This window comes from Ochotona curzoniae, unplaced genomic scaffold (assembly GCF_017591425.1).
Source record: "Ochotona curzoniae isolate NIBS_2020 unplaced genomic scaffold, NIBS_Ocur_1.0 scaffold_3171, whole genome shotgun sequence".
NCBI classification, from domain to species: Eukaryota; Metazoa; Chordata; class Mammalia; order Lagomorpha; family Ochotonidae; genus Ochotona; species Ochotona curzoniae.
The window spans coordinates 169,958-241,579 of record NW_024467104.1 but is presented as its reverse complement, the minus strand read 5'-3'; the positions used below and the strand labels follow the sequence as shown (position 1 = coordinate 241,579).

The 71,622-nt window shown below is 39.4% G+C and overlaps 8 protein-coding genes and 1 pseudogene across 8 annotated transcripts; 5 read left to right on the top strand and 4 right to left on the bottom strand.

The window, feature by feature from the left end:
- Window positions 1-1,829: 1,829 nt before the first annotated feature.
- On the bottom strand, window positions 1,830-2,756 carry LOC121172221 (olfactory receptor 140-like). Its single transcript, XM_041004073.1, has one exon. It carries the CDS (start codon window positions 2,754-2,756, stop codon window positions 1,830-1,832), a length of 927 nt encoding a protein of 308 aa, XP_040860007.1.
- A 5,093-nt stretch (window positions 2,757-7,849) lies between these two features.
- On the bottom strand, window positions 7,850-8,770 carry LOC121172184 (olfactory receptor 4C46-like). Its single transcript, XM_041004025.1, has one exon. The coding sequence runs from the start codon at window positions 8,765-8,767 to the stop codon at window positions 7,850-7,852; it is 918 nt and encodes a 305-aa protein (XP_040859959.1). The 5' UTR covers window positions 8,768-8,770.
- A 9,923-nt stretch (window positions 8,771-18,693) lies between these two features.
- On the bottom strand, window positions 18,694-29,216 carry LOC121172337 (olfactory receptor 4A15-like). The gene is made up of 2 exons (XM_041004197.1): window positions 29,206-29,216; window positions 18,694-19,594 (listed from the first exon to the last, which is right to left on the bottom strand). Exons 1-2 carry the CDS (start codon window positions 29,214-29,216, stop codon window positions 18,694-18,696), a joined length of 912 nt encoding a protein of 303 aa, XP_040860131.1.
- On the top strand, window positions 23,743-24,058 carry LOC121172210 (annotated as a pseudogene).
- A 1,953-nt stretch (window positions 29,217-31,169) lies between the features above and the next one.
- Window positions 31,170-45,623, top strand: LOC121172220 (olfactory receptor 4A15-like). Its single transcript, XM_041004072.1, has 4 exons — window positions 31,170-32,099; window positions 32,513-32,620; window positions 43,065-43,096; window positions 45,482-45,623. Exons 1-4 carry the CDS (start codon window positions 31,191-31,193, stop codon window positions 45,621-45,623), a joined length of 1,191 nt encoding a protein of 396 aa, XP_040860006.1. The 5' UTR covers window positions 31,170-31,190.
- A 109-nt stretch (window positions 45,624-45,732) lies between these two features.
- Window positions 45,733-46,707, top strand: LOC121172219 (olfactory receptor 4A15-like). The gene has a single exon (XM_041004071.1). It carries the CDS (start codon window positions 45,754-45,756, stop codon window positions 46,705-46,707), a length of 954 nt encoding a protein of 317 aa, XP_040860005.1. The 5' UTR covers window positions 45,733-45,753.
- A 6,151-nt stretch (window positions 46,708-52,858) lies between these two features.
- LOC121172163 (olfactory receptor 4C46-like) lies at window positions 52,859-53,788 on the top strand. The gene has a single exon (XM_041004007.1). It carries the CDS (start codon window positions 52,871-52,873, stop codon window positions 53,786-53,788), a length of 918 nt encoding a protein of 305 aa, XP_040859941.1. The 5' UTR covers window positions 52,859-52,870.
- A 5,433-nt stretch (window positions 53,789-59,221) lies between these two features.
- On the top strand, window positions 59,222-60,148 carry LOC121172218 (olfactory receptor 140-like). Its single transcript, XM_041004069.1, has one exon. It carries the CDS (start codon window positions 59,222-59,224, stop codon window positions 60,146-60,148), a length of 927 nt encoding a protein of 308 aa, XP_040860003.1.
- A 6,365-nt stretch (window positions 60,149-66,513) lies between these two features.
- On the bottom strand, window positions 66,514-67,455 carry LOC121172143 (olfactory receptor 4A16-like). Its single transcript, XM_041003984.1, has one exon. The coding sequence runs from the start codon at window positions 67,453-67,455 to the stop codon at window positions 66,514-66,516; it is 942 nt and encodes a 313-aa protein (XP_040859918.1).
- Between the last annotated feature and the right edge of the window lie 4,167 nt (window positions 67,456-71,622).

Here is a 71,622-nt window from a genome sequence, read left to right as displayed (position 1 = left end):
GCTGGCCGCGTCTCCCGTCAGGCTGCTCTCAAAGGTGACTCAGCAGGTCTGGAGTGGGATGTCGGCTTCTCTACCTTTGCCCTGCTCCGTTCTCGTTGTTCTTCCGAGTTGTGTGGAACTTTTTGGCTCCACACTGTCCCAGGGAGTTTCACGGACCTCTCCCTACGGTTTCCTGCCGCTCCTCTTCGCTGCCTCTGCAGCACTCTAACCTTCTCTCACTGAACTCTCCCTCATAGCCTTTCTCCTACGTCGGCCATCTTCCCTTCAGTGTGCTCTTCTTTTATGATCTCAATAAAACATGATCCAAAATCATGCAGTCTAGATTCTCTGAGAATGTTTAATTCACATCAGCAATATCAAGCCTGATCATTGGTATTCAGTTTGTTTATGATTTAATCATATTTACAGGACTAGGCTTTGGGGAAGAGTTTTGTGTCTTGTGAATTTGAGACATTCATGCATAAACAGGGACACAGAGATACCCACCCACCCATCTCACCGAAAAAATTACAGTCAATCACAAATGGCCAATAAAATTGAAGGGGACACTTCCAAGATGTAAAAAATAACGGGACATTATAGTCAAACAAGACTTAATCATCTCAGTGTTAAGTACTACTCTATGTCTGGGAGTTGCCGTGTGCTCAGAGCGTGCTGAGGAAGGGTGACAACAAACCCTACTCCCCTTGTGTGAATGACAAAGTGGACTCACTGATACCACCTGGACACTTCTCAGTGATAGGCATGTAGACAGGTCACCACAACGGCCTGCTGGAAGAAAGCAGACCTGAGGCCCAGAAGACATGGGATTGAACTTTGCACCTGGGACTTTCAGTTGTATTTCCTGAGACTAAGGGACTGGTAATGCTCTCGTAGGCTCAATTTGATTCTTCATAAAACATGAATTGTAACATTGAAATGGTCAGTTACAAACATAGATCTCATTACTTCAGTGAATTGAATGGCTGATATATATGAAACGACTCAAAATGTAAACACACCACTTCTGGGAAACAATAGCATTAGAAGGGCATCTTCTTTTTTTTTTTTTTTTTACTTTTTCTGCTGATAATTATACTCCTTCAAGTGTTTCCCCAAAACTTAGGAAGAAAAAGGAAGAAAGCTGGTATGTTTGCATTTCAGAAAAATTGTGAGCCACGAGGCTATTTCAGCAAATAAAAACAAACTAAGAAATGTTTTAACTTTTCTGCCTTATATTTTTGTGTGTGTGTCAACAAACATTTAGAGATAGGTAATGAATTGCCTCTTTCTTTATGAGCATCTCACAAAAGAATACAGTCTCAAGGGAAAGGACACAGAAGGGGTGTGCCAGGAGAGAAGAGGGAGGGAGGAAAATTTAGGGAGCGAAGGGCAAGTCACAGCAATGTGTTCCTGTTTCAACAGCTCACTGTCCGTGTGTGCATCTAAGAATTCTTTAACTTCTTTTTCATCGCACTACAAGGCAAGTAAAAATGCAAAAGAAATGTTTCTCAGAGATCAAAGCTCTATGGAAAATTCAGATGTCTTCAAACTACAAAAGTGTAAAAAAATATTCACATGTAGGCAAGAGAACGCAGAGGAAATGCTAGAGTCATCAAACAGTGGATTCAGAGCTGTTCAACCTCATATCCAGAATGTGTGCATATGAACTTGAAAGCCTCAGCTAAGAATATTAAAAGGTACCCAAAGCACACAGCCCACCTTTTAGATGATTATTTGCAAGCTTGATTTTTGCAATGATCTGGAAAATTTAATCTCTTGCACATTTGACCACAGATATATTGCTCTCCGCTAATATCTGTCATCATTTTCTTGGCATTCTGAGTGGATTAAGTCACTCTCCTCTTCACCAAACTCCTCATGGCATTCTTCACCTCTGTATTTCTTACTGTGTAAATGATAGGATTTAGCATCGGGGTGAGGATTGCGAAGAACACAGTGACCAACTTGTCCACAGGGTAGGTGGCCACGGGACGCATGTAGGTGAAGATGCAAGGCACGAAAAAGAGCACGACGACGGTCACGTGGGAGCCACACGTGGAGAGGGCTTTGCGCAGTCCTTCGGACCCGAGGGACTTCAGAGAGCGCAGGATGACCGCGTAAGAGAGGAGCAGCATGGACAAGATGAGCAGGCACATGGCTCCGCTGTTGGCTGCCACCACCATGCCAAGCCTGTATGTGTCTCCACAGGCGAGCTTCAACAAGGGGAAGAGATCACACATAAAGTGGTCGATGACATTGGGACCACAAAAGGGCAAGTTGACCATGAAAAAAATCTGCAGAGTGGCATGCAGGATGCCTCCAATCCAGGCGATGAGCACCAGGAGGCGGCAGAGCCCCTGGCGCATGATGGTCGTGTAGTGCAAGGGCTTGCAGATGGCCACATAGCGGTCATAGGCCATGATGATGAGAAGGATGATCTCGGATCCCCCGAGGAAGTGCTCCACAAACAGCTGAGTCAGGCAGCCACCCAGAGAGATAGTTCTTCTCTGGTAGAGCAGGTCGATGATCATTTTGGGGGTGGTGACCGAGGTGTAGGAGGCATCGATGAAGGACAAGTAAGTGAGAAAATAGTACATGGGAGCTGAAAGGGTGGGGCTCAGGGAGATGGTGAGCACGATGAGCAGATTAGCCAGCAGGGTGAAGAGGAAAATGAACAGAAACACCACGAAGAGTATCTTCTGCAAGCGTGGATTCTGTGTGAGCCCCAAGAGAATAAATTCGGTCACATTATGGGGAGACGCCAGGTGAGCCATTCACAAAGTGACCCCTCGCTAGGATCTAAATTACCTACAGAAAGAGGAAGACACCTAATGAGTCATCCAGAAATGATGCTGTTCATTTTGTACTACGGACAGAGAATAGTCCCTGTGTCTGTGGAGTACGTTCTTGTCACTATGTACTTTACGTGTAGCAAACTTTTGAAAAGATAATGCCTCCCAGTTTAATCACTGATTGCTTATCTTGCAGAGTGAGTATGAGAGTATCAGTCTCCTGCATGGAACAGCATGGTATTAGACAAATTAATCTCAAGAAAAATGTAATGCAGTTATTTCCTCTTGCTTGTCTTTCAAATTTATGTTCCACATAACATGTGCAAACTGGTTTTTTCACCCAATACAATTACAAATTCAATACACTGGAGTTAAAGAATTCTTGGGTAGTTTTTTTTTTTTTCAGTTTATGGAAATCTACCAAAACCTTTTACATGTACTCCTCCATGTGTTAAAATTTTGAAAATACATGTCTCGGTGAGCAGAGGTTTGGCTAAATCCACATCTCACCGTAGACTGGATTCTCGGCTTTGGCTCTGGTTTCTTGTTAAGGCATCCTCGCACATGTAAGTGTGATGGCTCCAATAATGAGATTTGCCACTGCCTGTGGGAGACCTAGCTTGTGTTCCAGGCTGTTGGCTGCAGTCCCCAGTTGATAAACAGATTCACACTATTTCAGGAGTGAACCAGAGGATGGGAGTGATTTCCAGATAAGAAGCTTCTGGACAGCAAAGCAAACACTTAACAAAGTGCAAAGACATTCAATAGAAGCACAGACAATATTTACAAATTCTACAGATCCAAAATTAGAAAGTGAATCCACCATAGGACCCAGTCACTGTATCTTCTTTAACTTTTATTCTCTCAAGAAGAAATGTTTACACACATGTGAAACAACAAGTGCAATTTTACCTGTTCCTTATCCTGAGACTGTTTGTCAAAAAGGTCAGAGAAGAATGTGGTACCCATAATGTAAGACTGAGACCTGACTAATAAAGTAATTTAGATGTAGGAAGCAACAGCCATCACTATATCTCTTTTCTCTCTGACGTCACACTAATCCTCCTTGAATAAACTGAGTGGAAAACATTTTAACAAAAAGGAAATCATTGCATAGAACACATTCACCACAAGCTCTAAGAATGTAAAACTCATTTCACTTCCTTAAGATCATCTCACCTATATGTTTGTCTGACATACAGACATGCACAGGCCTTGAGGCACCTGCTGTTACGTCAAGAAAGAAAGACAGAAAGCTGTCAGAGTTGACATGTCAGAGACTCAGCTTTAGTGACTGTTGACATATAAATGCTGTCTTTGGGTAATGCCTTTCTCTTGAGCCTTTCAAGGGGATTCTCCATACCCTGTTGGCAAGAACATTCTGTGAACTTTCTTAGCTACAGCTAATTGGATCTCAAGGGTATTTCATTAATATTAGTGGATCTTGCCCAAGGCCCAATTATTTCACCTTTCTGAACTGTGCATTAGAAGAAAACTTTTGCAGCCATTCCTCTTTATTTACTAGGATGTTTCTAAGCCCTTATGATGATACACACTGTATCAGAGAAACAAAGCACAGCAGTTAATACAGTTAATCACTAGTGATTCTGTATATTTAATTACAAATGGACCTGGTATGGACTCTGGATATTAATCATTTTATAATTAAATGGCTGGTGACTATCTGACGTTTAAACTTTTCATTTATAATATTTTCGTGTTTCTAAGTTCATTCTTCATAACTATCATAACATTCAACATTGTTTCCAGATTACTTGAAGTGAGCTTTATGAGCTCATTACAATATCAGTACCTCACACCAAGATGGTTTTAGTACTTAAAATAAGGGAGATTCAGTACTTTTATAAAGTAGTTGTTTTTGATGCCAACAGCGGAGGCAGAGTAATATGAGCATGCTGAAAGCAATTACATTCCTGATTGAGACCCAAAGCTATCTACTGTGTTTATTCCAGTCATGTAAATTTACCATAACAATATCACTATGAAATGAGAGATGGGCATCATTTTAGCCACGAAAAATCTAAATCAACAGAGCACAATATTTTCTGACAATGCAAAAGAGGAAGCAACACCCAAATCTTACATTATTATTCTTTTCATGTCGGTTTATTTTATTTTTTTATTTTATGATGCAATTCCATAGGTTCTGGAATTTCCCTTACTCCCTCCCCAAATTCCCTCCTACCCTGCCTGCTTTCCTCTATATTATTACAATACTGTAGTCTGGCATACGTGGTCATTAAGTCTTCATCCTCATAGTTAATTGTATCCTGACTTTGCAGACACAGTCGATGATATCCCAGCATTCTATCTTAAAGCTATATTTACCAGTGACATTGGGAATCCATCTTTGATGTGGAAGTAGAGATGCATGCTGAATTGCACCTTCATTTCTGGCATGGGAGTCTCTATTACACAGTTACTCTACATTTCCTTAAAGGAAAAGTCATAGAACCAAATCAACAACAGGAATAGAGTTAAAAAATTTACAGCACCGTGGAGTTAACTAACATGCTACTGCATGACAAATGTGTCAGTGAAAAAAAAAAGGAAAAAATCTTCTTGAGGAAAATGATGCTACTATATGACCTAAACATCAGCGAAATTGAATAAGAAAAGAGAAATTATTTTGAAGAAATGAAAATAGAAACATAACTATCAAAATCTGTGAGTTGCAGCAAAAATGGCACTGAAAGGGCTATTTTGCATGAAGGTTGCTTGTTGCAGAGAGAACATATGCTATTGGTCTTTTTGGGGATTAACTTTCACTCAACATAATAGTCTCTATTTGGGACCATTTGCTGCAAGTGGTTTAATTTCATTATTTTTAATGTCTGAGTAGTATTCCACGGAGCAGAAGCTTCATTAACCTTATATTCTCAGAGCAGTGTTTAATAGCTCTGTGTCACAACACTGTCTGCTTTCACCAATCATGAGACATTCTGTAACTCTCTACTAAAAGTACTCAAAGAAGCCTGCATCAATGTCTGAAATTATTTCCAATTGACTGAAAAAAGTCAGAAAAATCTCTACAGAGAATCATATTCCGTAAATCACATGTGTTTTTAGATTAGAAATAGGTCCTAACTGAATTGACTTCAGAGGATATGATCACTCTAACATGTGGAACAACAATCTAAGAAAGCTGAGGTCATGGCACGAAGGTGAGTTTTATAGCTCACATGAACATTGTGCTATCATGATATCTGTGCTGGTAGGAGTCAAGATTTAAATGAAACATTGAAACTGACCAAAAGGTAGAAATGGGCATCGACTGTACTGAAGCACCATCTTTGGAAATGTCTTAAAATTGTCTTTCAACTCTGACCCTCCGATATCAGAATAGGAAATGAGCAGGCCAAACATACTAATTAAAGTCCGTTCAGGATGACCTGTTAACTAATCTTCCATCCCCTGTTAAACATCCAGAAAGCCAGGCAAAGAATGTTCTCTGGGACCTCTCCACTTTCCTAGTTGAGCTGCCCAGATCCTACAATAGTATAAAATGGACAAAGGGCAAAGGGCTTGATTAGATTTACGTCGATGTCAGTGGGAGCTGACCATGAATTCCTGGAGACAGAATAATGGCTGCCTCACAAATAAAGATCCAAACATCGAGTGGGAAAAGGCACAGAAACAACAGAACAAGAAGCTTCTAGTTCTAAATATTGCATCGTGTGTGTGTGTGTGTGTGTGTGTGTGTGTGTGTGTGTGTGAAGAGATTATGGGGAGGGTCTTCCCTGTAAGTCACAATCTACATTGTGTTACGCTCCAGTTGGCCACACAGCTTTCTGAGTATCAGCTGCTCACAGGCATATCACGCCATTCTACAATTACAAAGGAAGAGCACACAGTTGGCTATTTTGAGAGATCACCCTTGGATCTCTGCCTGCCTGGCCCATGTGGGATGTCATAGGCACACAGCACACGGGGTTCCCCGGGGAACCCTTCACAATGGTGTTGGCTAACTGAGACCCCAACCTGGCGAGTTCCCTGGTCGTGCAGGTGAGACTGGTGCTTCTCTCCTCTGTCCTTGGATGACCTGTGCTGGGTCTTCCTTGGTAAGCAACTCTGAGAAGTCAAATTGCAGCATGGTCAACCTGCCACCTGGGGCATTCCTGCCAGTCATGTATGTTGTACATGACCTACCACGTGATTCCAAGGTCCAGAGATATAGACATGCCTTCTAGTGAAGCACAGCGTCACTGCTGGGTGGGAGGACCGTCAGGAGACGTCCTCTGCCTCCCCTTTCTCAGCAAATGCTTGCTTTACAATAAAGGGTATGCTGCATCAGACTGTCTCTGGTGGTTCTTTCTGCTGGTGAACATAGTCCCCTAACCCCATCAGAGCTTTCTGGGCCCTTCTGCAGGGAACTCCCAGAGATTAAAAAGCAAAAGGGAGTCTAAAGTAAACACTGCCTTGCTGTTTACACATGTTGAAATATTAACAAGAGCAGTGGATTCAGGTGCAGATGAAGGCAACTTTGACACTGGGGACAGTTATGTAACTTGCTTAAGCTTCATCCCCCTTTGTCCACATAACTGGAATAATTATGACAATAGCTTCTTGCAGAGGTGCTGTGATAATCATGTGAGAGGTGCAGGTAGTTCTGCAGTACTCCCCCTCTCGCCCAAAAACATTAATAAAGCAGTCCAGAAATAAGCAGTGAATAAATTTTGAATTACATGCTTTTCTGAGGAATGTGATAAGATCTCATGATGTCCCACTCCATCCTGCCTGGGACTTGACGCATCCTTTTGTTCCTGGTGTCCATATAGCACACGCAGTCTGCCCTTTGCCCAGGAGTTGTTATGGTATCCAACCAACTCTCACAGTGTCACCATGCTCGCATTCATGCAACTCTTTATTGAATCAAGACGCCAAAGCAGAAACTGTTTTCACTGTACACTCTTGTTATAGCCCTTTTATTGTTCATTGTTGTTCATCTACTATTCTAATTTATAAATTTAATTTTATCCTACATATGAATTTATTTAAAGAAACAGTATGAGCAAAATTTAAATATCATGATAGGAATATCTTCTTTATTCACATCATTTGTCATGGGAATTTGCATTCCTGTTTAATATCATCTTAATGGCATTCTTTACCTCTGCATTTCTTACTGTGTAGATGACAGGATTTAACATGGGAGTGACAAGTGTGTAAAATACTGCGATGGCTTTATCCATAGGAAAGGTGGCTAATGGTCGCAGATACATAAAAATGCAGGGCACAAAGAACAGGACGACGACTGTGATGTGGGAGCTGCAGGTGGAGAGGGCTTTCTTCCTGCCGGCCTTGCTGTGAGTCCTTAAGGAGCTCAGGATAACCACGTAGGATATCAGCAACACGGCAAAGGTGATCACGGGAATCACCCCACCATTGGCAGCAACCAAGAGACCAAGGAGGAACATGTCAGTGCAGGCAAGTTGTATCAAGGGGAAAATGTCACACGTGAAGTGATCCATGATGTTGGGGCCACAGAATGGAAGCCAGAAGGTAACTAGAATTTGCCCAAAAGAATGGAGAAACCCCACTGCCCAGCAAAGAGCCACCAGGAGGCAGCACACACGCCGGTTCATCACAGCCACATAGTGCAGAGGTCTACAGATGGCCACATAGCGGTCATAGGCCATGACTACGAGGAGGACAATTTCCGAAGCACCTAAGAAATGTTCAAGAAAGAGCTGTACCATGCAGGCGTTGAACGAGATCGTTTTTGATTCTGAGAGAAGATGAGCCAACATTTTAGGGACTATGGTAGAGGAATAGCACGCATCTATCAAAGATAAGAAAGCCAGGAAGAAATACATTGGCGAGTCCAAAGTCTGGCTGCACATTATGGTGACAACAATGAGCAAGTTCCCCGAGACAGTAACAAAATAGGTAATCAGTAACAGCAAAAACAGAATTGTTTGCATCTGAGGATTCTGTGTCAGTCCCAGTAGGATGAATTCAGTCACATTCATCCTATTCTCGTTTCTTAGGATGCTGATGAAGGAACTCCAAGGAAGAAGTGGTGCATTAACCTGTAAAACACGTGATGTAATAGCAAGGTGAGGAGCATTATGTATTACAGGTTTTCAGGTAAACCAAAAACATTTAAATAATTAAAGCAATTTCCTTTTCACGTTAGACCACAAGAAATGAACCGAGCTTTTTTTTAAAAAAATTGTTAAATGTTTGTTTGTAAAGCAGAGTTACAGAGAGAAGCAGCGACAAAGGAGAGTCATCCACTTCCAGGTTCACGGTGCTGCTGTTAAGCATAGTTGATAGTCCCTGCACCAACTAGCTACTAAAGTGATAACTGATAACAATGCCAAAATGCCCTGTAAAATAACTTGTGACAAGTTTGAGTAGGTCTTTGCTGCAGACCATTATTCATAGGGAGCTACCATGTCACTCAATTCATTCATTTGCACTTACTAATAAACATTACATCCCTCTTCCTTTTACATATAAAAAGAATGTACTTGCCATGAATTCTATTTCTGTTCACTACTAACATACGTGTGAAGTCTGACTTACCCTGTCTCCTATGGAAAAGCTCTTAAATAAGCAGCAAATTAGCAAGGCTATATCTCAGCTTGTTCATCTCTTTGCCTACTCCAAGTAATGCAGTGTTTGACTCATAAAAGCAAGTGTGAAATCCTTTGGCTTATTCTCTTTGTTTGTTTCCAACTTATAGCAAAATGTTCACAATCTTACCTAATAAAAGCCAGAATGAACCTTTGGGAAGTAAGCTATGTCTATTCTGTCACCATTCAGGTCACCTTCACTCTTCTGCACCCAGGGTGGCAGTCCTCCATGGTCTGGCCAACAAGAAGCCCTGGCTTTTGTCATACCTTATTGGATTCCCTACCGTTCAGTGATTCTTTGATAGGTAATGTTATCCAATCTCAGCCTTGCATTGTGAGTCTTCAAGTTTATTTTGGATGCCAGAATTGCTGAAAGAGAAAAGGTGAATGAATCATAACATATCCACCTGTTAAAAAACATGTTCTTACCGTGTGTGTTATTTCATTATCAATCTTTTACCTATATAATTGTTTTAACCAACCAACGTGAACAATTTTCTTCTTTTTATCAAGCGAAATAAATTCTACTTAATCACGCACACACACTGCATCAGAAATCTTCATTAAGTTTGACACTAGGAATTTTACAACTTGTCTGTCTGTTTAGACATAAAGAAATACATGTACTTAGTTCTTTTTTGCTATATTAATCAGTATACTAATACATTTCAAGAATTCCTTAAGTGCTGAAAAATTACATTTACTTGTAAGATTGTCATTCACTGATATTTTAATCTCATTATTTTATTGATATTTGTTACTACTCATTAAATTCTCTGCCATAAATACCATCCTCTGTTCATTTTTTCTCTTCCAAGGATCTAGTTTTTAAAATTATGAGTGCAATGAAGATACTTGATGTAAGGAATAATTTTGAGAGACTGAGGCTCGAATTTTTTCCTACAATTCTCAAAGCATATCAGAGCTTAGCAAGAAATATACGTGATGTGAGATCTCACATCTTCAACCAAGACCACACCGTAATAATTAGTCTGACACAATCATCCTTGTGGGAAAAGCCAAGACAATCTTTCTGGGCAGTGAATATTCTAGTTGACAAAAAGGCTACAGTTTGCTAAAGTGAACGTTTCACCTCACATTTATGTAGTATAAAAGCCATTTACAATCATTTTAATGTTTAAGTCAGGTGTTTCTTCTTGTCTTCAGGTATTGATGGGACAATTCATCAAAGCTTTCCCACCTAATGGAAATACATCACTATATATTATTGCCTTTGGTAAAACGTACATACTATTGGTCCAGGTATGGTAGCCGAGTGGCTAAAGTCTTCACCTTGCAATGGCCAGGATCCCATATGGCCACCCTTCTTTCCATCCAGTTCCTGTTTCTGCCCTGGGAAAGCAGTTGAGGACAGCCCAAAGTCTTTGAACCCTACTCCCGTGAGCAAAACCCAGAAGCTCTTACTCCTGGCATCAGATTGCCCCAGTTCCTGCATTTGTGGCCACTTGGGGAATGAATCATCAGATGGAAGATCTTTCTCTCTTTCTTTCCATATTTTCTCTGTATGTCTCACTTTCCTATTTTAAAAATAAATAAATCTTTCAATGCATCTATATATGCTATTATGTAAAATTTACACATAAAATGCAAAAGCAGAAAAGCAGCATAGTTTGTATTGATGCTTACCATTGTGCTGAAACCCTCTCTGACAAGTCACTAAGTCAAGTACAGACCTGAAGGTGCAATGCAGTCTAGCTGGCCTCAATTCTTGGTCTTGACTGTGTTCTGTATTACATTACATTACATCCTTGTAAATATTGCCTCAGATACCTCACACTATCCATACTTCACATCATTTTCAATCAGGACTTCAAGATCATTTCATATTATAATTAATTGAGGGAAAAAAACTGCCTCATAAGGGAAAAAATAACACGTGGGATTTTGTTGTAAGATAATTCCTCTTAATCCCGTGAGAATTTCCCATTTATACTCTCAGGAGACTCAGAATTTCTAATTTACTTATTCCACTAATTCAGTGTGTACATTACTATGCCTGTGCAACCATGTTTCTAACTTAAACAAAATTCACTACAAAAATAAAATATAAATTGAACATGCATTATAGTAAACCACTTTCAAACTGACTATGAAAATAAATCTAAAGAATGAGTATCTCTTCCTTAAGCAGAAAAATCTAAGTCTTAGAATAAGCTTGTTTCACTCAATCAGGATCCATAACTAGTGAGTTAGCAGTGAGAGTTGCTTGAGACAAGCTCCAGCTGACTTGAGAGCGATGCATGTAACAGCGAGAAGACGAAAAGACAAGGCATGGACCACTATGGCATGAGGCTGATAGTGGACAAGTCAAAAAGCTGCCTTCTTTATTTATACACCAATCATCACAAGATTTGCACAACACCCAACTGTTTCACTTTTACTTCGTTATTAGAGAATGATTGCAAAAACAATCCTAAAAACATTATTATTTTTATTTCAAAGAAAATATTTTGAACAAACCATTACCAATTCAGACCTGCAGTCACCAAGCTGAAGCCAGGAACTCACGGTTGGCAGCACAAATGGACACATAGTGACAGGTGCTTTACTTATATCCAAAATCAATTTTCAGTAAACCTAAACTAATATTACCTAAAATATCAAGAATACAAGATTAAAAGGAAAGCCTTTGAATGAGAGAAATTTTAGGGGCTTATATCATATATTCTTTACTAACTCTTATAATCATTCATGCATTGATTACGACCACCTTCACCTAGTACTAATTCAATTGTTTTTTGTTCTTTTGTTGAAGGCCAGTGAAACGATCAGGGCAACTCAGTCTTTCTACAAACAGAGGGCCTTTACAAGAAACTTTCTCTTACATTTATAAACTGTTTTCTTTCCCTAAATATAAGTGCCCATAAGCAGTAGAAGTTTTAAGCCATTTTGCTATGGGGGTTCACATTTGTCTCCCTTCAGGATGGTTCTCATTTATATTATCCAGAGCACTTTTTATGTCTTTTTGCCATTTCGATTTGCTCTTTTGAAAAAAATGTCTGTTCATTTAGTTTTCCCATTTATTCACATGGTTGTGTAGCTGCCATTGAATTTCAGAGCTCTTTGTAAATCCTGGATATGAGTCCCCTATTGGTTGTGTGGTGTGTAAAGATATTCTCTCATTTTATTATTGCTTCTTCATTATGTTGATCATCTCCGTTGCTGTACAGAATCTTCTCCCTCTCATGTAGTCCCATTTGTCTATTTTGGCTTCCACTGCCTGTACTTTTGGTATCCTTTCCAAGACGTTTTTCCACATTCCTACATCTTGGACAGTGCTACCTGTTTTCTTTCGATAGTTTGATGTTTTCTGGGTGCAGACTTAGGTCCTTGATCCATTTACAGCAGATTTTTCTGTAAGGTGACAGGTGAGGTTCTAGCTTCTTACTTCTGCAAGCTGCTATCCCAGTGTCTAACAGCTTTTGTTGAAGAGACCAGAATTTTCCCCAGAATATTTTCAATTCTCTTCTCTAAGAATGATTGGCTGTATTTGTGTAGGATTCCTTTGGGAATTTCTCATGTGTTCCATTGCTATTCTCTGTTTCTATACCAGTACCAGACTGCTTTGATGAGCACTGCTCTGTACTATGTCTTGAGGTCTGGAATTTGGATTCCTCCAGCTTGATTTTCTTTCTTCAGGATAGCTTTGGCTATTCATGGTCTTTAGTTTCCAGGTGAACTTTTGTGTCTTCTGTTTTATCTTTGAGAAGAATGCTCTTGGGATTTTGATTGGAATTGCTTTGAATCTGTATATTACTTTCAATATATGGACAATTTAATGTTATTGATTCTGCCAATCCAGGAACATGGGAGATGTCTACAACTTTTAGTGACCTTTTTTCTTTTTTATGTTTTGTAATTTTCATTGTAGGCAGTTTCCACATTGTTAATTCCAACATATTTGAGATTCCTCTTAAGTCTTTATAGGAGACTGAACTTATAATTTCTTTCTCAGCTATGGAATTGTTTGTGCCTACGAGTGCCATCAATTTATGTTCTTGAAACCTTGCTGAAGTCTCTAAGGAGTTCCAGTAGTCTCTCTCTCTCTCTCTCTCTCTCTTTTTAAGATTTATTTTAATTCTTTGGAAAGGCAGATATACAGAGAGGAGAGACAGAAAGGAAGATCCTCCGTCCAATAACACACTCTCCAAGCGGCTGCAACAGCCGGAGCTGAGCTAATCCAAAGCCAGGAGCCTCTTCCAGGCCCCCACGTGTTTGCAGTGTCCCAAAGCTTTGGGCCGTCCTCTACTGCCTTCCCAGGCCACAGTCAGGAAGCTGGATGGGAAGTGGGGCTACAGGATTAGAATCGGCGCCCATATGGGATCCCGGGCTTGCAAGGCGAGGACCTTAACCACTACACCATTGCGCCGTGCCCCCAGTAGTCTCTTGATTGACTCTTTCTGTCTTCTATTGAGAATGATGTCCTTGTAGACAGGAATAATTTTGATTCTTCAGTTTCAATTAGAATTCCCTTAATTTCTTATTCTTGACTAATAGTTCTAGCAAGGACTTCCAAAATTATAGTGAATAGCACTGATCCAAATGGACATCCTTATGTAGTTTCAGATCTTAGTGGAAAATCTTCCAGTTGTTCCCAATTTAGTATGATTCTGGCTATGTGTTTTACATATATATATATATATATATATATATATATGTGTGTGTTACATTGGTTGTGCTATACAATGTTTCTTTGGAAAGAACAGCTAGCTGCAAATATTACTGTGAAATGATTCAGACCATGATGACCTTAGAGACTGGGTGCCCCGTGAGTTCCTCTATGCTTCTGGCAAAAAACTTGTGTTCCTCTTGTGTGTTTGAGGAGGCTCTCAAACACACATCAGTATGTGATGAACTTGTTCACCAATTCTTCAAGTCTCTTTTTGATTCCTGCAAACTTTTTCACCTGGTTATGAGCTTCAGATCACAGATAATCCCTTTTAAATTCTAGAAATATTTTGGCATCTCTGTTTTTTTAAAACATTTTTTTGTTTGTTCTTATTTGAAAGTCACATTTGCAGTGTGTGCAGGATCATGGTTCTTCAGTGTACACAGGAGTGTTGCCTTTCAGTGTGCTCAAAAACCTGGCCTTGCAGTGTTAACACGAGTGTGGCCTTTCAGCATGCATAGGTGGGCAGTGGATGTCCCCCTTAAAGAAAGCATCCTAACCAAGTATGGACTTCCCTTTCTGAATCTACGCAAGCTTAAATTCCTCCTTAAAGACCTTCTTCAATAATTCTATTGGAATTAAAGTTTGAATATATGAACTGAGGAGAGTGCAGTTCAGTTCATAACAGGTAACAGCATTGCCTGGACATAGAAGAACATCCTAGATCCCATGACAAATTGTTTTTTTTTTAAAGATTTATTTTATTTTTATTGGAAAGGCAGATATACAGAGAGGAGAGACAGAGAGGAAGATCTTCCGTCCATGATTCACTCCCCAAGTGAGCGCAACGGCCCATGCTATGCCGATCCGAAGCCAGGAGCCTCTTCTGGGTCTCCCACACGGGTGCAGGGTCCCAAAGCTTTGGGCTGTCCTCAACTGCTTTCCCGGGCCACAGGCAGGGAGCTGGACGGGAAGCGGAGGCATGCAAGGTGAGGACCTTAACCACTTGCGCCACCGCGCTGGGCCCGCCCATGACAAATTGTTAACAACAAAAGCTTTTTTGGGTTTGATTCTTATTCAAGTCTGTCAGTATCATGGTGACAAGGTTATCTTATCTTCCATGCTTAAACTCTTAATTTTGTTTGCCCTAAATGCTATCAACTATGCAGGTATTTCAGTGGAAAACATCACACATTTGTTCCTAGCTTATGAAACAATAGCACTGACATAGTTTTCAATTGCACTAATATTCTGTTCACCAACGTATCCCTTAATGTTGATGAAGGGATCATACCTCCCTTGGATATTCAGAGCTATAATAATTAGGAAATAAATGGGCAAGTTGTGCATGAGAGCTTCTATATCCAAAATTCTGGGTTTTTTTTATTGTTTTTGTTTGTTTATTTGTTTTCTTTTTCAATTTCTGAAAACTTCATTTAATTTGGAGTATTGTTCCCTTAAGGCTTCTGCCCAATCAACTAATAGAGAAAATGAGGTGTTGGCATGGTGGCTTAGGGATTGAATCTTCTGCCTCTGATACCAGTGTACCTTGTGAGTCCTGGTTCTACTCCTAGCTTCTCCACTTCCACTCCAGTCCCTGCTAATGGCCTGGGAAAGCAGCACAGGATTGCACTAGTCCTTGGGCTCCTGCACCCAGGAGGGAGCCCTGAATAAGCTCCTGGCTCCCAGCTTCAGATTGACTGAGTTCTGGGTTTTGCCACCAAAGGAAGTAGAGCAATGGATGGAAGACCTTTGGCTCTTCAATCTCTATAATTCTGTGTTTCAAAAAATAAAATAAATCTTCAAAAATTCATCAGAAATTAATTTTCTATTTGTTAATCAATATTGTATTTATAATGCAAATTACTACTTTTGGTTTACTATTATCCAATGTAGAGTGAATAGGGTAGGACAGGCCAAGGCCTTAGGCTCCTGTACCCAGGTGGAAGAACCAAAAGAAACTGCTGGTTCTCACTTTAGATGATTCATCTCTGGCCATGAGAGATTTTAGGGAGTGAGCCAACAAATGGAATATTTCTTTCTATGTGTCTATTTTTCTCTCTGTAATTCTTTCAAATAAAAAAATAAAATAAAATAAACAGGCCAGGATAGCGGCATAACAGGCTAGGTCTTTGCCTTCAGCAATAGCAGCATCTCATCTGTGCATTACTCAAGTCTCAGCTCCTCCACTCCCAACATAGGTCATTGTTTATGGCCTGGAAAAGCAGTGAAACAGGCCCCAAACCAACCTCCATATGGAATCCTGGCACTTGGAGGTAGAGGAATATTCAATTGAGCCATTGACACACACATTTTTTTCAGAGCACTAATTGTTAAGATGACTTGTTTCCCGATACCAAATGAACTTTGAATGGTTTAGACTATAAGGCTAATGAAACAAAAGAGAAAGATTGAAAGTAGAATAATAGATGAACAAACTTTTAATTAAATCATGAATGTGCTTTCTTGCAGTGAGGGGGTTCAGTGGCTCTATAATAAATGAACTAGGGACGTGTTGTTACTTTTACATGAGAAAGCAGCATGTACTTCCACCTCACATTATTTCTAAAAAGTCTAAGCCCAAATGAACTGAGAAGTTAATCATGGAGTCTGGCATCATAGCAGGTTAAGCTGCCACCTATGGTGCAGACATCCCACAGGAGCCCTCTTGGGAGTCTGCGTTTCTCTGCTTCCTATCTGGTTTCCCTGCTAATGTGCCAGGGAATGCAGTGGAAGACAGATCCATGCCACTCATGTGAGCATCCTGCAGTTCCAGGATCCTGGCTTTATCCTAGGTTTATTCTGTCTGTTTCAGTCACTTGGGACATTTGGGGAATGAAGCAGCCGATGGCAGCTCACTTTGTGTCCCTCTGTGTACTTGTCTGTCAGTCTTTCCCTCTGTCTCAATCCCAATGAATATTTTAAAAAGTTAATATAGAAAACAACGTTACACACTAGACAGAAAGCCAACTTGACATGATTGAGCACACATAGAGGTCTTTCTGTTGGAGCCCAGCTCCCCATCTGTGCAGCTTAGCTGGGGCAGGGAATTCCTAATTCCCACTGAGTTCCTGCCTGTCCCCAGCTTTGAGTTTGCCCATTCCAAGGAGGAATGAAATTTCCTCTGGATCTTGGTATTACACCTCTTTCTCATTCAAAGATGTAAAGCAGTGCTTGTTTCATTCTTCAAAGAATGGCTGAAATCATAACTGGATTATTTCTATTCAACACACTTTGAATAACCAAATGAATTTTGATCAAGCCAAAAACCCTAAGTGAAATCCAATATTATAAATTCCCGGGGATCTTTATAACATAGGCTTGTGTGAAGCTCTCCTGTAATATGAGTGGGTTATATGCAAATTCCAAATATTGCAACAGGAAAGCTTACCTGGAAGTGTGCAATAACAAACAAAAAATGCTCAAATTATGCAAAATTGTCTACATATTAAATGATAATCAAACACAAACATATAGCATTTTAAAAGATCCATTTTTAATAAAATAATCCACAGTTATGAATATATCTTAAACTTTAAATTATTGTATATGATCAAAACAGGACAAATCATGAGAACATGACTCAAAACAGGCAGTGATTTTTTTTAAAGATTTACTTTATTTTTATTGGAAAGGTGTCTATACAGAGAGGAGAGACAGAGAGGAAGATCTTCTGTCCGATGATTCACTCACCAGGAGGCTGAAAAGTCTGGAGCTGAGCCAATCCAAAGCCAGGAGCCTCTTCTGAGTATCCCACGTGGGTGCAGGGTCCCAAGGCTCTGGGCCATCCTCAACTACTTTCCCAGGCCACAGGCAGGGAGCTGGAAGGGAAGCGGGGCAGCCGTGATAGAACCGGCGCCCATATGGGATCCCGGGCTTGCAAGGCTAGGACCTTAACCACTGCGCCATCATGCCGGGCCCAAAACAGGCAGTGATTTTACATTCTTGCCAACCAACCACACACACAAAGACAATGGGAGCCACTATTGTAGCACAACAGGCTAAGCCAACACCTGCAACACTGGCATCCCATATTCAAGCATGGTTGGTGTCCTCACTGCTCCACTCCCCTCCACTACAGTTCCAAAATGATGAACCTGAAAAAGCACTGGAAAATGGCCTCAAGTATGTTGGTCCCTGCAACTCACATGGGAGACCAACATGGAGTTCCAGCACCTGGCTGTTATGGGCATTTGCAAAATGAATCCGTGGATACAAAATCCATTCTCTCTGTATTTCACATAAATAACATAAAGCTTTTTGGAAAAAGTAAGCAATTGTACTAAGGATATGAATATCATAATTCATTCTTAAATTCGTATTAGTTTAAAAATATTACTTTGTAGAACATTAACATATATAAGAATAGTCAAACAAGATCAATTAAAATTCTTTAAAGAAAGAAATTTAGAAAGAACTAAAAAACAATGCTTTAATACCAATTAATTTAATATATTAAATTATAATATATACAGTATTAATCACTCTCAGTTCTCAAGGCTCCTAAAAGATACAACCTGTCCCATTTAGATAACTATGACTTTATGTAGCTGTTTCAGGATATTAGGATACATAACCAAAGCAAACAACAATAAAGCCATAATTGCTGATAGTGAGGCATCCTTATTTCTAGCAAAGACTGCATGTCATGTTCCGTTTCTGCAATAGAGCCCCACTCCAACTGCAGTCACTTTTTGCTCCAAAGTTTCCTCATGGCATTTTTCATTTCTGCATTCCTCAGAGTATAGATGAGAGGATTCAACATGGGAGTTATGAGCGCTAAAACCACAGTTACAGATTTGTCGATGGAGAAGTTGGACGTGGGCCTGGCATACAGGAAGATACAGGGAACGAAGAATAGAACAACTACCATGATGTGGGATGTGCAGGTGTAAAGAGCTTTGCGCCTGCCTTCCAATCCGTGACTCTTAAGAGAGTGCAGTATGACCCCATAGGAAATAAGGAGAATGAAGAAGGTGACAGTGCAAATCGCCCCTCCATTAGCAATCATAGCGAGTCCAATGAGGTAGGTATCAGCACAGGCAAGTTTCAACAAGGGATACATATCACAGATGAAGTTGTCAATGACATTGGGGCCACAGAAAGGAAGCTGATAAATGAAGAGAAGTTGAACCAATGAGTGGAGAAAACCTCCAATCCAGGCCACCAAGAGCATGAGAACACACACACGTCGGTTCATGATGGTCAAATAGTGAAGAGGTTTGCAGATGGCCACATATCTGTCATAGGCCATGGCCACCAAAAGAATGATTTCAGCAGCCGCGAACAAATGCTCAAGAAACACTTGAGTCAGACATGCCTGAAAGGAGATAGTCTTTTTCTCATAGAGCATGTCCACAATCATTTTGGGAGCCATGGTAGTAGAGTAGACGGCATCAAGAAAGGATAAAAAGGCCAGGAAAAAGTACATGGGGGATCCCAGCGACTGGCTGGCCATGATTGTCACCAGAATGAGCAGATTGCCCATTATTGTCACAAGGTAGATGAGTAGGAACACAACAAAGAGAACTTTCTGACCCTCTGGGCTCTGAGTGAGCCCCAGGAGGATAAACTCAGTCACATTGTTCCTGTTTCCCATGGATTCTTCAGCTGGGGATGGAGTCAGGGACCAAAGCCTGCCAACAGAGTGAACAGCAGTGAGTGGGAGAGGAGCACAAATCCATGTCAATTCTGCGAGGGCCTACTCAGCGATGCTTCCAGTCCTGAGCTCACAGAGTCCCATGCTGAAAAATCGCTGGAGCCCCTTCCTTAGAACCATACTCATTTTCACAAATGCTTGTTCCCACTAACACGGTGAGACTCCACTCTTCTGGCTGGGAGGTAGCAGAGGCTGACTAGGTCTGTGCAAGGATCTACAGACATTGATAAGTCTGCAGGCTGTGAATGTCAGGATTTCTAGCCAAAGATGGCCTTGATATCATTATATTAGGTGAAATAAGCCAGACACAATATGACAAATATCACACATGCTTCTTTTATATTAATCTTTGGATTCAATAAAGTAATTGTGAACTAAGTTGTGGAAGGGAGAAAAAATAATATCAATCATATTAGATAAACACTGTATAGACATTTACTCGACATTTCATACTTTCTTAACATTGGTTACAGCTCTCTATGGATAATTGTGATTATTCAAAATTCAGATTTGAATGTCTATTGATACAAATTCATCATATTATAGAAAGATTCTATACAAACATTCTGGAAACACTACTGAACTTGGGCAAATCATGTCCTACCCTTATCTTCCTTCTTAGAAATTCTGCTCTTTCCAGATGATGAGTTTCTGAATTATTTTCACTGAAACAGGTTAATTTTAAATTCCATGCATTCAGCCTCCTCTCCTACAGGCAAGGTACGTGTTCTTAAATTTATTTCAAGATTTTTATTAACATAATACTTGTTCATTTTACAGTGTATGTTACAATACTCCAAGAAAAACCCACAACATAATCCAATCAAATCTCTCGACAGCTCTTCTACCCATCCCTTGTTCTTCATGTCAGAGACCTACCAGCTTTTCCTTTCTTTTTTTCTTTTTTTTTTTTTGACATTATGATGAACTTCACGAACCCACTGAGCTGTGGTAATAAAACGTATCACTTCATTTAACACTGTTTACCCAATTTCCTCTATTGCCCTGCCACTATCATTTTAACCTCTAATATCTTTATTATTATACTCAGTTCAACTACTTTCTGTAAACCTCCAAGGTGACAGAAAGCATGCTATACAAGTTTTATTGTGTCTGGATTACTTTTATTAAAATAATGATATCCTGTTTGCTACCAATGTCAGCAATGTCATCCCTTGCATTTCTTTTCCATAAAAACATCTTTGAGAAAATGCAGATTAAAGATAAGCAAAGGCGATGTAAAGTGAGTGGAAAATTTAAAATGAGTGAATAGTTTGTGACAGGAGGATGAATCTTTTCATAGGGAGAAAATGTCAGACTTTGTGAGAGCTGTCATATTTCTTATTATATTTATTTATGCTTACCTTTGCTCCCAGAAGCAATGGCTTAGTTGAAAGAAGAGAATGCAGCATTGCCACCATGCAGGGACAGCAAAGGAAAGATGACAGCCTGTGGATGCGTCCCTGCCAGTGCAGAGCAGGGTGATGCTCTCACTTCCATAGAATAAAATTCAGTTTAGATTATGGACTTACCCATGGCTGACTTCAAAACCAGAGTTGACGTGTCCTCTGAGTTATCGAATTTGAGAGCTGTGAGTGATGATAAATATCAAAACTCAAGCAGAAATGAATTTAGGCTATGATGGTTCATGAGTAAATTTCCTGAATGGAAGCACTGCAGCCTTTTTAGTCAGTGATGCCTGGTACTGAAGAATTTGTTTGGTGTTTTTCAAGAGAATTTGTGACTGCTTTAATATGCTTCATATTTAGCCAAGTAATGGCTTTTGTTTCACATCATGACAGTAGCATTCATACTCAACAGAGAATTCTTCTCCCAAATGAGGAAACCTATGAGTGGGCACTCAACCAACCACAAATGATAAAATGCTTCATGGAGTAGTTCAAATTGTCTACTCCCAAAGCTGTAAATTAAATATACAGAGGGATCCTCCCTCCAGAGAATGAGGAGTTTCTGCATTATCCTCCAGTACCATCTACATTGCCAGAGCTTTGTCCAGACATCTCTTAAGGAGGAGCAAATGAAAAATAAGAATCTAACAGCAGTGGTAGTTAAATGTTTAAGAATAAAGACATAGGTTCTAACAGCAGAACTACGTGTTTTGAATGAACAAGTATGTATTTGAAAGAGTTTCAGGCTTTGTGCACTGTAAGCACATTTAGTGAGAATGATGCAAAGTCAGTACAAATCAACTTAATGGATGTTCATTATAAGTCATTTGGATAATATCTGTGGATCAAATTTCCGATATTTAATTTAAAAGTATGTAAAAAGAAATACAGAAGAAAACAACTGGGACACATAGTTAAATTCTAATTAAATTCAGAAATGCTCATCATTTGTAATTCAGATGGTTTTTATATAGCAAGGGTTAGTCTTTAATGTTAACTCTCTCTAAATGTCCTCCAAAGAGCTATATAATACAACATTACAACAGCCTTTAAAATATCATGCATAGTTAACACATCCAGCAACACAAATGTACTAAGAAATTTGTGACCTTCATATTACCTCTAAACTCATAAATAAATATCAAACCCCAATAACGGAGTCCAACACTGTGGCTCAGTAGGCTATGCTCCACATGCAGGTGTCAGCATGGCAGCCCATATCAGTGTTGATTCTCTTCCCTGCTGCTCCACTTCCCATTCAGCTCCCTGCTTGTGGCCTGCAAAAGCTTGGAGGCTGGACCTAGTACTTGGGACCCTTGCACTCATGTGGGAGACTTGGATAAAGATCTGGCTTCAGATCAGCTCAGTGAACACTTGGATATAAGACCCCATTTCTCTCTAGACTTACATTTCAAATAAAAATAAGTTACTGTTTTTAGTAAAAGGCAACTAATATAATGTTAGCAAATAGAAGACGCTTGAAATTGAATGTTGCTTTCTTCCTCTGTTGATTTCGGTGATAGCATAAAATTCCCTAGTATAAATTTTGTTTTGGTAAAAATAGAGAGTCAGGAATATTCTCTCCAAAAGTTACAGCTATGTGGTTAGTGAAGTAGGACAATTGAGTGTGCCAAAGGTTTCCATGATGTGAAGTTTATTTTCACATCAGAATTTTGAATCTCCCTGTATTTCTTTTTCAATTTTATTTTAATCAATTAAAATGAACCAGAAATCTAAAAAAAAAAAAGAATGCCAACAGAGATCTCACTACAGGATACAGTTCAAGCTGGAGAGTGAAGAAATCCTGTGGAGATTTGAGAAGACAGCAGAAAGAAGGCGAGGTGGTCCACAGTCAGAATCAGCCACGAAGAAATAAATCATACTAGCATTAAAAGCATGAAAAATATCTGAAAAAATGAGAGCACTGAGCCAGGGAGAGGATGAAAACAAACAGCATTCTCAAAAACAGACCACATTTGGCAGGCTATGAGGTAGAAATAAAGATTTTCTTGGAAGACTTGATGGGAAAGGTAAAGAAATGAGAATAGGTTTGTTAAGATCCTGGGGAAATAAAGAATTATCAACTCTAAAGATACTGTCATTCTTGTAAATTCTCTTAAAAAGCCTTTATTGGGAATGCACATTTAACCAAGGAGTTATTTCCCCTCCTGTGTCAAAATAATGGGATTTGGTTGCTAGTTTCAACTCCTAACTTCAAATTCCTGAAAATGAGCACTGGGAAGCAGCAAGGCTGGCTCAGATAACTGGGTCCTTTCCATTCACATGAGAAACCAGGATGAGTTTGTTTCTTATATCAGGCCATCAAGAACCTTTGGAAAGTGTTATAATAGATGGAAACTTCTCTCTCCCTTCCTTCTCTTCTTCTTCTTTAGCTTCTTATTCTTGTCCTTCTTCTGAGTCTTCATCTTCTCCTTCTTCTCTGTCTCCGTCTCTAGCAAGAAATCAGAAAGATGCAGCATTTCAATTCCAGATCCTTTCCAAAGGTATCAAGAAGATACGAACATTTTTATAAACAGTGGGTTCAGCTTCAGGAAAAGTCATTTATGACTCAACTCCATAAATCTGACCTGCCTTTCCAATAAAAATAAGATAAATGTTTTTAAATAAAATAGTAGTATAATAGGGCAGCCATTGTAAAGCCAAAACCATGCACTGCCCAGTGGCTATAGGCCTCAGCAAGGGCCACAAGGTGACCAAGAACATGAGCAAGCCAAGGCACAGCCACCACCACAGGCCCCTAACCAACCACACCAAATTTTCACAAGACATCATTTAACAGGTGTGCAACTTCACCTGGTATGAGTGCTGTGCCATGGAGCTACTCCAAGTTCATCAGGTTCATCAAGAAAAGAATTGGGACACATATCCAGGCCAAGAGGAAGCAAGAGGAGCTGAGCAGCATCCTGGCCACAAGGAGGAAAGGGGCCACCAGGAAGGACTATGCATTCCTTTCTACATCATAAACCTCCCTGGAACCACAAAAAAAAAAGTACAATAAAAATTCAATGTGGTCATGCAGCCCAGGTTAAAATAAACTATACAGACATAATAACCGCATTAAATGCATAATCCTGAATTTGGTCCTGGGTCCCACTCTCCAAAAATCATAAACAGAACATAATTCCAATAGTTGGTGGTGTTTGAATACAGACATAAATCTGGTAATATGGTAGGAATGTCCATTAACTGGCAATTCTCTGTGTTTGTGTAAGAGACTGCTTTCGTTCCTATAATATACACAGAATGAAAAAACAAAGACTAAATACTTCGCACTCAGAGTACCCACTGTGATTTTTTATGTGATACTAACATAAAATTCAACATATGAATCAGTGGGACAGAATTGGCTCTAAAAACAAACTCTTACAATCATGATCAATTCCTTTTTGATAATAGTTTCACGACAAATTGGGACAGAGACCAGAACAGCCTTTTCCAGATGATGTGAGAATGATGGGATATCCACAGGTGCAAGCCGGAGGCAGATCTTTACCTCACAGTGTACACAAAAATAACTGGAAGGGACAAAGTCCTACATGTGAAAGCCAATTATCAACTAATTAGATAAAGTAAAATGAATCTTAATAATCTTAGGTTAGGCAGAGGTTTCTCAGGCAGGAAAGGATCAGACTATAACAACCATTATAAGATAAACGGAACATCAAAATTAAAAACCTGTACTTTTTATTGTTTTTTTCAATTTTCCTTTTTTTGGAAGTACAAGTCTATGTTTTGTGAATACAATCGTGACCTTAACAAACATTAGTGTCTCTGAAGAAAAGCATTATTTCCGCAGAACAAAGAGAGCTGCATGTTTTACTGCCAATACACAGCCCGAAGCAGGAAAGCATAACATTTATAATGAAGAATACTATTAGGAAAATGAAAACAGGCTACAGGGTACAAGGAAATATTTAGGAACCACACACACAATAAGGAGGCTACACAACTCAAACACACAAATGTAAAACTCAAAAAGTAAGCCATTGGTTTTAGCAAATATTCCTCCAGAAAACAATATACAAACGACAAAGAAATGCGTTAACACAGTGCTTAAAATCGCTATCTATTAGAGAATTTCAATTGAGGAGCGTGTGGACTATCACTTCATATGTACTGGGATTACAAATTTTTTTAAAAAAGAGCTTACTAGTAAATGTTGCTGTGGGTATGGAGGGATCAGAATACTCAATAATTTGCAGGTAAGCAATGCAACACACTTAGGAGATCCCTCTGAGAGTCAAATACAGACACCTAATTCCAGACAGAGAGGTGTGGACCAAGCTCAAGAAATGCATTGTACAGTGATTTTCATTAATAACTGAATTATGTGGAAAAGGCCAGGTATAAACAAACACAAAACAATCAGCGCATGATGCAACGGGGAAGTCCATCAGGCTGGAAGTTGATCTGAAACATTGTCTGGATTCACCGTGTGAACCACAGCAGGCCATATGGCTGAGTCTGAGAGTGTGGAAAATGAACACATTTTCTCTGCTCCTTCCCTGGCTCCCACACTGAGTCTATCAGCATAATAAAGGATCCCTCTTAATATCCTTTTCCTTAATACGTACACCCTGAGGTTCTGATTGTTAAATACATCATTTATCCTTTAAACTAGTGAGATATGGGGGTCTGATATGACTCAGTCAATTACATTACAACTGCAAATTCAAACATATTTTTTCAGGCCCACTGCAGGAGCCTAGCAGCAAAAGTCCTCGTCTTGAATGCACCAGGTTCCCATATGGGCATCCATTCTAATCTTGGCAGCCCCGATTCCCATCCAGCTCCCTGCTGGTGGCCTGGGAAAGCAGTCAAGGACAGCCCAAGGCCTTGAGATTCCGCATCTGCGTGGGAGACCGGGAAGAAGTTCCTGGATCCTGGCTTTGGATCAGCTCAGCTCCGGCTGTTGTGGTCACTTGGGGAGTGAAACATCGGACAGAAGATCTTCCTCTCTGTCTCTCTCCTCCTCTCTCCATATTTGCCTTTCCAATAAAAATAAATAAACTCTTAAAACACACACACATTTTTTTCTCTGAGCCTCTTATTATGCCCTCTGATAATAATACTGAAGTTGAAAAAACCATAATATTCATCATATATCAATAATACTGAAAGACTTCCCTCCCGAAAGCTCTATGCCTACCAGTTTAATTTTGAAAAATTGAAAAATTCTTATAAGAGCATTTTTGGCTTAAACTTTCTATTTTCTTGTATGCTAATTTTATCTAGATCTGGTGAAAAGCATCTCAAGGTCTATAATTCTTAGCATTATACATAGTTTGTGAGCTCCTTGTAATTTCCATCACTATTCAAAATGGTTTTGGATAAGTGTTGCCAATTTTAGTGTCTTGGTGGTAGAAGATATCAATGGATATCTGAAAGAAAAAACACAAGACTTATTTGAAACAAAAGAGAGAAATGATTCAGAAATACAAACTGTGCTAATTTCTAAGTCAGACTGAATCAAAATTCTGCTCTAAATCTTATTAAGACCTCGCACCATTGCCACCAACTTCAGCTCCACGTGGCTGTTTGCCCCCCTTACTAATTGATGCCGTTCTTTTTTTTTAATGCCTTGATTCCTCTTCCTTTGCTGACTTTTCCTCAAGAAAGACATAGTGTTCTCTAGTTCTTTCTGTTCTCATTCCCTAACTTTCTCTCTGTTCCTTATTATTATTATTATTATTGTTATTCAGATATGCATATGAAAAGCTATTCCCTTTACCTGTCCTGAAGGTTGCCTCCATCTGTTAGGTTTTTATCCTGATCATGTGTCAGGGTTTCCCTGCTCTCCTACTGGTAGTGTCTTGCTGTATTCCAGCTCCACTTCCACAGAATTTTGTGCTTTTCATGACAGTGTAGGGGGTGAAGTGTTAGAAAATGTTATGGAGAGTGAAGATTTGCATTTTTTCCCCAGTTTTCATTTTGGTTGTTCTTCACTGTTTCCTAGCTTAGCCTTAAGCACACAATAGAGACATGCCCATTTGCCTTATATCAAAAATCAAATAAGGGAAAAGTGTTAGAGCTGAGATGATCAAAGGATAAACTTAGGAAATTCATGATTCAATACATACAAACACACATGCCTATTTTTACAGTGATGAATCATTAGAAAGAAAACCATTGAGGCAATCTAGAAGCACATTATGAAGGAGATGATAGGTCAGCAGACTGGTCCCTTGAGAGTACTAATAGAAAGACGTTTGGTGTCTTATATAAGGAGTGTTTTCCCTAAAAATTATATTTAACTTAAATTTTATAAACTTGAAATGATCAGCTTTTACGCAAATAATGTGCTGCTTCTCAGTTTCACAAAAACTCAGATTTTTTCCTTAAGTCAGTAGCTATTTTGAAGCATCACAACAAGAAGATGAAATTGCTTTCATGGTGATATGGAGCGTGATCTCTTCTTTGTAAGAATTTATTTTTTCTTAGTGAAAGAAACTTTTTTTTCCTGCTGAGTAGGATGTACATATATTTAGTTTTATAGATAATTACATTCCCTCCCTAATGCTGCCAGTAGTGCATCCATCATCCTCATCGTTATAAACACCTAGCATTGTGAGATTTTGACATTTTTGGGCAATAGAGTGGTGGTGAGTCCATTGTGATTTCAATTTACAAACCTTAACTACTACGGAATGTGAGTTTATTTTAATAAGCTTAATGAAAATTTGTTTGTAATATTCTTGGTAATGCATACATGTATGTTTTTGCAATAATTTTTATGCACAATATTTTCACATTATTATTAATTTCTTGAAATTCCTTAGAAATTCTTTATGTTAACTCTTTATGGCTCATGTGTATTACAAAGTCTTATCTACTTGTGTTTTGTTTTTCTCTATATTAGCTTTTCATGAGATTGCTGGGAAATTTACTATCTTGATATGAATGTGTCTTAAATTTTTTTTAAAGTGACATAAATTTGTATATATTTACGATGCTTCATTGCAATAGATATATATATGATATACTGGAAAAGTGAGTTAATTTACAGGTGTTATTATTTCACATGATGATACTTTTTAGTAATAACACAAATAATAAACTTTACTCTCACTAGCTGAAAATCTGTGTCCTTTGACCAACATATCACCATACCTTTCTTCCAGCCCTTTGTGAATACTATTTTATTTTCTACTTTCCATTTCATTTTTTAGATTCCAAATATATGTGAAATCATGTAGAGAAGGAGCAGAAGGGGAAGAAGAAGGTGAAAGAGGTGAAGCAGAAGAATATGAAGAAAGAGACACACAAAGAGAGAGAGAGAGATACTGCAAGTGTTAACTATGCATGATATGTCAAAGACTCTTGTAATGTGTTATACAGCGCTTTGGAGGACATTGAGAGAGATTACAGCAAAGACTGGCCTTTGCTACATAAAAACCATCTGAATTACAAGTGATAAAGACTAATTATAGGTCCCAGGTACTTGCTTCTGAATTTCTTTTAATATTCTTCTAAATCAAATATCTGAGTTAGATTTAATTTGTGGATATTACTCAGCCGACTTGGAATAAAACTTTCAGTAAGTTGATTAGTACTGACTTTGCATCATTCTTACTAAATGTATGTACAGCTCACGAAGCCTGAAGCTCTTTCAAATGCATACTTATTCATTCAATTACAGTCAAAAAATAGAATTCTGCTGTTAGGTCCTGTGTCTTTATTCTTAACATTTAACTGCCACTGCTGTTAGATTGTTATTTTTCATTTGCTCCTCTTGAAGAGATTGTCCAGGAGATGGTTCTAGAAACATACAGGTACTGGAAAGATAATGCAAAAACTCTCGGTTCTCCGAGGGGAGGATTCCTCTGTGTATTTAATTTACAGCTTGGGAGAAAACAATTTGAACTACTCCATGAAGCATTTTATCACTCGTGGTTAGTTGAGTGCCCACTCATAGGTTCCCTCACTTGGGAGAAGAATTCTCTGTTGGGTGTTAATGTTACTGTCATGGTGTAAAACAAAAGCCATTACTTGCCTAGATATGAAGCATATTAAAGCAGTCACGAATTCTCTTGAAAAACACCAAGCAAATTCTTCAGTACCAGGCATCACTGACTAAAAAGGCTGCAGTGCTTCCATTCAGGAAATTTACTCATGAACCATCATAGCCTAAATTCATTTCTGCTTGAGTTTTGATATTTATTATTGCTCACAGCCCTCAAATTCGATAACTCAGAGGACACGTCAACTCTGGTTTTGAAGTCAGCCATGGGTAAGTCCATAATCTAAACTGAATTTTATTCTATGGAAGTGAGAGCATCACCCTGCTCTGCACTGGCAGGGACGCATCCCTGTGTGACCAAGCACTTCTGTCCTCGCTGATTGCACAGGCTGTCATCTTTCCTTTGCTGTCCCTGCATGGTGGCAATGCTGCATTCTCTTCTTTCAACTAAGCCATTGCTTCTGGGAGCAAAGGTAAGACTGCATGAGCTTGGAATGGAAAAAGAGGAATCGGAAACTTCAGGTAACATTTGCAAAAACCCTTCTCTGTCTGTTACAACAGGGCAAGACAGGCTTAACTAGGAACAATGGTCTTTTTTTAAGACGCAGGCTTTATGATTTGATGTTACATTTTTGATGCTGAAATTTGCAATATTAAAGTAGTTACATGGAGTTTCTCCATTTAATGGACTGTCATTAAGTGAACAGAGTAGTGACAGGCATGTATTATCTGTGAAAAAGGTCTTGATGTAAAACCATATTTTCTGACTCTAAAATTCTCATCATCTTTCAGTATTTCCTTGCATTTTCACTTTATTCACCAAAACACTTGAATTTTTTTTGTGCTTCCTTATATGGCTGAATTTGGTATTGTGAATAACTAGAAAAATTACCTGATTTGATGATTTTTATTATGAAATAATATTCTGAGGATATCTTAATCATTTTTCTTCTCATTAAATATAGAATGAAATTTGAAAGCTCTCACAAACGTCTGATATTTTATACCTGTCAATCATTAGGCTACCTGCCACAAATGATTCACTCGCTTTAAAGGACATTTCATTCAGTTTAAAAAGCCTTTGCTTATTTTTAATCTGCATTCTCTCTAGAATTTTTTTATTAAAAAGAAATGTTAATCGCTTGGCTTTCACAAATCACTGTCAAAAGTGAAAATATTGAAACTGGAAAAAAAACAGAATAAATCATTGTTCCATTTATCTGTTTTATATGCCATGCTCTGTCACATTTAAGTTGTAAAGTGATTGAACCACAATTGAGGCAGAACTCTCAACATTTGTATCAAACCGGATATCATTAATATCATAAAACTAATGCAGCCACAATAAAACATGTATAGTATATTATCTGCCACCATGGAAGTTTACATAAAGAAGCTGATCTAAGTAGCATAGTTTAGAGAATACCAGATCAAAATGGTCATGGAAGTGGAATAGAGCAAGTTGGGTAGTGTTGAGTATAAGTGAAATGTTTAACATACCACAGCTCAGTGAAAAGTACATATCAAAATTTAAATATGTAAAAGGAGAAGCTGGTAGTTTCCACCTACAAAGAAAAACAGATGTGTGGATGAGCTGTTGTCAGGTTGGATTTGATTACATTGTAGGCTTATGTTGAGATATTGTAACACACACTGTGAAAAAGAGCAAATAGGCCATGTCAATCAAAAACGTAAAACAAATTTGAAAAAATGTATCTTGCCTCCAAGTTTTCATATGCATATAACATGTGATATTTGTCATATTGTGTCTGGCTTTATTCACTTAATACAGTGATATCCAAGAGTACCCTTTGGCTAGAAATCCTGACATTCACAGCTTGCAGCCTTATCAATGTCTGTAGATCCTTGCACAGAAAAGTCAGCCTCTGCTACCTCCCAGCCAGAAAAGTGGAGTCACACCGTGTTAGTGGGAACAAGCATTTGTGAAAATGAGTATGGTTCTAAGGAAGGGGCTCCAGCGATTTTCCAGCGTGGGACTCTGTGAGCTCAGGACTGCAAGCATCGCTGAGTAGGCCCTCGCAGAATTGACATAGATTTGTGCTCCTCTCCCACTCACTGCTGTTCACTCTGTTGGCAGGCTTTGGTCCCTGACTCCATCCCCAGCTGAAGAATCCATGGGAAACAGGAACAATGTGACTGAGTTTATCCTCCTGGGGCTCACTCAGAGCCCAGAGGGTCAGAAAGTTCTCTTTGTTGTGTTCCTACTCATCTACCTTGTGACAATAATGGGCAATCTGCTCATTCTGGTGACAATCATGGCCAGCCAGTCGCTGGGATCCCCCATGTACTTTTTCCTGGCCTTTTTGTCCTTTCTTGATGCCGTCTACTCTACTACCATGGCTCCCAAAATGATTGTGGACATGCTCTATGAGAAAAAGACTATCTCCTTTCAGGCATGTCTGACTCAAGTGTTTCTTGATCACTTTTTTGCGGGTGCTGAAGTCATTCTTTTGGTGGCCATGGCCTATGACAGATACGTGGCCATCTGCAAACCTCTTCACTATTTGACCATCATGAATCGACGTGTGTGTGTTCTCATGCTCTTGGTGGCCTGGATTGGAGGCTTTCTCCACTCATTGGTTCAACTTCTCTTCATTTATCAGCTTCCTTTCTGTGGCCCCAATGTCATTGACAATTTCGTCTGTGATATGTATCCTTTGTTGAAACTCGCCTGTGCTGATACCTACCTCATTGGACTCGCTATGATTGCTAATGGAGGGGCGATTTGCACTGTCACCTTCTTCATTCTCCTTGTTTCCTATGGGGTCATACTGCACTCTCTTAAGAGTCACGGATTGGAAGGCAGGCGCAAAGCTCTTTACACCTGCACATCCCACATCACGGTAGTTGTTCTATTCTTCGTTCCCTGTATCTTCCTGTATGCCAGGCCCACGTCCAACTTCTCCATCGACAAATCCGTAACTGTGGTTTTAACACTGATAACTCCCATGTTGAATCCTCTCATTTATACTCTGAGGAATGCAGAAATGAAAAATGCCATGAGGAAGCTTTGGAGCAAAAAAGTGACTGCAGTTGGAGTGGGGCTCTATTGCAGAAACAGAACTTGACATGCAGTCTTTGGTAGAAATAAGGATGCCTCACTATCAGCAATTATGGCTTCACTGTTGTTTGCTTTGGTTATGTATCCTAATATCCTGAAACAGCTACATAAAGTCATAGTTATCTAAATGGACAAAGCGATATCCTTTAGGAGCCTTGAGAACTAATGGAAATGAACAACTCACATATTTTATTTTAATATGTAAAATTAATTGGTGATAAAAATTTGTTTTCTCTAATTCTTTTTATAGTTCTTTCTTTTAATAATTTTAATCTTTTTACCAATAATTCTTGTATATGTTAATGTGGTACAATGTAAATTTCAAGTAAATGAATATTCATATCCTTAGTACAATTGCTTACTTTTTCCAAAAAGCTTTATGTTATTTATGTGAAATACAGAGAGAATGGATTTTGTATCCACGGATTCATTTTCCAAATGCCCATTACAGCCGGGCGCTGGAACTCCATGTTGATCTCCCATGTGAGTTGCAGGGACCAACATACTCGGGTCATCTTCCAATGCTTTTTCTGGCTCATTATTGGGGAGTGGAAGAGGCAGGAGCAGTGAGGACTCCAACCATGCCTGCTCCTCAAAGGCTTATCTCTACAGAGTACTAGCTTATCTGTTTTTTTAAAGATTTATTTTCTGAAATCATTTTACAGAGGTTAGGGAAAATAGCAAGTTTGACAGAGAAGGTCTTTAATCTGTTGGTTAGGGTTCACTTCTCAAATGACCACAACAGCTAGACATGAGTCAATCCAAAGCTGAGAGGCAGGAGCTTCTTCTGTTTCTCCCACATGGGAGTTAGAATTCAAGCACTTGGGCCATCCTCTGCTGCATTCCCAAGGTTGTATGCTGAGAGCTGGATGCAAAGTGGAGCAGCAGTGATACAAACTGTGCCCATTTGTTATACTGATGCCATAGGGCAGAGAATTAGCCTGATGTGCCATCCTGCCAACCTCCACCCGCAGAATTGTTTTTTTTTTTGGGGGGGGGGGACCAGTAAGTCATATCATGACGTTCTGCTGTGCATAACCCTGATATTTCTTGTTAGTTAGAATGAAGTCACACCCCTGAAGTGATCTCTTAGACTGCAGGAGCTGCCATCAAGTGAGCTACCATGGCCTCCTAGAGGATTGACACTAACCCTGCTCCCTGCTCAGGGATCATTCACTTGCTGATGTCTCTACCCTTAGACATACTTTGTCACCTTCTTCATTTCATTTCTGTCTCACTCTGTACTTCCAAATCTCCACAAAGCCTGCCCTGGCTACCGGGAGTGGGATCCTTTCACTTAGCTTCCATGAATCATTGGCCCTGACTTTCTTTCTGATATCACAGTTAGAGACAAAGAATTTCATTTTTTTTATTTGGTGTATTTTGTCTCTTCTCATGCAGACATGAGAGTCAAGTTAGTTTAATAAAAAATTCATTTAATAACATAAGGCACTTCCATATAATTCTATTTTATTTTAAATAGAAATTTCCAATCCAGTGAAACACATAGACTGATAATGAAAGAACAAACATGGTAAGAACAAATGAGTACTTTTTAAATAAGTAGATATTTTATGAATTTTTCACCTTTTCTCTTTCAGTAATTCTGGTACCCAAAATCAACCAGTAAACTCACAAGCAAAGACTGAAATTGGGTAACATTACTTATCAAGGAATGGCCAAATTATACAAAATTTAATAAGGAGTGGAAAAACACCCAGGGCTACTTGTTGGCCAGACCATGGAGGACTGCCACCCTGGGTGCAGAAGAGTGAAGGTGGATCTGAAGGGGTGGACGAATAGATATGGTTTACTTCCCAACGATCATTCTGGCTTTTATTATGTAAGATTGTGAACATTTCTCTGTGGAGTACATTGAAAACAAACAAAAGAGAATAAGCCAAAGGATTTCACACTTGCTTTTATGAGTCAAACACTGCATTACTTGGTGTAGGCAAAGAGATGAACAAGCTGAGATATAGCCTTGCTTCTTTGCTGCTATTTAAGAGCTTTTCCACAGAAGACAGGGTAAGTCAGATTTTATACGTATGTTAGTAGTGAACAGAAATAGAATTCATAGCAGTACAGTTTTTTTTATATAAAAGGAAGAGGGATGTAATGTTTATTAGTAAGTGCAAATGAATCAATTGAGTGACATGATAGCTTCTTGCATAATTATCTCCAGCAAAGTCAAATATACATGTAGAGAGAGGAGGAGAGACAGAGAGGAAGATCTTCCTTCCAATGATTCACTCCCCACGTGAACACAACCGCTGGACTGCGCCCATCTGAAGCAAGGAGCCAAGAAATTCCTGTGAGTCGCCCATGTGGGTGCAGGATCCCAAGGCATTGGCCATGCTCAACTGATTTCTCAGGCCACTAGCAAGGAGCTGGATGGCAAGCGAGCTGCCAGCATTAGAACTGGTGCTCACATGGGACCCTGGCATGTTCAAGGCGAGGACTTTTACTGCTACACTGTCGCAGCAGTCCCCACAAGTTATTTTAAAGGGCATTTGGCAGTTTTATCAGAACCCACCTTAGGAGCTAGTTGGTGCAGGGAGTTAATCATCAGTTGTGCTTAGCAGCAGCATCTCTTACTGTAGTGACAACTGGAGGCTAAGCAGCTTCACTTCTGACCCAGCTCCTTGTCAACCTGCCTGGGGAAGGAACAGATGATGGTTTGCCGCAGACCAGCTCCAGCCGAGTTCTGAGATTGAGAAGAGTGTATGACTAAGTGGGAAAGAAGAAGACATATACACCACTCTAGCATGATGCTCATAATGGACAACTCAGAAAAGCTGCCTTCTTTATTTATATACAAATCATCACAAGCTTTTGCACAACATCCAAACGTTTTACTTTTACTTCATTATTAAAGAATGATTACAAACACAATACTAAAAAGCATTATTATTATTTGACTTCAGAGGAAATATTTTCAGCAAGCCATTACTCATTCAGACCTGCAGTCACCAAGCTGAAGACAGGAACTCACGTTTGGCAGCACAAATGGACACATAGTGACAGGTGCTTTACTTATATCCAAAATCAATTTTCACCAAACCTAAAGTAGTATTACTTAAAAGATCAAGAATACAAAATTAAAAGGAAAGCCTATATATGAGAGAAATTTATAAAGACATGTATCATAAATTCTTTACTAAATCTTATACTCAATCATGCATTAATTATCATCACCTTCACCTAGTACTGATTTCAATTTTTTTTTTTTGTTCTTTTGTTGAAGAGCAGTGAAAAGGATGAGGGCAACTCAGTCTTTCTACAAACAGAAGGCCTTTACAGGAAACTTATTTTTATCTTTAAGAACTGTTTTTTTTTCTAAATATAAGTGTCAAAGGTAGAAAATTGAAGCCATTTTCTTGTAGCATTTGTCTCACTTTAGAAGACGCACCAATATGCTTTCCACTACGTGGTGGGAAGTGAAAATGCCTTATTTCACGTAGTATAGCAGTTTGAGGCTGCTTGGCAAATAAACTGTTTGTACCTCTACCATTGCCATCTGTTTCCAGGATATTATGAAGCCATTTCTTAAGGGAAATATTACTCATATTAGGGCAAGCTCCAGGAGAAAGGTGGGCACATAACAAGATGTTTGGGTACGATGTGGGTTCAATTGTACTATTGTATGCTTTTAGCTGTGTGTCATTGCCTTAAGTTGCCAAAGACCCCTTCACCGTAATATGATTGATCAGCTTGACATCTTTTACCAGTTATAGGACTCATTTCACATTTGCAGAAAAACAACAACAACACGCTCAGGAGAATTCACTGAAATCTCAGAGGTGAATGAGTGTCTTTACAATGGGTTGAGGCAAAATGAGGTAATTAGAGACATTCTGCTGAGCCTTGCCATGCAGCCTTATAGCCTTGCTAACTGAGCTGTGCTAGCCACCCCCTCACTCCACCTGTCCCAACTGCATGGCTCCCCACAATAGTTCAAGTGCATGGGCTGTTGTGGTCATTAGGCCAGTGAAACAAGAAGTGGACAGCTCTTCTTTGTTGAGGCTTCTCTCTGTAACTCTGCTTTACAAACAAACATTAAACAAATCTGAAAAAAAATAAATAAAAGATAGCTTGTTTCATTTCTTGTGGTCTAACGTGAAAAGGAAATTGCTTTAATTATTTAAATGTTTTTGGTTTACCTGAAAACCTGTAATACATAATGCTCCTCACCTTGCTATTACATCACGTGTTTTACAGGATAACTCACCACTTCTTCCTTGGAGTTCCTTCATCAGCATCCTAAGAAACGACAACAGGATGAATGTGACTGAATTCATCCTACTGGGACTGACACAGAATCCTCAGATGCAAACAATTCTGTTTTTGCTGTTACTGATTACCTATTTTGTTACTGTCTCGGGGAACCTGCTCATTGTTGTCACCATAATGTGCAGCCAGACTTTGGACTCGCCAATGTATTTCTTCCTGGCTTTCTTATCTTTGATAGATGCGTGCTATTCCTCTACCATAGTCCCTAAAATGTTGGCTCATCTTCTCTCAGAATCAAAAACAATCTCGTTCAACACCTGCATGGCACAGCTCTTTCTTGAACATTTCTTAGGTGCTTCAGAAACTGTGCCAGTAGGTGCCACCACCGGGGTAACCCTCACTCTCAAGCTCACCAGTGGGAGTTGCAGTGCATCATACTGGTGCCCACAGTTTCCCTACTGGGTCCTCTCCTAGTCCCAGCTCTTGCACTCAATGGGTGTTTCTGCAGTCTAGCTTCGCAGGATTTGCCCCCATCCCTAGCACTTGCCAGTCAATGTTGCAGCAAAGATCACCAGCCTGCACTTACTTTGTCTAAACATGCACCAGTGGAGACAGTCCATTAGCCCAGGCTGGCTCTACACCAACCTAGTTCACATGCAGGCCAACAGGTGTTTTAACCCTGCCCAGCCTGGCCTTCCCCTAGTCCCAGTTCTCATGCTTGCCTGTGGGAACAGTGGCCCCACAGGGGAGCTCATGCTGTCCCCCTACCAGGCCTGCACCCCCAACTGTGCATCTCATGTGTATTGATGGGTGCTATAGCCCAGTGTGGCATGGTGTGCCTCACCTTGGCATTTGGCACTGGGTGCTGTAACCCTGCCCAGGCTGGTCTGCATCCAATTCCAGCTCATGCTGGTGGGTGATGCCTCTTAATCTAGTCCCAGTCCTAACGCAAACTCACTCTTGAGCTGGTGTTGAGCTCTCCAGTGGGAAGTACAATCCAGCCAGTGCATCCCTTAGCTCTCCAACCAGGCCTGTTTGCAGTCACAAACCTTGCACGTGCAAGTGGTTGTTCTGAGCCAGCTCAGCATAGCCTGTCTCCTGCCTTGGCCTTTGCCTTTAGATGTTGCAGCCTGGCTTGTCCTGACTTGCTCCTAGTACTCAGTTGTGGATGCTGCAGCTTACCCCCGCCTAGTCCCTGTTCGGCCTTTCATTGACAGGGATGTGCTCTAGCCCTGCCAGTTGGCTCCCACCCCTGGCTTCATTGTGCCTTGGTGGGCTGAATTCAGTGGTGATCCATGCTAATTAGCCCAGCTCTGGTCTCTCATGTAGGCTGGTGCATCGATCTGACCCTTAAGTTCTTCCTGTCCCCCTCTCCAAACTTATGTGCAAGTACATTGGTCATTGCTCACTTACAACATACTCCCTATGAGCATCTCATTCCCATATATTTCCCCATCCATTTCTCTGGGCATTCTGTCTTCACTTTCAGCTATTGATACTGATGTCCTCTGCAACACCAATGTCTTGCCATATCTTCTATTTGCATCTGGATATGCAATCCCCAGCTCTGTCTAAGCCTCTGATGGGACCTAGAACAGTACCCTTGTCGATGAAAATCCCTCAGAGGTCATAAGTCCCCAGGTGCCTGCATGCCCCCACCTGTGCCATTCCCCAGGTCTCTTATAAGACAACACCCCTAAGTCCCCATGAACATGCCACCAGGTGGACCAAAGGTTTTGCCTGGTGCCATTGGTGCTTGGCCTATTCCCTGACATATGTCCCCATGGTTTACTGGCCTAGCTTCCACCACAACCAGGACAAAGTACCCAGGTAAGGAAACCCAGTTCAAATCAGACTCCCCTGCACCATTGTGTACTGGCTTTGTCCTCACTCCACATGAAGGCCAAAGGACCCACGTCAGGTGACCTAGTCCCTGCGAGCACTCTTCTGTGGCTTACCATGGTGAACACAGGCCAAAAGACTCAGGTCAGGGGACATACTCCCTGCTGGACCCCCTCCTGGGCCTTCTGCCCCAGCTACCATTGTGCACATGGGTCAGAGGGCCCACCTCATGTGATCCAGTCCCTACCAGGCCTCCTCCTGGGCTTACTGGTCTGATTGTCACCATGCATGGCAACGGAAGTTCTTTGGTAAGGTGACCTGGTGTTGTCGGGTATCCTGGTGATTACCAGACTGGCCCTATTGTACATGCAGGCAAAATGTCGCAGGTCAGGTCACCTCATCCCTTTCTGGCCACCTCTGGGGTTACCATCCTGGCTCCTATCATGCACTTGGGTAAAAGACCCAAGCCAGGTGATCCGGTTATACATCATAGTTTAAATATTGGTAATGTTGTGTTCTATGGCTCTTTGGAGAATGATTAGAGAAATTGAAGCTTAAAGTTTGGCACTTGTAATGTAAAAACATCAGAATCACAAGTGATAAACACTTCTGAATTTAATCATAGGTGCAAGTTACTTGCTTCTGTATTTCTTTTTTTAAATGTCTTTTATTAGTATTGTTTTATGATACAGTTCCATAGATCATGAAATTTCTTTTATCCCTTCCCCAACTCACTCTTCCCACCACCTAGTTCCTCTATATCATTACTAACATATAGTTCTTCATACACAACATATGTCCATCATTACGGGCATGGACAATGGCAGAGAGTCCAGAATCCTATTGTCAAGATACAGTAAACAGTTTCATTGTCAGTCCATCTTCATCTGGAAACAGAAATGCATACTACACTGCATCCTCATATCTAGATGTTAGTCTCCATTTCACAGCTGCTGTACATTCCCTTAAATGAAAAGTCATGATACAAAATCAACAATAGGAAGAGAAATAGAAATTTACAATGACATGAAATTAAATGACATGTAACTGGATATGACAGTCTGCATTACACAGCTATTATATATCCCCTCAAATGAAAAGCCACAAAACAAAATTAACAACAGGGAGAAAAAAGAAATTAACAACACCAAGAAGTTAAATAACATGCTATTAAATGACTAACACGTAGCTGAAGAAATGAAAATCAAGAACCTTCTCGAAGAAAATAATCTAAGAGTCACTGAATGACATAATCAGAAAAAAGTGTTTTGAAGAGATGAAACCAACAGAGAACAACAAAACCCATGTGATGTAGTTTCCGCTGATTTTTGCTGGTGAAGTGTGTCTCCTCCAGACAATATTCAGATGGGTTTTGTTTTTTAATCCAGTCTACTAATCTATGACATTTGATTGAGCTTAAGCCATTTACATTCAGATATGTACATTTACATATGTATGGGTGATAATTTGGTCCTGTCATTTTAGAAATGAGTTGTTCATTGATTTAGTCTTCTGTTGTCATTTTACTGGGATGTTCTTCCCATTTGCCTTTGGTTTTGGTAGGTGCTATTTCTCTTTTCTCTTTCAAGAGAACATCTTGAAGTATCATTTGTAGGGCAGGTTTAAAAGGGTCAATTTCTTTTAACTTTTCTTGACTGTGGAAAAATCTTATCTCATTTTCTTTTCTTTTTTTTTTTATTGTTATTAACACTGTATTATGTGATACAGTTTTATAGGCTCTGGGGATTCCCCCCGCCCTTCCCATACCCCTCCCCCCATGGTGGATTCCTCCACCTTGCTGCATGACCACAGTTCAAGTTCAGTTGAGATTCCTTCATTTTCAAAGACAAAAGAAAGCTTTGCTGGATATGTTATCCTAGGCCGATAATTTTTTAGAATCTGGAAGATGTCACTCCATTCTCTTCTTGCTTGTAGAGATTCTTGTGAGAGATCTCCTGTGAGTTTAATTGGCATTCCTTCATATGTCAATTGATTTTTTTTTTTCACGTGCACATTTCAGGATCTTTCCTTATGTTCAATTGAAGAGAGCTTGATCATGTGTCTTGGTGAAGATTGCTTTTAGTCAATCCTGTTGGAAGTTCTGTGTTCCTCCTGGATCTTGTTTCCCAGTTCTTTCTCTAGATTAGGGAAAATTTCCCTTATTATTTCATTAAATACATGTGTAAACTCAACTTCTCTTTCTGCACCTTCTGGGATTCCCATGGCTCTTATATTTGGCCTCTTAATAGTGTCTTTCAATTCTTGAATACTCTTTTTGGCCTGATCCAGCTCTGCTTCCGGCTTTTTGTTTGCTTCCCCCTGATGACAAGAATTATCTTCCAGTTCTGAGATTCTTTCTTCTGCTTGTTTCATTCCATTTTGGAGACTCTCCTCTATACTTTTAATTTGCTCTACTATGTTCTTAATTTCTGATATATCAGCCTTGATTTGCTTTATTGCTTTCTTAAATTCTCTGAACTCTTGCATGAGCTTCTCATTTTTGATCAGAAGCTTTAAAATGAGTCTTATGGATTCTGTGCCCCCCATTTTCTTGATGTCTTCCTCAGTTAACTCTGAGGTTGGCAAAGGGTTTTGCTCCTTTGCAAGGGTGTTTTCAGTAATATTCACTGAGCCTTTGTGTCTTCTTTTGCTCTTGGTCATTGTACATCTAGTTAGCAGAGTCTTCTCCTTGGGGCAGGTTTCTAAGCTCTGTCATCCATAGGTCTACAATGCGATTTTACTTATTGCAGTTGGTACACAACATTTTGCTTGCAGCCGCTTGTGCGACTACTTCCAGCAAGTTCCAGGTCTGGGTTCTTATGTTAGATTCCACCGCTGTCTCCACAAGAAGCAGTGCAGGCCTTGTTTCCCATGTGAGTGGCAGAAATCCCTAAACTTGCTGTCTGCTAAACCCTTTCTTGAATTTTTTTAAATTAGTTATTCCAAGTATGTGGTATGGCCCATTAGTAGTTTTGCCTGGTTTTAAACTTTGTTAAACATGGTGTTGAACTCTGTATCTCCTAATGTCATTTGGCTTTTTCAAACCTCAGTGGTCTCCCAGCTCCTGGCTCATCATTCTCCACCTCCTGTGATACCGTGCTGAGGCTGCACCGTTGTCCCTGCAACCTTTCTCCCACCTCTGGTTGGAGCAAGTCCCAGGATTAGGGAGACACCAGGTGTCCTATATAGCTAGGTTGTTGGTGGCACTGATCTTGTCAGAACCTGTTGGAAGTTAGGTCTGGGTGCCATAGGACCTATTTTGACAAGTACGATACCACAGTCGGTATTATTTTCCCGTGGGACCAGTGCAATATATGAAACTCAGCAAGTTCTAGGGAGCTCAGCACATGTGCAGTTCACTGTTGTCCCATGTACTCCTAAAGCAATTGCCACAGTGGGCAAAATGGCATGTGATGTACCAATACTGCAATTCTTGATCTGCTGGCCATCAGGCTGAGGCTAACCAGAGCTGTCTTGGATGAGACCTGTAGAATGACACATTGCTGCAGTTCACTTAGTCAGAAATGAGTTCACTCCCAGCCCAGTGTATGCTCATTCCTTTCCCTTGCCTTTGCCTCCTTACGCAAAATGGCACCCAGTTCAACTCTAGGGGTTGACTAGGCTATGAAATCCACCCTGTTCTCACACTGCCCATCTGGGATCTGCTGCTCTGTCTATGTACCTGGTCAACTCAAATGGACCAGCAGGATGGGCAATTCCTTGTCTGGGTTCACTGCCTGAGCACTAGGTAGACACCCATTGCCAGACTGCATTTTAGGTCACAAGGATGGGGCTGGGATGGCAGTGGGGCTGCCAGTATTAGAACTGGTGCCCATTTGGGATCCTGGCACATTCTAGGTGAGGACGTTAGCCACTAGGCCGCCATTGTGCCACATTCTTAACATAAAATTACCAATGTTCAATTCTTATTTTTCTTTTGCTCCTCCTGAAGGGATTGTCTAGAACAAAGCTCTGGCAATGTAGATGGTACTGGAGGATAATGCAGAAACTCTCGGTTCTCCGAGGGGAGGATTCCTCTGTGTATTTAATTTACAGCTTGGGAGAAAACAATTTGAACTACTCCATGAAGCATTTTATCACTTGTGGTTAGTTGAGTGCACACTCATAGGTTCCCTCACTTGGGAGAAGAATTCTCTGTTGGGTGTTAATGTTACTGTCATGGTGTAAAACAAAAGCCATTACTTGCCTAGATATGAAGTATATTAAAGCAGTTACACATTCTCTTGAAAACACCAAACAAATTCTTCAGTACCAGGCATCACTGACTAAAAAGGCTGCAGTGCTTCCATTCAGGAAATTTACTCATGAACCATCATAGCCTAAATTCATTTCTGCTTGAGTTTTGATATTTATCATCACTCACAGCTCTCAAATTCGATAACTCAGAGGACACGTCAACTCTGTTTTTGAAGCCAGCTATGGTTAAGGCCATAATCTAAACTGAATTTTATTCTATGGAAGTGAGAGCATCACCCTGCTCTGCACGGGCAGGGACACATCCCAGTGTGACCAACCACTTCTGTCCTCGCTGATTGCACAGGCTGTCATCTTTCCTTTGCTGTCCCTGCATGGTGGCAATGCTGCATTCTCTTCTTTCAACTAAGCCATTGCTTCTGGGAGCAAAGGTAAGACTGCATGAGCTTGGAATGGAAAAAGAGGAATCGGAAACTTCAGGTAACATTTGCAAAACCCTTCTCTGTCTGTTACAACAGGGCAAGACAGGCTTAACTAGGAACAATGGTCTTTTTTTAAGAAGCAGGCTTTATGATTTGATGTTACATTTTTGATGCTGAAATTTGCAATATGATGGCAATGCTGATCTCTTTTCCAGATTCAACTAAGCCATTGCTTCTGGGAGCAAAGGTGAGTATGAATAAACATACTAAGAAATATGAAAGCTCTCACATTGTCTGACATTTTCTCCCTATGAAAAGATTCATCCTCCTGTCACAAACTATTCACTCATTTTAAATTTTCCACTCTATTTACATCGCCTTTGCTTATTTTTAATCTGCATTTTCTCAAAGATGTTTCTATGGAAAAGAAATGCAAGGGAAGACATTGCTGACATTGGTAGCAAACAGGATATCATTATTTTAATAAAAGTAATCCAGACACAATAAAACTTGTATAGCATGCTTTCTGTCACCTTGGAGGTTTACAGAAAGTAGTTGAACTGAGTATAATAATAAAGATATTAGAGGTTAAAATGACAGTGGCAGGGCAATAGAGGAAATTGGGTAAACAGTGTTAAATGAAGTGATATGTTTTATTACCACAGCTCAGTGGGTTCATGAAGTTCATCATAATGTCAAAAAAAAAAAAAAAAGGAAAGGAAAGGCTGCTTGGTCTGACACAAAGAAGAAGGGATGGGTAGAAGAGCTGTCGAGAGATTTGACTGGATTATGTTGTGGGTTTTTCTTGGGGTATTGTAACATACACTGTAAAATGAACAAGTATTATGTTAATAAAAATCTTGAAATAAATTTAAGAACACGTACCTCACATAAGCTGGCTCCACGGCTGGCTCCATGGCCTGGTGGGTAGGGCACCTGCATTCCAGATCCGAGGGTCTGGGTTTGATTCCCAGCTCTGGATCCAGGCTCCAGCTGTCTGCTAATGCAGGTCCTAGGAGACAATGATGATGGCTCAAATGAGTAAAGAAATCCGATTAAAAATAAAACAAAAACTGGCGCTCAGTCTCATCAGAAAGGTCCAACAGGTGATTTATTTCACTGAAATGAGAATGAAAGTCTTGTACTCATCATGAACTCAGATATTTCAGGATTAATCACAGGAGAAAAGTGATTTACATATACATTTCTTTACCAATTAAATAAGCTTTACACATGCTAAGTCAGTTTCCTCAACACAAAAATTGCTTACCAGCAGAAAGTATTATCATGGAATTTACCTGTTTCAGCGAAAATAATTCAGAAACTCATCATCTGGAAAGAGCAGAATTTCTGAGAAGGAAGACAAGGTGGGACATGATTGCCCAAGCTCAGTAGTGTTTCCAGAATGTTTGTCTAGAATTCTCTCTACAACATGATGATTCTGCTTCAGCCGACTTTCAAGTGCTTGTTTTGGGTATTCACAGTTGATCCGTGGTTAGCCGAAATCAATGTTCAGAAAGTGTGAAATGTAGAGCAAATGTCTATACAGTGTTTATCTACTAAGATTGTTTTTATTTCTTCTCCCTCCAACAACTTAGTATACAGCTCATTGCGTGTGCGTGTATGTGTGTGACCGGGTATCTAAAAAACCCACAATGTTTACCCTCTCACTGTTTCTCATGACTGGGGATAATTTAATGGTTTTAACTTAGCTCAATTGCTCTCTGAAGATGTAGAAATTCAATTGAGGCTAATAAAGTTTAATAAACATTTAATGCTCTTGCTTCCTTAATTGCTGAAACTGAGTATTTCATTCCAGGAGCTCATAGTGAAACATCTCAGAAAATTAAATATCTTTACAATGTCTTACAGCAATAGCAGTCATCAGTTTATAAAATTATAAAAGTAAAGTGACTGTCATGAAGTTATTTAAAGATAAATCTGGGGGCCAAGAAAACCTTCAGGGAACAAAACGCTGTGTGACAATAGAAAGCTAAATGGTAGGAGATTTTTGTGGAGACTGTGGAAAACACAAAAAATGGAACTCATTGATTTGGTATGGATATGTTCTTAAGAGAAAAACTAAGAAATGCTAGGTTTATTAGCATCATCATTTAAAATGCATATATTTGATGAAATTGATCAGCATCTAAAACCTGTATATTTTTACCATGTGCCATACAGTATCTCTTTCCACAATGTGACATATATTAATAAAACATATTGCACACATATGTGATGCAATCAGTAGGTGAACGAGCTTTTATTTGTTTTTATTTTCAGCGTTGCAGTTCCTGTCTTCAAAACAGAAAGCTCTTCCAGCCTTATACTCTGGATGTAACGCTTGTCACCCACTGTGCTGTGGAGTAGCAGCTCTTCTCTCTGAGTGTGTCTGGCTATGTGCTACGCAAGCCACTATCTATCCTCCCTCTATGGAACTTTTGCTTTAACAAACACTAATTCAATTTCAAAGCCACCACTTGTTTTCACTTCAAAAATTAATATACAGGAGAGCATTGTGATATTTGTCATATTGTGTCTGGCTTATTTCACCTAATACAGTGATATCCAAGAGTAACCTTTGGCTAGAAATCCTGACATTCACAGCCTGCAGACTTATCAATGCCTGTAGATCCTTACACAGACCTAGTCAGCCTCTGCTACCTCCCAGCCAGAAAAGTGGAGTCACCGTGTTAGTGGGAACAAGCATTTGTGAAAATGAGTATGGTTCTAAGGAAGGGGCTCCAGCGATTTTCCAGCGTGGGACTCTGTGAGCTCAGGACTGGAAGCATCACTGAGTAGGCCCTCACAGTTTTGACAGGGATTTGTGCTCCTCTCCCACTCACTGCTGTTCACTCTGTTGGCAGGCTTTGGTCCCTGACTCCATCCCCAGCTGAAGAATCCATGGGAAACAGGAACAATGTGACTGAGTTTATCCTCCTGGGGCTCACTCAGAGCCCAGAGGGTCAGAAAGTTCTCTTTGTTGTGTTCCTACTCATCTACCTTGTGACAATAATGGGCAATCTGCTCATTCTGGTGACAATCATGGCCAGCCAGTCGCTGGGATCCCCCATGTACTTTTTCCTGGCCTTTTTGTCCTTTCTTGATGCCGTCTACTCTACTACCATGGCTCCCAAAATGATTGTGGACATGCTCTATGAGAAAAAGACTATCTCCTTTCAGGCATGTCTGACTCAAGTGTTTCTTGAGCATTTGTTCGCAGCTGCTGAAGTCATTCTTTTGGTGGCCATGGCCTATGACAGATACGTGGCCATCTGCAAACCTCTTCACTATTTGACCATCATGAATCGACGTGTGTGTGTTCTCATGCTCTTGGTGGCCTGGATTGGAGGCTTTCTCCACTCATTGGTTCAACTTCTCTTCATTTATCAGCTTCCTTTCTGTGGCCCCAATGTCATTGACAACTTCATCTGTGATATGTATCCTTTGTTGAAACTCGCCTGTGCTGATACCTACCTCATTGGACTCGCTATGATTGCGAATGGAGGGGCGATTTGCACTGTCACCTTCTTCATTCTCCTTGTTTCCTATGGGGTCATACTGCACTCTCTTAAGGGTCACGGATTGGAAGGCAGGCGCAAAGCTCTTTACACCTGCACGTCCCACATCACGGTAGTTGTTCTATTCTTCGTTCCCTGTATCTTCCTGTATGCCAGGCCCACGTCCAACTTCTCCATCGACAAATCTGTAACTGTGGTTTTTACGCTGATAACTCCCATGTTGAATCCTCTCATCTATACTCTGAGGAATGCAGAAATGAAAAATGCCATGAGGAAACTTTGGAGCAAAAAAGTGACTGCAGTTGGAGTGGGGCTCTATTGCAGAAACGGAACATGACATGCAGTCTTTGGTAGAAATAAGGATGCCTCACTATCAGCAATTATGGCTTTATTGTTGTTGTTTAGGTTATGTATCCTAATATCCTGAAACAGCTACATAGAGTCATAGTTATCTAAATGGGACAGGTTGTATCTTTTAGGAGCCTTGAGAACTGAGAGTGATTAATACTGTATATATAATATAATTTAATATATTAAATTAATTGGTAATAAAGCATTGTTTTTTAGTTCTTTTTAAATTTCTTTCTTTAAAGAATTTTAATTTATCTTGTTTTACTGTTCTTGTACATGGTTTTGTTCTACAAAGTAATATTTTTAAACTAATGCAAATTGAAGAATGAATTATGATATTCATATCTCAGGAATTTGTTCTCTCTTTTTTCGGAAAAAAAAAAAGCTTTGTTTTATTTCTCTGAAATACAGAGAGAATGGCTTTTTTTATCCACTGATTTATTTTCCAGTGCCTACAAGAGCCAGAGACTGGAACTCCATGTTGGTCTCACATGTGAGTTGCAGGAACCAACATTTTGGGGTCATGTTCCAAAATGTCCCACGTTCACTAGTTGGGAGCTTGATTGTGGGGAAGCAATGAGGACTCCAGCCATGCTTGAATATGGGATGCCAGTGTTGCAGGTGTGGGCTTAGCCTGTTGAGCCACAACACTGACTCCAACTGTCTTTGTGTTGGTTGGGAGGAATGTAAATCCTGTGCCTGTTTTGAGTCATCGTCTCACGGTTTGTGCTGTTTTGGATGCAATATACTGATTTAAAATCTTTAAAATATATTCATACCTGTGGATTTTTTTAATGGGTATTTTAATGTTGGTATGTGTATCCTGAAGGGCAATGATCCGGAACAGCCTGTAAATGTGACTTTCAAATAAAAAAAAAGATACTGCTTTTTAAAAAGTGAATAGAGATGCCGAACAATTTCTAGAATTTGAAAGGGATTATCTGTGATCTCAAGCTCATAACCAGGTGAAAAGGTTTGCAGGAATCAAAAAGAGACTTGAAGAATTGGTGAACAGGTTCATCACAGACTGATGTGTGTTTGAGAGCCTCCTCAAACACACAAGAGGAACACAAGTTTTCTGCCAGAAGCATAGAGGAACTCACGGGGCACCCAGTCTCTAAGGTCATCATGGTCTGAATCATTTCACAGTAATATTTGCAGCTAGCCGTTCTTTCCAAAGGAACATTGTATAACACAATCATATGTATATATGTAAAACCCATAGCCAGCATCATTCTAAATTGGGAACGACGTAGCTTGCCAAAGTCTCTAATGAGTTCCAGTAATCTCTTGATTGACTCATTTGTTGTCTTCTGTTGAGAATCATGTCCTTGTAGACAGGAATAATATTAATTCCTCATTTCCAATTAGAATTCACCTAATTTCTTATTCTTGACTAATGGTTCTGGCAAGTACTTCCAATATTATAGTGAATAGCACTGGTTAACGTGGATGTCCTTGCCTAGTTCCAGAACAATCAAGAGACTACTGGAACTCCTTAGAGACTTCAGCAAGGTTTCAATGAACATAAATTGATGGCACTCGTATGCACAAACAATTCCATAGCTGAGAAGTTCAGTCTCCTTTAAAGAGTTAAGTGGAATCTCAAGTATGTTGGAATCAACCTAGCCAATGATGTGGAAACTGCCTATAATGAAAATTACAAAACATTAAAAAAGAGAAAAGGTCATTAAAAGTTGTAGACATCTCCCTTGTTCCTGGATTGGCAGAATCAATAACATCAAATAGTCCATATTATTGAAAGTAATATACAGATTCAAAGCAATTCCAGTCAAAATCCCAAGAGCATTCTTCTCAAAGATAAAACAGAAGATACAAAAATTCATCTGGAAACACCAGAGACCATGAATAGCCAAAGCTATCCTGAAGAGAGAAAATCAAGCTGGAGGAATCCAAATTCCAGACCTCAAGACATAGTACAGAGCAGTGCTCATCAAAGCAGTCTGGTACGGGTATAGAAACAGAGAATATCAATGGAACAGATGAGAAATTCCCAAAGGAATCCTACACAAATACAGCCAATCATTCTTAGAGAACAGAATTGAAAATGTTCTGGGGAAAATTCTGGTCTCTTCAACAAAAGCTGTTAGACACTGGGATAGCAGCTTGCAGAAGTAAGAAGCTAGAACCTCACCTGTCACCTTACAGAAAAATTAGTTGCAGATGGATCAAGGACCTAAGTCTGCACCCAGAAAGCATCAAACTATCAAAAGAAAACAGGTAGCACTGTCCAAAATGCAGGCATGTGGAAAAACGTCTTGGAAAGGATACCAAAAGTACAGGCAGTGGAAGCCAAAATAGACAAATGGGACTACATCAGGGGGAGAAGCTTCTGTACAGCAAAGGAGATAATCAACATAATGAAACAGGACAAAAAAAGGTGGGAGAATATCTTTACACAGCACACAACCAATAGGGGACTCATATCCAGGATTTACAAAGAGCTCCGAAATTCAATGGCAGCTACACAACCATGTGAATAAATGGGAAAACTAAATGAACAGACATTTTTTTCAAAAGAGCAAATTGAAATGGCAAAAAGACATAAAAAGTGCTCTGGATAATATAAATGAGAACCATCCTGAAGGGAGACAAATGTGAACCCCCATAGCAAAATGGCTTAAAACTTCTACCGCATATGGGCACTTATATTTAGGGAAAGAAAACAGTTTATAAATGTAAGAGAAAGTTTCTTGTAAAGGCCCTCTGTTTGTAGAAAGACTGAGTTGCCCTGATCGTTTCGCTGGCCTTTAACAAAAGAACAAAAGACAATTGAATCAGTACTAGGTGAAGGTGGTCGTAATCAATGCATGAATGATTATAAGATTTAGTAAAGAATATATGATATAAGCCCCTAAAATTTCTCTCATTCAAAGGCTTTCCTTTTAATCTTGTATTCTTGATATTTTAGGTAAAATTAGTTTAGGTTTACTGAAAATTGATTTTGGATATAAGTAAACCACCTGTCACTATGTGTCCATTTGTGCTGCCAACCGTGAGTTCCTGGCTTCAGCTTGGTGACTGCAGGTCTGAATTGGTAATGGTTTGTTCAAAATATTTTCTTTGAAATAAAAAAATAATAATGTTTTTAGGATTGTGTTTGCAATCATTCTTTAATAACGAAGTAAAAGTGAAACAGTTGGGTGTTGTGCAAATCTTGTGATGATTGGTGTATAAATAAAGAAGGCAGCTTTTTGACTTGTCCACTATGAGCCTCATGCCATAGTGGTCCATGCCTTGTCTTCTTGTCTTCGTACTGTTACATGCATCGCTCTCAAGTCAGCTGGAGCTTGTCTCAAGCAACTCTCACTGCTAACTCACTAGTTATGGATCCTGATTGAGTGAAACAAGCCATTCTAAAACTTAGATTTTTCTGTTTAAGGAAGAGATACTCATTCTTTAGATTTATTTTCATAGTCAGTTTGAAAGTGGTTTACTATAATGCATGTTCAATTTATATTCTATTTTAGTAGTGAATTTTGGTTAAGTTACAAACATGGTCGCACAGGCATAGTAATGTGCAAACTGAGTTAGTGGAATAAGTAAATTAGAAATTCTGAGTCTCCTGAGAGTATAAATGGGAAATTCTCACGGGATTAAGAGGAATTATCTTACAACAAACTCCCACGTGTTATTTTTTCCCTTTTGAGGAAGTTTTTTCCCTCAATTAATTATAATATGAAATGATCTTGAAGTCCTGATTGAAAATGATGTGAAGCATGGATAGTGCGAGGTATCTGGGGCAGTGTTTACAAGGATGTAATGTAATACAGAACACAGTCAAGACCAAGAATTGAGGCCAGCTAGACTGCATTACACCTTCAGGTCTGTACTTGACTTACTGACTTGTCAGAGAGGGTTTCAGCACAACGGTAAGCATCAACACAAGCCATGCTGCTTTTCTGCTTTTGCATTTTATGTGTAAATTTTACATAATAGCATACATAGATGCATTGAAAGATTTATTTATTTTTAAAATAGGAAAGTGAGACATACAGAGAAAATATGGAAAGAAAGAGAGAAAGATCTTCCATCTGATGATTCATTCCCCAAGTGGCCACAAATGCAGGAACTGGGGCAATCTGATGCCAGGAGTAAGAGCTTCTGGGCTTCGCTCACGGGAGTAGGGTTCCGAGACTTTGGGCTGTCCTCAACTGCTTTCCCAGGGCAGAAACAGGAACTGGATGGAAAGAAGGGTGGCCATATGGGATCCTGGCCATTGCAAGGTGAAGACTTTAGCCACTCGGCTACCATACCTGGACCAATAGTATGCATGTTTTAACAAAGTCAATAATATATAGTGATGTATTTCCATTAGGTGGGAAAGCTTTGATGAATTGTCCCATCAATACCTGAAGACAAGAAGAAACACCTGACATAAACATTAATGATTGTAAATGGCTTTTATACTACATAAATGTGAGGTGAAACGTTCATTTTAGCAAACTGTAGCCTTTTTGTCAACTAGAATATTCACTGCCCAGAAAGATTGTCTTGGCTTTTCCCACAAGGATGATTGTGTCAGACTAATTATTACAGTGTGGTTCTTGGTTGAAGATGTGAGATCTCACATCACGTATATTTCTTGCTAAGCTCTGATATGCTTTGAGAATTGTAGGAAATAATTCGAGCCTCAGTCTCTCAAAATTATTCCTTACATCAAGTATCTTCATTGCACTCATAATTTTAAAAACTAGATCCTTGGAAGAGAAAAAATGAACAGAGGATGGTATTTATGGCAAAGAATTTAATGAGTAGTAACAAATATCAATAAAATAATGAGCTTAAAAATATCAGTGAATGACAATCTTACAAGTAAATGTAATTTTTCAGCACTTAAGGAATTCTTGAAATGTATTAATATACTGATTAATATAGCAAAAAAACTAAGTACATGTATTTCTTTATGTCTAAACAGATAGACACGTTGTAAAATTCCTAGTGTCAATCTTTATGAAGATTTCTGATGCAGTGTGTGTGCGTGATTAAGTAGAATTTATTTCGCTTGATAAAAAGAAGAAAATTGTTCACGTTGGTTGGTTAAAACAATTATATAGGTAAAAGATTGATAATGAAATAACACACACGGTAAGAACATGTTTTTTAACAGTGGATATGTTATGATTCATTCACCTTTTCTCTTTCAGCAATTCTGGCATCCAAAATAAACATGAGACTCACAATGAAAGGCTGAGATTGGGTAACATTACCGATCAAAGAATCACTGAACGGTAGGGAATCCAATAAGGTATGACAAAAGCCAGGGCTTCTTGTTGGCCAGACCATGGAGGACTGCCACCCTGGGTGCAGAAGAGTGAAGGTGATCTGAATGGTGACAGAATAGACATAGCTTACTTCCCAAAGGTTCATTCTGGCTTTTATTAGGTAAGATTGTGAACATTTTGCTATGAGATAAGTTGGAAACAAACAAAGAGAATAAGCCAAAGGATTTCACACTTGCTTTTATGAGTCAAACACTGCATTACTTGGAGTAGGCAAAGAGATGAACAAGCTGAGATATAGCCTTGCTTCTTTCTGCTTATTTAAGAGCTTTTCTACAGAAGATAAAGTGAGTCAGACTTTATTCATATGTTAGCAGTGAACAGAAATAGAATTCATAGCAGTACATTCTTTTTATATGTAAAAGGAAGAGGGATGTAATGTTTATTAGTAAGTGCAAATGAATGAATTGAGTGACATGGTAGCTCCCTATGAATAATGGTCTGCAGCAAAGACCTACTCAAACTTGTCACAAGTTATTTTACAGGGCATTTTGGCATTGTTATCAGTTATCACTTTAGTAGCTAGTTGGTGCAGGGACTATCAACTATGCTTAACAACAGCACAGTGAACCTGGAAGTGGAAGACTCTCCTTTGTTGAGGCTTCTCTCTGTAACTCTGCCTTACAAACAAACATTAAACAAATTTAAAAAAAAAAAAACTCAGTTCATTTCTTGTGGTCTAACGTGAAAAGGAAATTGCTTTAATTATTTAAGTGTTTTTGGTTTACCTGAAAACCTGTAATACATAATGCTCCTCACCTTGCTATTACATCACGTGTTTTACAGGTTAATGCACCACTTCTTCCTTGGAGTTCCTTCATCAGCATCCTAAGAAACGACAACAGGATGAATGTGACTGAATTCATCCTACTGGGACTGACACAGAATCCTCAGATGCAAACAATTCTGTTTTTGCTGTTACTGATTACCTATTTTGTTACTGTCTCGGGGAACCTGCTCATTGTTGTCACCATAAAGTGCAGCCAGACTTTGGACTCGCCAATGTATTTCTTCCTGGCTTTCTTATCTTTGATAGATGCATGCTATTCCTCTACCATAGTCCCTAAAATGTTGGCTCATCTTCTCTCAGAATCAAAAACGATCTCGTTCAACGCCTGCATGGTACAGCTCTTTCTTGAACATTTCTTAGGTGCTTCGGAAATTGTCCTCCTCGTAGTCATGGCCTATGACCGCTATGTGGCCATCTGTAGACCTCTGCACTATGTGGCTGTGATGAACCGGCGTGTGTGCTGCCTCCTGGTGGCTCTTTGCTGGGCAGTGGGGTTTCTCCATTCTTTTGGGCAAATTCTAGTTACCTTCTGGCTTCCATTCTGTGGCCCCAACATCATGGATCACTTCATGTGTGACATTTTCCCCTTGATACAACTTGCCTGCACTGACACGTTCCTCCTTGGTCTCTTGGTTGCTGCCAATGGTGGGGTGATTCCCGTGATCACCTTTGCCATGTTGCTGATATCCTACGTGGTTATCCTGAGCTCCTTAAGGACTCACAGCAAGGCCGGCAGGAAGAAAGCCCTCTCCACCTGCAGCTCCCACATCACAGTCGTCGTCCTGTTCTTTGTGCCCTGCATTTTTATGTATCTGCGACCAGTAGCCACCTTTCCTATGGATAAAGCCATCGCAGTATTTTACACACTTGTCACTCCCATGTTAAATCCTGTCATCTACACAGTAAGAAATGCAGAGGTAAAGAATGCCATTAAGATGATATTAAACAGGAATGCAAATTCCCATGACAAATGATGTAAATAAAGAAGATATTCCTATCATGATATTTAAATTTTGCTCATACTCTTTCTTTAAATAAATTCATATGTAGGATAAAATTAAATTTATAAATTAGAATAGTAGATGAACAACAATGAACAATAAAAGGGCTATAACAAGAGTGTACAGTGAAAACAGTTTCTGCTTTGGCGTCTTGATTAAATAAAAAGTTGCATGAATGCGAGCATGGTGACACTGTGAGAGTTGGTTGGATACCATACACAAGTCCTGGGCAAAGGGCAGACTGCGTGTGCTATATGGACACCAGGAACAAAAGGATGCGTCAAGTCCCAGGCAGGATGGAGTGGGACATCATGAGATCTTATCACATTCCTCAGAAAAGCATGTAATTCAAAATTTATTCACTGCTTATTTCTGGACTGCTTTATTAATGCTTTTGGGTGAGAAGGGGAGTACTGCAGAACTACCTGCACCTCTCACATAATTATCACAGCACCTCTGCAAGAAGCTATTGTCATAATTATTCCAGTTATGTGGACAAAGGGGGATGAAGCTTAAGCAAGTTACATAACTGTCCCCAGTGTCAAAGTTGCCTTCATCTGCACCTGAATCCACTGCTCTTGTTAATATTTCAACAGGTGTAAACAGCAAGGCAGTGTTTACTTTAGACTCCCTTTTGCTTTTTAACCTCTGGGAGTTCCCTGCAGAAGGGCCCAGAAAGCTCTGATGGGGTTAGGGGACTATGTTCACCAGCAGAAAGAACCACCAGAGACAGTCTGATGCAGCATACCCTTTATTGTAAAGCAAGCATTTGCTGAGAAAGGGGAGGCAGAGGACGTCTCCTGACGGTCCTCCCACCCAGCAGTGACGCTGTGCTTCACTAGAAGGCATGTCTATATCTCTGGACCTTGGAATCACGTGGTAGGTCATGTACAACATACATGACTGGCAGGAATGCCCCAGGTGGCAGGTTGACCATGCAGCACATTTGACTTCTCAGAGTTGCTTACCAAGGAAGACCCAGCACAGGTCATCCAAGGACAGAGGAGAGAAGCACCAGTCTCACCTGCACGACCAGGGAACTCGCCAGGTTGAGGTCTCAGTTAGCCAACACCATTGTGAAGGGTTCCACGGGGAACCCTGTGTGCTGTGTGCCTATGACATCCCACATGGGCCAGGCAGGCAGAGATCCAAGGGTGATCTCTCAAAATAGCCAACTGTGTGCTCTTCCTTTGTAATTGTAGAATGGCGTGATATGCCTGTGAGCAGCTGATACTCAGAAAGCTGTGTGGCCAACTGGAGCGTAACACAATGTAGATTGTGACTTACAGGGAAGACCCTCCCCATAATCTCTTCACACAGACACACACACACACACACACACACACACACACACACACACACGATGCAATATTTAGAACTAGAAGCTTCTTGTTCTGTTGTTTCTGTGCCTTTTCCCACTCGATGTTTGGATCTTTATTTGTGAGGCAGACATTATTCTGTCTCCAGGAATTCATGGTCAGCTCCCACTGACATCGACTTAAGTCTAATCAAGCCCTTTGTCCATTTTATACTATTGTAGGATCTGGGCAGCTCAACTAGGAAAGTGGAGAGGTCCCAGAGAACATTCTTTGCCTGGCTTTCTGGCTGTTTAACAGGGGGTGGAAGATTAGTTAACAGGTCACCCTGAACGGACTTTAATTAGTATGTTTGGCATGCTCATTTCCTATTCTGATATCGGAGGGTCAGAGTTGAAAGATAATTTTAAGACATTTCCAAAGATGGTGCTTCAGTACAGTCGATGCCCATTTCTACCTTTTGGTCAGTTTCAATGTTTCATTTAAATCTTGACTCCTACCAGCACAGATATCATGATAGCACAATGTTCATGTGAGCCGTAAAACTCACCTTCGTGCCATGACCTCAGCTTTCTTAGACTGTTGTTCCACATGTTAGAGTGATCATATCCTCTGAAGTCAATTCAGTTAGGACCTATTTCTAATCTAAAAACACATGTGATTTACGGAATATGATTCTCTGTAGAGATTTTTCTGACTCTTTTCAGTCAATTGGAAATAATTTCAGACATTGATGCAGGCTTCTTTGAGTTCTTTTAGTAGAGAGTTACAGAATGTCTCATGATTGGTGAAAGCAGACAGTGTTGTGACACAGAGCTTTAAACACTGCTCTGAGAATATAAGGTTAGTGAAGCATCTGCTCCGTGGAATACTACTCAGACATTAAAAACAATGAAATTAAACCACTTGCAGCAAATGGTCCCAAATAGAGACTATTATGTTGAGTGAAAGTTAATCCCCAAAAAGACCAATAGCATATGTTCTCTCTGCAACAAGCAACCTTCATGCAAAATAGCCCTTTCAGTGCCATTTTTGCTTCAATGCACAGATTTTGATAGTTTTGCTTTTATTTTCATTTCTTCAAAATAATTTCTCTTTTCTTATTCAATTTCGCTGATGTTTAGGTCATATGGTAGCATCATTTTCCCCAAGAAGATTTTGTTTTTCGTTTTTTTTCACTGACACATTTGTCATGCAGTAGCATGTTAGTTAACTCCACGGTGCTGTAAATTTTTTAACTCTATTCCTGTTGTTGATTTGGTTCTATGACTTTTCCTTTAAGGAAATGTAGAGTAACTGTGTAATAGAGACTCCCATGCCAGAAATGAAGGTGCAATTCAGCATGCATCTCCACTTCCACATCAAAGATGGATTCCCAATGTCACTGGTAAGTATAGCTTTAAGATAGAATGCTGGGATATCATTGTATTTGCAATGTCAGGATTCATTTAAGTATGAGGATGAAGACTTAATGACCACGTATGCCAGACTACAGTATTGTAATAATATAGAGGAAAGCAGGCAGGGTAGGAGGGAATTTGGGGAGGGAGTAAGGGAAATTTGGGGAGGGAGTAAGTTAGAACCTATGGAATTGCATCATAAAATAAAAAATAAAATAAAATAAACTGACATGAAAAGAATAATAATGTAAGATTTGGGTGTTGCTTCCTCTTTTGCATTGTCAGAAAATATTGTGCTTTGTCGATTAAATTTTTCGTGGCTAAAATGATGCCCATCTCTCATTTCATAGTGATATTGTTATGGTAAATTTACATGACTGGAATAAACACAGTAGATAGCTTTGGGCCTCAATCAGGAATGTAATTGCTTTCAGCATGCTCATATTACTCTGCCTCCGATGTTGGCATCAAAAACAACTACTTTATAAAAGTACTGAATCTCCCTTATTTTAAGTACTAAAACCATCTTGGTGTGAGGTACTGATATTGTAATGAGCTCATAAAGCTCACTTCAAGTAATCTGGAAACAATGTTGAATGTTATGATAGCTATGAAGAATGAACTTAGAAACAAAAAATATTATAAATGAAAAGTTTAAACATCAGATAGTCATCAGCCATTTAATTATGGAATGACTAATATCCAGAGTCCATACCAGGTCCATTTGTAATTAAATATACAGAATCACTAGTGATTAACTGTATTAACTGTTGTGCTTTGTTTCTCTGATACAGTGTGTATCATCATATGGACTTAGAAACATCCTAGTAAATAAAGAGGAATGGCTGCAAAAGTTTTCTTCTAATGCACAGTTCAGAAAGGTGAAATAATTGGGCCTTGGGCAAGATCCACTAATATTAATGAAATACCCTTGAGATCCAATTAGCTGTAGCTAAGAAAGTTCACAGAATGTTCTTGCCAACAGGGTATGTAGAATCCCCTTGAAAGGCTCAAGAGAAAGGCATTACCCAAAGACAGCATTTATATGTCAACAGTCACTAAAGCTGAGTCTCTGACATGTCAACTCTTACAGCTTTCTGTCTTTCTTGACGTAACAGCAGGTGCCTCAAGGCCTGTGCATGTCTGTATGTCAGACAAACATATAGGTGAGATGATCTTAAGGAAGTGAAATGAGTTTTACATTCTTAGAGCTTGTGGTGAATGTGTTCTATGCAATGATTTCCTTTTTGTTAAAATGTTTTCCACTCAGTTTATTCAAGGAGGATTAGTGTGACGTCAGAGAGAAAAGAGATATAGTGATGGCTGTTGCTTCCTACATCTAAATTACTTTATTAGTCAGGTCTCAGTCTTACCTTATGGGTACCACATTCTTCTCTGACCTTTTTGACAAACAGTCTCAGGATAAGGAACAGGTAAAATTGCACTTGTTGTTTCACATGTGTGTAAACATTTCTTCTTGAGAGAATAAAAGTTAAAGAAGATACAGTGATTGGGTCCTATGGAATATTCATTTTCTAATTTTGGAGAAAATTCTACACTGTCTCCTAATATGACTGTGCTGGTTTACATTGCCAGCAGCAATGTTTCAGAGTATCTTTCCCCCTACATGCTTGCTGTTTATTACTGTTTATTTCTTACTGTTCTGCTTGTTTGAGGATGGCCATTCTAACGAGTGAGGTCATATCTTCTTGGGATTTTTATGTGCATCTCCCCTAAGGCTCTTGATCTTGAGCATTTTTCCTTGTGTCCATTGTTCATTTCTATTTTATCCTTTGAAAAATGTGTGCGCATGTCCTTAGCCTGTTTCCTAACTGGATTGTTTGTTTGATGTTTACTAACTTGAACTTCTTATGTATCGTGGGTAATGGTCTGTAGAAGTTGTAAACATTTTCTGCACTTTGTTAGGTGTTTGCTTTGCTGTCCAGAAGCTTCTTATATGGAAGTCACTCCCATCCTCTGGTTCACTCTTGAAATAGTGTGAATCTGTTCATCGATTGGGGACTGCAGCCAACAGCCCAGAACACAAGCCAGGTCTCCCACAGGCAGGGGCAAATCTCATTATTGGAGCCATCACCCTTACATGTGCGAGGATGCCTTAACAAGAAACCAGAGCCAAAGCCGAGAATCCAGTCTACGGTGAGATGTGGATTTAGCCAAACCTCTGCTCACCGAGACATGTATTTTCAAAATTTTAACACATGGAGGAGTACATGTAAAAGGTTTTGGTAGATTTCCACAAACTGAAAAAAAAAAAAAAAAAACTACCCAAGAATTCTTTAACTCCAGTGTACTGAATTTGTAATTGTATTGGGTGAAAAAACCAGTTTGCACATATTATGTGGAACATAAATTTGAAAGACAAGCAAGAGGAAATAACTGCATTACATTTTTCTTGAGATTAATTTGTCTAATACCATGCTGTTCCATGCAGGAGACTGATACTCTCATACTCACTCTGCGAGATAAGCAATCAGTGATTAAACTGGGAGGCATTATCTTTTCAAAAGTTTGCTACACGTAAAGTACATAGTGACAAGAACGTACTCCACAGACACAGGGACTATTCTCTGTCCGTAGTACGAAATGCACAGCATCATTTCTGGATGATTCATTAGGTGTCTTCCTCTTTCTGTAGGTAATTTAGATCCTAGCGAGGGGTCACTTTGTGAATGGCTCACCTGGCGTCTCCCCATAATGTGACCGAATTTATTCTCTTGGGGCTCACACAGAATCCACGCTTGCAGAAGATACTCTTCGTGGTGTTTCTGTTCATTTTCCTCTTCACCCTGCTGGCTAATCTGCTCATCGTGCTCACCATCTCCCTGAGCCCCACCCTTTCAGCCCCCATGTACTATTTTCTCACTTACTTGTCCTTCATCGATGCCTCCTACACCTCGGTCACCACCCCCAAAATGATCATCGACCTGCTCTACCAGAGAAGAACTATCTCTCTGGGTGGCTGCCTGACTCAGCTGTTTGTGGAGCACTTCCTCGGGGGATCCGAGATCATCCTTCTCATCATCATGGCCTATGACCGCTATGTGGCCATCTGCAAGCCCTTGCACTACACGACCATCATGCGCCAGGGGCTCTGCCGCCTCCTGGTGCTCATCGCCTGGATTGGAGGCATCCTGCATGCCACTCTGCAGATTTTTTTCATGGTCAACTTGCCCTTTTGTGGTCCCAATGTCATCGACCACTTTATGTGTGATCTCTTCCCCTTGTTGAAGCTCGCCTGTGGAGACACATACAGGCTTGGCATGGTGGTGGCAGCCAACAGCGGAGCCATGTGCCTGCTCATCTTGTCCATGCTGCTCCTCTCTTACGCGGTCATCCTGCGCTCTCTGAAGTCCCTCGGGTCCGAAGGACTGCGCAAAGCCCTCTCCACGTGTGGCTCCCACGTGACCGTCGTCGTGCTCTTTTTCGTGCCTTGCATCTTCACCTACATGCGTCCCGTGGCCACCTACCCTGTGGACAAGTTGGTCACTGTGTTCTTCGCGATCCTCACCCCGATGCTAAATCCTATCATTTACACAGTAAGAAATGCAGAGGTGAAGAATGCCATGAGGAGTTTGGTGAAGAGGAGAGTGACTTAATCCACTCAGAATGCCAAGAAAATGATGACAGATATTAGCGGAGAGCAATATATCTGTGGTCAAATGTGCAAGAGATTAAATTTTCCAGATCATTGCAAAAATCAAACTTGCAAATGATCATCTAAAAGGTGGGCTGTGTGCTTTGGGTACCTTTTAATATACTCAGCTGAGGCTTTCAAGTTCATATGCACACATTGTGGATATGAGGTTGAACAGCTCTGAATCCACTGTTTGATGACTCTAGCATTTCCTCTGCATTCTCTTGCCTACATGTGAATACTTTTTTTACACTTTTGTAGTTTGAAGACATCTGGATTTTCCATAAAACCTTGATCTCTGAAAAACATTTCTTTTGCATTTTTACTTGCCTTGTAGTGCGATGAAAAAGAAGTTAAAGAATTCTTAGATGCACACATGGACAATGACCTGCTGAAACAGAAACAGATTGCTTTGACTTACCTCTCTCTTTCCCTAATTCTTCCTCCCTCCCTCTTCTCACCTGGCACACCCCTTCTGTGTCCTTTTCCTTTGAAACTCAAATTGAGCCAGGAGAGCATTACCAGTCCCTTTGTCTCAGGAAATACAACTGGAAGTCCCAGGTGCAAAGTTCAATCCCATGTCTTGTGTGCTACTTCTCTTTTCACCTGAGCTCATTACCCAAAGGTGAGAAATGTTGGCAATGACATTTGTTACAAAATATGGACTGATAAATGTTTTAAGCTTACAACAAATGACATTTTAAAGAAATGAGTTATGTGCTTTTTTGAGACAACTTCCTTGTTTTATACAAAACTTGTGTTCTTTTTGCAGCCAGAGCGGTTGTTTCTTAGTGAAGTTTTTGGATACATAGAATGGTTTTGCTAAATCTTTCAAGTTAACAAGGACTCTATTCCTGACAAACCAGTGCCCCACTGAATGGCTGGAGAATTTGCATCTGGTGTAGCTCCTGATTATTTTGAAGTACTGACACATCATAATTTCCAAATCTTCTGAAGAAGAAAGTTTATGTGAGGGCACCATGAATGAGACCAAATTTTTGTCCTCACAAATGTGAATCTGCAACATGTACTTACACAGTCTCCACCTTCCACTTGTTCTGACCATCAGGTAATGTGGTTCTTGGAGGTGAGGAGATGACACCAGGCAAAGCTTTAGAAGGGACCTTAACATTTTATTCAAGCATTATATATGCTCCTATTTGAGGTATTATTTTGAAGTTGTTGAAATTATTGTGTCACTGGGCCTGGCGAGGGAGCCTACAGCCTAGTCCTCGCCTTGAACGTGCTGGGATCTCATATTGGCCCCAGTTCTATTCCTGGCAGCTCCACTTCCCATCCAGCTCCCTGCTTGTGGCCTAGGTAAGCAGTCCTAGATGGTCCAAAGCCTTGATATCCTGCACCCGTGTGGGAGAACCAGAAGAGATCCTGGCTCCTGGCTTCAGATTGTCACAGCACCAGCCATTGCAGTCACTTGGGAAATGAATCACCAGGCAGTAGATCTTCCTCTGTTTCTCTCTCCTCCTCTCTGTATATCTGACTTTGTAATAAAGATAAATAAATCTTAAAAAAAATTATTGAGTCACCTAAACACATGTAATATTACATTATACCGAACGTGAGATTGTTTATCTGCATATATACAAATTGAAGTGTCACATTAGAAAAGCAGGGTCTCTTAATATTTTTTTCCTGATTTGCTTTAATTTTTGCTGGCTAGGGGTTAAAACCAACCTTGCAATGAGGAGAGATGAGGATGATTCAACACTATGCTGATTGTCCATACGATTTCAACTTCTCCTGTTTGATTAAGCTTGCTCATGCAAAGAAACAATAATGAAAAAGACTGTACATGATAGCCTTATGCTGGGATTGGAAGGCGCTCTCATGTCTGGAGGGATGGACTGCCCCTGCCAATGCCTGGCTACGGGGTTCGTTGCCATGGTTCTGGGATGATTTTAATTTCATGGATTTAATTTACTTTAATAAGGTTAAGAAATTAACATTAAAAGTAAGTAGGTCAAAGCTATTTGAGAGGCACTTTGTGTGATACTAAGTGCACGTAGGCAGGCAGGATACATTAACAGAGAATAGACTAGCATGATTTCTTGAAATGAAGATGTGAGGCAAGAAAGAAAATTAGAAAATGTGAAAATGACACCCAAGCTCTGAATTAATGACCCTCTATCTGAACACTTAAATACAGGAGCAGAATGCAATCATAATAATAATTATTATAATATGTGGAAAGATAAATCACCTAACAGGGTTTCTGTCTTTTATTTCTACATTTAACAAAATTTTTTGGGAAGTGAGAAAAATATCTTAGAAAATTAAAAGAAGAATTTATTTATACTATTTACTGTAAAAAAAAAACACAGCTTTTATTTGAGAAACTCATGCCAGTTGCTCTGAAGAGAGTCAAACAGGTCTCAGGGTTGGTGGGTACCAGTCGTTGACTGACCCTCAGCTGTAGGTGTTTCTGTATCCCATGACTTGATCCTTTAAGGTGGCTGCATCACCATCTGCTGGAGATGCTGATGACTTCTTGAAATGTTGAGAAGTAAAATCTGCTGGTCCACCCTTCCCTGGACTTTTGAACTCCTGTTGTGTCTGGTGACTGTGCTTTTCCCGTCTGTCATGGGAGAAGAAAGGGGAACATATGGCAGGAGAGGAGCAACGCCCCTTTCTTATGTGAATACGACAAGGGAACTGGAGAGAACAGACACTAACACAACCTGCACCAAAGCAGGAGAGGCGGCAGGAATTGTCTCCCTAGGTGAATTAATAGCAAGGAGCACTAGAGAATCAAAAGTAGAATTTAAAAGATATATGCTAGTTAACCCGTGATTTGAATTTCTTAGATAGTTTATACTTGAAATAGTTCTGTTTGAACAGTGATCAGTAAAGAGTTCAAGTTTAGCCAGCTCAGTTTTGCTGTTCATGTAGCTATGTTAATTTACTGTCAGTTTGTCAAGTGGATTCTGGAAAAAAATTGCAAGAAAATCTGACAATTCCTCCTTTCATTTAAATACTATTGACAATCCTATTAATTATGGTGAATAAAATGGTAAATGCTGTTTTAATATTTGTTAAACCTTTCGTGCCGTGCCAACTGTGGAAGACTGTGTGTGAGGTTTCTTTTTCCTTAACAAAGGTATACAGAAGACAAAAACAAAATAAAATGGTAGTCACAAAGGCCTGGAAGAAAGGTACTGGTGAGATGTCAGTCAAAGGAAGTAGAATTTCAGCTAGTAGTATGAAATTTATGATTTGTGAGTGTTATCAATACAAAGTATCATGTGAAATAGCACATGAAAATTAACTCAAATTTTGCAGTACATCATATATATTTACATAATGCAATGAAGCATCGTAAATATATGCAAATTTATGTCACTTTAAAAAGCAAGCTTAAAATACATTACACATCAAGCTAATAAAAATTCCTATCAATCTTATTAAATTATAATATAGAGAAAAAGACACAAATAGACATGACTTTTTAATACACATGAATAATAAAGAGTTAACATGGAGGATGCCTAAGCAATTTCAAGAAATTAATAATATTGGGTAAATACTGTGCAAAAAAAAACTGTTGTAACTATCACACTTCTGGGAATATATCAACAGAAATCTGCATATTAGAAAGGGATCTGTAATCCTATATTTACAGCAGCACAATCAACAATAGCAAAGATATGGAAACAACCCAGAAGCACATCAAAAGAGGACTGGATAAAGAAACAGCAGTACATCTGCTCCATGGAATACAACTCCGCCATTGAAAAGGGTGAAATTGTACCATTTGCTACAAATGGTCCCAAAGAGACTATTACGGTCAGTGAAACAAGTCAATCCCCAGAGGACAAACAGCATATGTTATCTCTGATACAATCCTGTCTTCATGCACAATATGAGATCAATAGTCCTTTCAATACTATTTTGCTACATCTAAGGCTGTTTAATATTTTTGTTTTTTATTTTCATTCATTCAAAAAAAAGTTTTTTGTTGTTCTTATTTCCTCACTGACGCATAGGTCACACAATAGCGTTATTTACTTCAAGAAGGCATTTGATTTTGGTTTTTATTGTTTGAGCAACACATCGGTTATTCAATAGCATGTTATCTAACTTGGTGGTATTGTAACTTTTCCGTTTTTTTCTCTATTGTTGATTTTGTTTTATGGCTTTTACTTAAGCGGATTGTTAGTAACTGTGTAATAGAGACTATCACATCCAGATGTGAAGATACAATGTAGTGTACATCTCTACTTGCATATCAAAGATGGATCCCAATGTTACTGTTAACGGTACCTTGACAATAGGATGCTGGACTCTCTGCTGTTGTCCATGCCTGCAATGTCATTATACACTTAAGTATCAAAATGATTTACTTCTGACTGTGTAGGAAGGATTATACTATTGTAATGATATGGGGAAAATCAGTGGGGGAACAGGGTTTTAGAAAGGAGGAGAGGGAAAATCCGAAGTCTACAGAATAATAAAATAAATTTTAAAATTATTGCAGGGCCTGGTGCGGTAGCCTAGCACCTAAAGTCCTCGCCTTGAACACGTCAGGATCCCATATGGGCACCGGTTCTAATCCCGGCAGCTCCACTTCCCATCCAGCTCCCTGCTTGTGGCCTGGGAAAGCAGCTGAGGACAGCCCAAAGCCTTGGGACCCTGTGCCCGCATGGGAAACCCGGAAGAAGTTCCTGGCTCCTGAATTCGGATCGGCACAGCACCAGCCATTGCACTCACTTGGAAAGTGAATCATCAGACAGAAGATCTTCCTCTCTGTCTCTCTTCCTCTTTGTGGAATCTGTCTTTGTAATAAAAATAAATTTAAATTTTTTTAAAAAAAAAACTATAGCAAAGATATGCATATACATTTTGTAGAATATTAGAATCAAATGTCCAATAAACATGTAAAGTAAACTAACATTCAGTAGCAGTTAAGGTTAGCAAATTGAAATCACATTGAACTCACACTCTTCTATCCACTTTATTTTCAAAAATGTCAAAATCTTACAATACTAGACGATGGCTATACTACTGCTGGTATTAGGGGAGGGGATGCTATTATCTGAAAAAATAAATATATAATCATTCTACTTAACAGAAAATAGTTTCACTTAAAAATAAATTTTTGCAAAGAACAAATCATGTTCAATATCACAATGAAAATCATTTCATCTTCTTGTTTGTGATAGCTACTAAGAAAACAGAATTTTCATGAAATTAAAAAACAGAACATTTTTTTCACAAGAGTGAGTCATTTCAACTCCATAAGGTTTTAAGTTGAATATGTTTTTTTTTTAAAGTACTTTTTATATGTCACAGCAAATGTCTTTACCCAAATCTTAGAAGGCAAAATAACAAAGCTTTGCTATTCTTCCAAGACAGGCAAAGACATGCATAACTAATGAGCAAATTCACAAAAATGTGTTTAAAGCAGGAATTAGGGGCCTGACGCAGTAGTTTAGTAGCTAAAGTCGTTGCCTTGAACACGCCGGGATCCCATATGGGTGCCAGTTCTAATCCTGGCAACTCCACTTACCATCCAGCTCCCTGCTTGTGGCCTGGGAAAAGCAGTCGAAGATGGCCCAAAGCCTTGGAACCCTGCACCCATGTGGGAGATGCATAAGAGGCTCCTAACTCCTAGCTTCAGACTGACTCAGCCGCCTGGGATGTGAAGCAACAGAAGGAAGACTTCCTGTCTTTCCTCCTCTCTATATATCTGACTTTGCAACAAAAATAAAATATTTTTAACAATTAAAACAGGCATTAGTATGGCTCTCAAAACCAAAGCATCTACTCTGTAATCAGGAACTTGAACCTGTCTATATCATCAGCAACATCCTATCAAATACAAATATTTGCTAAGAGTGTCTTACCAATCATGGATTTATCTGTTACCAAATTCATAAACTGGAATATCCAGGCATTGAAGTATTCTTAAAGAAAAAGCACAAATTATCTACATAATGTTACTGCAGTGACACACTAATGAATCTACACTTTTAAAATCATGATTTTGGCTCCAGAATAATGTTTTGTGACAGTAAAATTCCTTTTTCTTTCATTTGAGTGATACTACAGAAAAAAAAAAAAAAACTTCCAGACTTCATTTCATTACACATTAAAAAAATCAAGTTACAATGTATGGTTAGCTGCTTCTAACAGAAAAAAAAACCTTGTATCTTTTGTTTGTTCTCTAGAATGTTCCCATGTCATTAATTCTCCTATCAAAAGTTCATTGTTTATGCCAAGAGTTTTTATACAGTACCCATTAAATTGATTACTTTACACATTTCTTCATTTACTACCTCTTTGTTGCTTTAGAACTAATAACAAACAAGTTCAGGGTCGGAGACGTGCTCCCATTCTACCAAGAGTTAACTTTTTGCACCAGAGACTAGCCATAGCATTTTTCATTTCCAAATTTCTCAAGGTGTATATCAAAGGATTCAACATAGGAGTCACAATAGTGAAAACTACACTGATGGACTTATCAATGGGAAAATTGGAAACAGGTCTGACATAAATGAAAATACATGGAACAAAGAACAGCACAACCACTGTGATGTGGGAGCTGCAAGTGGACCAGGCCTTCCGTCTTCCTTCCTGGCTGTGGGTTTTAAGAGAGTTTAGGATAATGCCATAAGATACTAGGAGAAGAGTAAAAATGACCACACAGATCGCTCCGCCATTGGCAACCACTGTGAGGCCTAGAAAATAGGTGTCAGTGCAAGCAAGTTCCAATAGCGGGTACATGTCACAAATGAAGTGGTCAATGACATTGGGACCACAGAAGGGCAGACTGTACACAAACACAAGTTGAACCACAGAGTGCATAAAACCTCCAAACCAGGCCACCACCAGGAGAAGGATGCAAACTCTTCTATTCATGATGATCAAATAGTGCAGTGGCTTACAGATGGCCACGTAGCGATCATAGGCCATCACCACCAGAAGGAAGACCTCGGCACCACCAAATAAGTGTTCTATGAAGAGCTGGCCCATACAAGCAGGGAAGGAAATAGTCTTCTTATCACGGAGTAAGTCTATGATCAACTTGGGAGACACAGCAGTAGAATAAACCGCATCCATGAGTGACAGATAAGCCAAGAAGAAGTACATTGGGGAGCCCAAAGAGGGGCTGGCAATAACAGTCATCACAATAAGCAGGTTGCCCACCATAGTCACAACATAGACCAGTAAAAACATAACAAATAGTGCCTTTTGTCCCTCAGGGCTCTGAGTGAAGCCCAGAAGGACAAATTCCGTGACATTGTTACCCATGTCCCATTGACACTTCCTTAAGTGCTTGCTTCCAACATAGGAGCTCAGAAGAACAGGACCTGTAAAAAAGTTGTGAATGCAAGTGTGAGTCCACTCTACTACAGAGCACCTATTCCTTTTTGTATCTTCCACACTGGTTGACAAACCGTGGGCATTCAGGAAACCCCAGTGCAGCTCCTGTGTAAGTGTGACTGTGGCTTTTGCTTGACAATTCTGACTTCCAGAGAGGACATCAGATGGTTCCACGTCTGAGTCTTGGTTGATATGCTGTAAGAGTAATCTGAAGCATGATAGTTATCTAGCGACTTCATCCTTTGAATGTGTTACTTCTCCGTACAGATGTCAGCAGAGAAACACTTGCTGATTTCAAGATCTTAGATGATGGTAATAAGTTCTAACAAATTCATTTAGACAAAATAATCTATGTGCAACAAACATTTTAGTCCCCATATAAAAGGGAGAACATCTGCTATCTGCCTTTCTGCATGCATCTCATTGTACTTGATGTCCTCTGGCAAACTTTGCTTCCAATTGTTGTCAAGCAAATGGTTAATTATATGCTACTATAGTTTAAATGTTTTGTTACTATGTTAAAACTTACCTTAGTGAAGCTGCATGTCCTTCCAATTGTTTGATTTTTATGACTATGTCTATTTTCCTGTTTTACTATGCTATTTTTATTTTTGATTTTTTTGAATTTTTCATATAGTAGACCAAAAAAATTTTGACATTAAAGTAAATTTTAAAATATGCAGAAAAATTATTAATAAATGAATGTAGAACCAATTCTTCATGTTGGTGGTGTTTGAGGAGAGCCCTAGAATGATTCGAATTCTATCTTTGGAACAAAATAGAAGTAACTGAAAACCATTGTACTTAGATAAAACATCCCACCCCAAAGATGAATATCATGTTTTCCTTGATTTTTGGTAACTAAGTTACAGAATACACAAACATCACAATGAATATTAACAAGATTGACACAGAAATATAAAATAATCTGTGCTGTCTAAATATATATATACATATATATATCAATCTTCCATACAACTTTAATGAAATACAGCACTTTAATGTGAAATACAGCAAATGACTGCAAAATTGCCTAGCACACTGCTCCCTGAAGAAATATTCGCATATGACTTTGTCAGCTCATTTAGAAACCATAATTCTGTTTATTTATTCTTGCCTGTACATCACTCTTAACACATTTAAACACATTATCATGACTTTCAGCAAAAGTCAAATTTTTATATAAAAAAGGAGCAAATCCCATGTATTTAATATATATAAAGTTTTTAAAAAATAATAACTCCTATCTGACCTTCTCACTCACTGCCCTCTCCCTTTCTCTGTCTTATTTATTAAATGTTTACAGTGACATGTTTCCCAATTTTTACTCACAGATTTAATGCTCCATTGAACACAGAATTCATAAGTAGAAAAGCCATTGTTCCTCAAAAGTATAGACAAGTACTATTAAAAAAAAATCAAACTTCAAAATGTCAATCTTGCTAATATTCACAATGTTTGTGTGTTCTGTAACTTAGCTTCCAAAAATCAAGGAAAACATAATGTTTATCAGCAAATAAAACTTTGAAGAAAGTAGTAAGAGAAAAAACATGAAAAACAAAACAAAAAAGAAAAAACAAGACGGGCAATCAGGTCTCATGGTTATATAAACCACAATTCTTCTTAGCAATACAGAGAGCGCAAATACACAGTTTCAGTGTCAGAGTTAAACAAAAGCAGTATAGTGGAGGGAAAAGTGCAAAACTAGTGTAGTAAGGCATTTGAGTAGCTTTTGAAACGTAATTACAAGTCTGTCTCGGTTCAGTCATTGGAAAGTGAAGGAATGAACTAGATGATCTCAGAATTCTTTCAGAGCAGCAATGGCAATATCGTAGAGGCCCACTTTCTTTTGTTCTGTTCACTTTTGTTTTCTTCTTATTTTTATTAGTGATAGGAATTTGCAAGTTCATCATTGTTATACTAAAAGTAATTGAAATAAGGTAATTCTGGTGACCTCATACTCCTATGGTTCTCCTTAAATTGATATCTAATTAGAAGGGAGGACATTGTGGGAGAGCACACAGCGCAAGGCTGAGGACTCAGAGAAGCACCGCCTGTGCTGTGACCCCAGCTTCACCACACTTTGTACACACTAGTAAACCTCCCCATGCCTGCTTGTTCCATCATTGCTAAAACAGGAATCACAACAATATCTTCATCTTGGAGCTGTTGTTTATTGAAGGTGTCTGGGACACTTGCAGGCACCAGGTAAAATGGTAACAAATGATATTTTGTTATTCTCTTCAGTGTTTCGCTATGCACACTAGATCAGAACAGATCTTTAGATCTTTACCAGGTGAGACACGTATGACACAGACCAAACCAAAAAAAAGAGGAATAACCCTATTCATGAGTTCTTTTCTGAACATAAGGTTAAAAGCTATATCTTCTTACATACTACCATTAGTAATATTTACCTGTGTTGGAGTGTATTTTGACTGAAAGCAAGTACAAAGAATGTGTGTGGAAATGATTCTCCTTGCTGAGAAGCGAGCTTGGATGAACTGCAACCTGTAGCATTCACAGGACTGCCTCCAGCTCAATCAGAAGTCTCATCTCCGAAGCTTTAGACCAACAAAGACACAGCTATTGATTAACATAAAGGCACTAGCAGACTTCTCTTAGGCTCACACCATACTTGCCACAATGCTCTGCCTTCACTCTCCTTGGTTATCAATGCTTGATTTCACCAGAACAAACCTTTCTTTGGTCATTTTGCATATTCTTATTAGTATGCTATGTAAGTAACATATACAGAGAGACTTGACCATATGAAATCCGAAGATATTGCTAGTTTTAAACGTAGGCCATTCACATGTTTTTTAAAAATAACTTCTTCGCTTTTTTAAAGCCTGATGTTTTGAAAGGGCAAGTGATTCACAATCATATGTTACAAATTTTCTGAAGAGCTAGGAAAGATGAGCTCATTAATATTCATTATTAAAGAAACAATAAGGACATGGCATTGATAACTATTGTGACTTGATAGTTACAGACCATAAAATGATTTGAAATATCACAGTATTTTCCAAGATTTATAAAATTACGAAAATAAACACTGAATTTTTTGAATAAATAACTACGTAACAGCAAACTATCCTGTGTATTACTTTACAATATGATGTTAATGTATTTTCCTAAGGGACAGTAGTGGAAAAATGTAATTTCCTAAGTATATGCTTCATTATTCTTATATACTAGCATGTTTTTAGGGATAATTTTGAGATTCACACACAAGCACCTATGTCAACTTTAGAATATAATAGACATTTGTTTTTTTACAACCTAATGCACTTAGTATAATATACAACTTTAAATTCTCTATCCCAAATATATCTAAGAGTAATAATACTTCAGCATTTTGTATTATGTAAAATGTAACATCCTCAAAGCTAATATTAGTTTATTATACAAAGTAGTTTATTTTATCTGTAATGTATATGTCTGTCATATAGCTTGATAGATATAGATATATAAAATATCTGACACGTTTCACTTGGTGCTTGACAAATGAAAAATAAATACCTTTCATATATAATACTTAAATCAAATACAACAGATCCAGCCATTGGTTGTGATGCCAGGCCCATTTCCTCTGCTTTTGCACCAGCTTCCTAATAACATACATGGGGACGTCATGAAAGATGATTCATGCATTTGTTCCCCTCCCAGTCACATGTTGGAATAGACAGAGTTCCTTCAGCCTGGTCCAGCTGACTGCTATGGTTGCTGAAGAGGTGAACCAACGCATGTAAGAGCCCCTTTGTGCCTTTGCACGAATAAATCTATTAAAACACATGCTTTGTAAGTTCTAGTTAATTTCTCCATATAGCCAGCTTAATTTTCCAAGTCTCATGTATCCAGTTAAATTAAATGGCATATAACATATCACCTACATTTCAGAATATCACAGGAATTTTAAAGTGTCCTTTGTCAGCCATTTTAAGAACTCACATTTTTTATTCTAGCCCTTCTTTAACGAGGGTGACTTTGGATACCTCTCGTGTCTACGTGTCATCATAGAGCACAGCATGATGTAAGGGCTACCCAGAGCATCCACAAAGATTACAAAGTTGCTACAGATTGTTTCTTTTT

Excerpts from the sequence above, each read along its gene's own strand:
- LOC121172221 (XM_041004073.1), bottom strand. The coding sequence starts at position 2,756 with ATGGCTCACCTGGCGTCTCCCCATAATGTGACCGAATTTATTCTCTTG.
- LOC121172184 (XM_041004025.1), bottom strand. The coding sequence starts at position 8,767 with ATGAATGTGACTGAATTCATCCTACTGGGACTGACACAGAATCCTCAG.
- LOC121172220 (XM_041004072.1), top strand. The coding sequence starts at position 31,191 with ATGGGAAACAGGAACAATGTGACTGAGTTTATCCTCCTGGGGCTCACT. Across the intron at positions 32,621-43,064 it reads ACTCCATGTTGATCTCCCAT|ATTCAACTAAGCCATTGCTT; the intron begins GTGAGTTGCAGG and ends TCTCTTTTCCAG. Across the intron at positions 43,097-45,481 it reads CATTGCTTCTGGGAGCAAAG|ATCCTTACACAGACCTAGTC; the intron begins GTGAGTATGAAT and ends CAATGCCTGTAG.
- LOC121172219 (XM_041004071.1), top strand. The coding sequence starts at position 45,754 with ATGGGAAACAGGAACAATGTGACTGAGTTTATCCTCCTGGGGCTCACT.
- LOC121172163 (XM_041004007.1), top strand. The coding sequence starts at position 52,871 with ATGAATGTGACTGAATTCATCCTACTGGGACTGACACAGAATCCTCAG.
- LOC121172218 (XM_041004069.1), top strand. The coding sequence starts at position 59,222 with ATGGCTCACCTGGCGTCTCCCCATAATGTGACCGAATTTATTCTCTTG.
- LOC121172143 (XM_041003984.1), bottom strand. The coding sequence starts at position 67,455 with ATGGGTAACAATGTCACGGAATTTGTCCTTCTGGGCTTCACTCAGAGC.